The sequence below is a fragment of the Cibotium barometz genome, chromosome 40 (genome assembly GCF_041138505.1).
Source record: "Cibotium barometz isolate CiBa-2024 chromosome 40, ASM4113850v1, whole genome shotgun sequence".
Taxonomy (NCBI): domain Eukaryota; kingdom Viridiplantae; phylum Streptophyta; class Polypodiopsida; order Cyatheales; family Cibotiaceae; genus Cibotium; species Cibotium barometz.
The window spans coordinates 10,545-82,633 of record NC_141085.1 but is presented as its reverse complement, the minus strand read 5'-3'; the positions used below and the strand labels follow the sequence as shown (position 1 = coordinate 82,633).

At 42.1% G+C, this 72,089-nt stretch overlaps 1 pseudogene across 1 annotated transcript; it reads left to right on the top strand.

Moving 5' to 3' along the window:
* Positions 1-35,075: 35,075 nt before the first annotated feature.
* Positions 35,076-56,124, top strand: LOC147615067 (small ribosomal subunit protein eS8-like; annotated as a pseudogene). The gene is made up of 5 exons (XR_015262701.1): positions 35,076-35,196; positions 35,286-35,356; positions 35,943-36,275; positions 55,524-55,697; positions 55,784-56,124. The product of XR_015262701.1 is annotated as a small ribosomal subunit protein eS8-like (transcript).
* Positions 56,125-72,089: the final 15,965 nt, after the last annotated feature.

Genomic DNA, 72,089 nt, shown 5'->3' with positions numbered 1-72,089 from the left:
TAAGGAGAACAACATAAAAACAAAAAAGAAGCTCAAAAGGGGAAACTTCCCATAAGAACACAAATGGTTATTCCAGCAAAACTAAATCCTTGGGTAGAAAATCTAGCACAGAAGATGCAGGAAAAAATGCAGGAAGGACCAAGCCACAACTTCTAGCTACCCGAAGAATTGGAAGCAAGACTTCCAAGTCAACAACTGCATATAAACAAAGGGATGATGTATGTAGCCCTAGAACATCCTCTCATAGGCTCTCTCGTCTATGGAGGAGTATGAGAGGAAGGCCCAGAGCACAATCAATGACGTGTGCTCAGAATCATAAATAGCATGGAATGCTAGTGAACGCCATGACTAAAGCCAAAGACTTAGAGAGCAAAGCACACATGATGGCATAGCAAAACGAGGAGATGCAAAAAAAGATTGCCATGACAGAGAAGGCCCTAGTGCAAAAAAAGGAGCAGAGTAAGGGGAAGATCAGAGCCCTCATCAGCAAAAGGCACCTACTCCAAGCTCAGGTGGAGGGGCTCCATGAAAAAGTAACTAAAGCAAGGAAACCAGCAAGGTCTGGGTCGACACCATCCAAGGACTAAAGGATAAAATGCTGAACAAGACAACGGTGTTGGCAGTTTCCCAAGCCCTGAAAAACCAAGAAGAAGAAGAAGAAGTTATGTGGCTACCACTAAATGCCAAAGCAGCATAGTGATAAAAATAGCAAAGGCCAGACTTAGCAAGGTGTGGGATGAGGCACTACAAGCTTCTGTTCTCTCGCCAATACTTGTTCCAGCAATCCTTATAAACCTCCACATCACTTGCATTCTTCTTCTTTGAAATTGGTGCCCAATATTGTATCTGAACTTGTAGGTAGTTTATCGAGTTGTTGTTTTGATCAACATCACTTGTTGTCACTCTCAACCATATTGGGTAATTTGCATCACAAGGTTGTACAAGCACAAAATCTCCTTTAGACACATCAAGAGTCGGGTTGAACTCTTGAGCAGGTTTGTTGCGCATTGGACCACAATAATGGTCCTCATTTACATCAAACCCTTCATCTACATTATCCTCCACTTGAAGGTTAAGAGGCTCAGCTTTTTCGCATACACTCCTTGGCCAAAAGTCATAAAATCCAATGTCTTCCCTTGCACTAGGGGTTTGCATGTTTAGCATAAGATTCTCCCAATACGCAAGGACCGGATTGATCCACTTAGCATAATCACTTTGGTCTCCTTTCTCTTGCAAGTGCTCTTTCCACCAATCGACATGTTTTTTAAGTCCTCCACAACCTTCTCATTTTCCTTATCATACTCAAAGGGTGGCAATACTTTTGGAAAACCTTCAGGAAGCTTGGGTCCTCCTTGGTCATTTCTCTTCCATAACTCTATACCGCTTTCTGGTAACCAATCAACATTTTTGGGGTGTACTTTGTATTGCATCAAAAGTATTCCATCACTCATATAAAACCTGAATTGCAATGGCTTTGAATGTCCAATCAAGCTATCGGCTCCATCATGTAAGCATCCCTTGACAAAGCCTTTGAAGTCTGCCACCTTTTGTAGGAGAAAGGGTGCTGGATGCATGCTAACACACTCATTAAAGATCTTCATCAAATGTGGAAATGTGAAAATGGTTTGTTTCCTCAACTTCTCAGAGAAGCGACTAAACAATGCATCAATATCTTCATGAGTATGACCAACCATAAGAAAACCAAGCTGCACCATGTCAAACACTCCTCGTGCAACCAATAGGGATAGATAGGCAAATATATAACGATTCTTATTTTCAGAACCACAATTGTCAAGTTGCAACAACAACGTCCTTGGCAATCTCTTAAAAAATGTCCTTGAATTTGATGGCATTAAACTTGAGGCATTTCCATTGCCCCTATCCTGCACATGTGTGTTAGTATGAAAGACTGGCTGCATATGTGAAGAACAATTTCCCTCTGTATCCACATTTGTTTCTATCTCTGCATCTGCATCCTCAATGCTCTGCTTGCAATATGCATTTCTCTCCTTCAGCACTTCCATATGCTGATACAGGACCATAGTAGACAAAACACAATCAAAAAGATCTGTTCGTGGTTCAGCATCTGAGTTTTGTGAGCTCAAGTCACCGTACATGTGTTGCTCTCCTCTTTCTAAGTTTCTTAAACATTTTGAGAGACATGAAATTGTGAAGTTGGGATCACTCGGCCATAACCCCAAGGCAAAGTGACCATAAGCTGTTTGTCCATGTCCATGAGTGAGCATTCTTGTTATTTGATCAACAAGAAGTTCCGCAAAATTATCCTCTTTGGTATTAGTAATGTCTCTGTCCATAACAAGGTTGACCAATGGCCATTTGATGATGCTTCCAACTGCTTGAGACATTGTTCTTGCATCCATTGTGGCAAATGGAATGAGAAATGTGTCATCAAAGCTTTGTTGAACATGTATTGCTGCACATGTCTCACCAATGAATTGAAAACCACATGTTTGAGATGCATCAATGGAATGAATAACCCCGCGTGCCTTCCTTGCAGAACCATCAATGAGAAACACTGAAGCACCTTGTTTTAGACCCTGCAATCCCTGAGAAAATCAAAATCTCAATAAGAAAGACTGAAGCAATGTTTTTGCGGTAGTACACAAAACTATAAATGTAATTCAATCTCAACATGAGTTCAGGCTCCAATCAAAGTTTGAATCTCACCTATCAATGCTAATTTGCTAGGAGGCTAGGCTCCATCTAAAGCTTGAGCCTTTGCCTGCATATGCTAGCTTGTTAGTAGGAGGCTCCATGAGGCTCACCATCATATGTTAGTTTGCTAGGAGGCTCCAGTTAAAGTTATCATCCTCACTTGCATCATATATTAGTTTGCATATGTTAGCTAGAATGGTAGGCTTCTCCAACAAAAGTTAAAGCCTCACCTGCGGATGCTAGTTCGCTTCTAGGAAGCTGAAAGTAAAGTTTGAACCTGACCCACAGATGCTAGTTTGCTTGGAGGCTCCAACCAAAGTTTGAGCCTCACCTTCATATGCTAGTCTGCTATTAAGAGGTCCCAATTGAAGTGATAATCCTCACCTCATGTATATGCTAGTTTCCCAAGAGGTAGGCTTCATCACCCTCTGCATCTGGCCACACCGTTTTATTGGGATATTGAGTCAAGATATGGTGTCAATTAGCCATCAATGTTTCATAGCTACAAAAGGCAAAGGTGAGTGGTTACAACAGCAGCAAGGCAAAGAGAAAGCAATAGAGAGAAACGATATGCTAGTGAAGAGAATATGACATGGAAATGAGCAAATGGACATTGGATTTGAGACTCTTCTCCTTTGTGAGACTCAAACTCAAGTTTGAGCAATTGTGCATTATATAGATTTTAGTTGAATTTTTAATCGCATAGTTTATAAGTATATTTGGGTGTATGGGGAAAGAGGGAAGAAAACAAGAAATCTCAAGCTCAAGGTCAAGCTCAAGGCTCGAACTTGGGTTTGAGCCTTGTCTATTACACAAGTAAGTAGGAATAGAGAGGGAAGCTAGGATAATCCAATAGAACAAGTGGGATGTGGGTAAAGATGGGTATATAACCAAAAGTGAAAGTAACTATAATCAAAAGACCTGGGACCTGGGCCTGGGCCTGGGCTTGGGCTTGGGCTTGGGGAATGAGCCATTGTGCATTATATAGATTTTAGTTGAATTTTTAATCGCATAGTTTATAAGTATATTTGGGTGTATGGGAAAAATAGGGAAGAAAACAAGAAATCTCAAGCTCAAGGTCAAGCTCAAGGCTCGAACTTGAGTTTGAGCCTTGTCTATTACACAAGCTCAAGGCTCGAACTTGAGTTTGAGCCTTGTCTATTACACAAGTAAGCAGGAATAGAGAGGGAAGCTAGGATAATCCCATAGAACAAGTGGGGTGTGGGTGAAGATGGGTATATAACCAAAAGTGAAAGTAACTATTATCAAAAGACCTGGGACCTGGGGCCTGGGCTTGGGCTTGGGCTTGGGGAATGAAATCGAAACCAAAACCCGGCTTTCTGCCGCTCCTCTCCGCCGGTCCACCCCCCTCCTCTCTCGCCCCGCCGACCCGCCCCCCTCCGTCGGTGCACGTCGGCCCACCCTCTCCTCCTCTCTCGCCCCGCCGGCCCACCCCCTCCTCTCTCGCCCCGCCAGCCCACCTCCTCCTCTCCCGGCCCACCCCCTCCTCTCCCGGCGCACGCCAGCCCACCCCCCTCTCTCTCCCGGCGCAGCCAGCCCACCCCCTTCTCTCCCGGCGAATGCTAGCCCCCACCCCTCACGCAGCCCAAAATTTGAAATTCAAACTCCCCCCCCCCCTGAAATTCAAAATTCAAACTTTCCCCCAACGACCCCGAAATTCGAAATTCGAACTTCCCCCCAACGACCAAATTTCGAATTTTCCCCCGCCCGCACCCCGAAATTTCCCCAACCGACCCTAAAAATTTTTTGCCTTCGCCTTCCCTCACCGGCCTCAATCGCACCAAAAAAAAAATTTCGTCGCCTTCGCCTTCCCCCACCAAAAAAAAAGGACGACCGACCTCCGCGTTTCACCCAGACAAAAAGCTGCGCACCCTGGAGCAATTCTCTGTTTGCAATAATCAACTCTGCTTCCTGTGACTCTGTAGCCCTGCATTTCAAACAGTTGTTCTCTGTGCGCGATAATCTTGGAGGCTTCCTGTGTCTCTGCAGCCCTGCGTTTCAAACAGTTTCTTTTCCTCCCGCAATCGACATGTCTGCGTTGGTTCCGACCTCTGTTTCGTGCAGAACCATCACGCCATTGGATACTTCAAGCATCCGTCAAGACTATGCAACATCGGAGACTTTCGTGCGCCCATCTGCGTTTCGTGTGTTCCCTCGTCTAATTGAATACTTTACGCAGCAAGTAAGTCCTTCTTTAATTGATTGTCTACACCGATATAAACGCTTACTTGATTGAACGCTTACTTGATTGAACGCTTACTTGATTGAACGCTAAGTGTGCCATTTGTCAATCGTTGCTCATTGTAGATTGTTTACACCTCTTGCTGCTCTCTTTTGTATCTTCACATATGTCGAGAACCTGTAAAACTGATCTTTGTGCACATTATATAATCTAAATGATAAGGGTTCCCTATATAAACATGGTATATGTGTCACATATCTAAGTGCACAACTTGGATATAGACTCCACCTTAAGTTCGAGCCTCCCCTACATAGAACTTATGTGTTAATGCTCAACCTAGATTGAGTCTTTGTTCTCCATGTTAGTGCACCGGCCTTAAGGCTCGAACTTGAGTTTGAGCCTTTGCTCTCCATGCTAGTGTACCCCGCCAGCCTTAAGGCTCGAACTTGAGTTGGAGCCTTGGCTCTCGATGCTAGTGTACACCGGCCTTAAGGCTCGAACTTGAGTTGGAGCCTTTGTTCTCCATGCTAGTGTACACCGGTCTTAAGGCTCAAACTTGAGTTGGAGCCTTGGCTCTCGATGCTAGTGTACACCGGCCTTAAGGCTCGAACTTGAGTTGGAGCCTTTGTTCTCCATGCTAGTGTACACCGGCCTTAAGGCTCGAACTTGAGTTGGAGCCTTTGCTCTCCATGCTAGTGTACCCCGCCAGCCTTAAGGCTCGAACTTGAGTTGGAGCCTTGGCTCTCGATGCTAGTGTACACCGGCCTTAAGGTTCGAACTTGAGTTGGAGCCTTTGTTCTCCATGCTAGTGTACACCGGTCTTAAGGCTCGAACTTGAGTTGGAGCCTTGGCTCTCGTACACCGGCCTTAAGGCTCAAACTTGAGTTGGAGCCTTTGTTCTCCATGCTAGTGTACACCGACCTTAAGGCTCGAACTAGAGTTGGAGCCTTGGCTCTCGATGCTAGTGTACACTGGCCTTAAGGCTCGAACTTCAGATTGAGCCTTTGTTCTCCATGCTAGTGTACTCTGGCCTTAAGGCTCGAACTTGAGTTTGAGCCTTTGCTCTCCATGCTAGTGCACCCCGGCCCCTTAAGGCTCGAACTCCAGTTTGAGCCTTTGCTCTCCATGCTAGTGCATCCCGGTCCCTTAAGGCTCGAACTTCAGATTGAGCCTTTGCTCTCCATGCTAGTGCACCCCAGCCCCTTAAGGCTCGAACTTGAGTTGGAGCCTTTGTTCTCCATGCTAGTGTACACCGGTCTTAAGGCTCGAACTTGAGTTGGAGCCTTGGCTCTCGATGCTAGTGTACACCGGCCTTAAGGCTCGAACTTGAGTTGGAGCCTTTGTTCTCCATGCTAGTGTACACCGGCCTTGAGGCTTGAACTTGAGTTGGAGCCTTGGCTCTCGATGCTAGTGTACACCGGCCTTAACGCTCGAACTTCAGATTGGCCTTTGCTCTCCATGCTAGTGTACTCTGGCCTCAAGGCTTGAACTTGAGTTTGAGCCTTTGCTCTCCATGCTAGTGCATCCCGGTCCCTTAAGGCTCGAACTTCAGATTGAGCCTTTGCTCTCCATGCTAGTGTATCCCGGCTCCTTAAGGCTCGAACTTGAGTTGGAGCCTTTGTTCTCCATGCTAGTGTACACCGGTCTTAAGGCTCGAACTTGAGTTGGAGCCTTGGCTCTCGATGCTAGTGTACACCGGCCTTAAGGCTCGAACTTGAGTTGGAGCCTTTATTCTCCATGCTAGTGTACACCGGCCTTAAGGCTCGAACTAGAGTTGGAGCCTTGGCTCTCGATGCTAGTGTACACTGGCCTTAAGGCTCGAACTTCAGATTGAGCCTTTGTTCTCCATGCTAGTGTACTCTGGCCTTAAGGCTCGAACTTGAGTTTGAGCCTTTGCTCTCCATGCTAGTGCACCCCGGCCCCTTAAGGCTCGAACTCCAGTTTGAGCCTTTGCTCTCCATGCTAGTGCATCCCAGTCCCTTAAGGCTCGAACTTCAGATTGAGCCTTTGCTCTCCATGCTAGTGCACCCCGACCCCTTAAGGCTCGAACTTGAGTTGGAGCCTTTGTTCTCCATGCTAGTGTACACCGGTCTTAAGGCTCGAACTTGAGTTGGAGCCTTGGCTCTCGATGCTAGTGTACACCGGCCTTAAGGCTCGAACTTGAGTTGGAGCCTTTGTTCTCCATGCTAGTGTACACCGGCCTTAAGGCTCGAACTTGAGTTGGAGCCTTGGCTCTTGGATGCTAGTGTACACTGGCCTTAAGGCTCGAACTTCAGATTGAGCCTTTGTTCTCCATGCTAGTGTACTCTGGCCTTAAGGCTCGAACTTGAGTTTGAGCCCTTGCTCTCCATGCTAGTGCACCCCGACCCCTTAAGGCTCGAACTCCAGTTTGAGCCTTTGCTCTCCATGCTAGTGCATCCCGGTCCCTTAAGGCTCAAACTTCAGATTGAGCCTTTGCTCTCCATGCTAGTGCACCCCGGCCCCTTAAGGCTCGAACTCTAGTTTGAGCCTTTGCTCTCCATGCTAGTGCATCCCGGTCCCTTAAGGCTCGAACTTCAGATTGAGCCTTTGCTCTCCATGCTAGTGCACCCCGGCCCCTTAAGGCTCGAACTTAAGTTTGAGCCTTTGCTCTCCATGCTAGTGCACCTCGGCCTTAAGGCTCGAACTTGAGTTGAAGCCTTTGTTCTCCATGCTAGTGTACACCGGTCTTAAGGCTCGAACTTGAGTTGGAGCCTTGGCTCTCGATGGTAGTGTACACTTGCCTTAAGGCTCGAACTTCAGATTGAGCCTTTGTTCTCCATGCTAGTGTACTCTGGCCTCAAGGCTTGAACTTGAGTTTGAGCCCATGCTCTCTATGCTAGTGCATCCCAGTCCCTTAAGGCTCAAACTTCAGATTGAGCGTTTGCTCTCCATGCTAGTGCACCCCGGCCCCTTAAGACTCCAACTTAAGTTCAAGACTCCCATATATGGAACTTCGCCTTAAGGCTCAAACTTGAGTTTGAGCCTTGTCTCTCTATGCTAGCGTACCCCTAGTATATGAGTGCACAACTTGGATCTAGGCTCCAGCTTAAGTCGAGCTTCTATATAGATTAAGTAAATGCAAGTGAGGCCCCTGCTATTCAAGAAAACTTTTTGTAGCATGCATTAAGTTTCTTAAGTTTGATAGGTTTTGATTTGATATGTAGCATTTAAATCCATTCTTTTCTAAGGTTTTGAAACTTTTTTTGTGCTTCACAGGAATGGAAGCTAGCAGAGCGCCCGCTACCTCGCAACCACATGGTGCACCAATCTTTACTTTGTGGATGCTCTCGAAACAACAACTCAAGCTAAAAGTGTCACTCCTAGAATTAAGGTGGATAAAACCTTCGAATTGAGTAACAAAGAAGGAGTAAAATGGTTTGTGGATAGCTACGATACTAGTGCAAACTTCAAAGGAGTCCTCCATTTGTTTCTGTCTCAAAGTGATACATCATATGGAGATATGGGGATTGTGGTAGGCGCTAAGGATGATGTGGATGCAAGAGCAAACCCATGCTTCACATGCACTATATTGCCAGAAGGAGAAACTACAAAAGCAAATAAGTTTTGGTTATCATTGGAAACTTTTCACCCAGCAGACATGACTGGCAGTAAACTAGGAAAGGACAATTCTATTGTAAAGCTAGGATTGAAGATCATTTACTTTTCCAATCAAGAAGACTCAGGGGTGGATAATGTGGAGGACCTGGTGAAAGCAGTGAGGCATGCAAAGAAGGCTTTGGATTCACGAAAAAAGTCCATACCTGAAAAGGAGACAACAACCACTCAAGTTAGGAAAATTGTGGAGAAAAAAGGTAGGGCCATAGTGAAGAGTGCACTTGAAGCATCTACAAATGCTGGTGCAACTTCTTCAAAACATAAAAAGGAGGGTGACAAAATTAAAGTCCTTGATGTAAGCACAATAGCAGCTAAAGACATGGCAGGCTCTCAAGTGCAAGAAGAGGAGCAAGCACTTGTAAAGAAGAGAAAGGCAAAGCACTCTACAAAGGTTCAAGAAATCTCTTTAAAGAGGCAAAGGACAAAACCAGCAAGTGGTTCAAAGGAGATAGATGCGTCCGATGACGAGATAATGGAGGTTGAGACTCTAAACAAGGACAGTAAAGCAATTATCTCATTAGAAATAAAGAAGGGATATTATCCCTTTGGTCTAAATGAGGTCTTCAGCATTGATGTGATGAAATGTTATCCTGCTCCTTCAAACTATGTGTATAGAAGGTTAAATAAGGATTGGGTTCGTATTTTGATCCAAGACTTTATTGAGGACCCAAAGCAAGAGGAGATACTTGCAATTTTGATGCCCTGTAATCGTGCTACAAAACAACCCCTTGATAAACTCGCAAAAGAAGATATTCATAAAGTTGAATATTGGATTATCTCTGGTCAACACTCCATTAGTGCTGCAAAAAGCTTGCAAGCTCTAAATATGGCTAAAGTGACCCCTCCACCGCGTCAGCAATTTAGGTTTAGGAGATCAAAGATAATTGTAAATTGCCCGCCCAAGATTTCTCGTGACATTTCCAAGGATGCGAATTTATCTGTTGCAAAGTCAATGCAAAAGGAGCCATTCCTCGATCAACTTCTACAAGCTCGAGCACAATGGCATGCACCCAGGATGGACGAGTCTTGGAAGGTACTCTTTTGATTCTTTGCTATATCTTGGTAAATCATAGACCTACATTACTTCTTCTTTACTTCTTCATAAATCTATAGTTTTAAGTATAGCAGTAGCATAAGAAAGATGCATGTGTCTCAAACTACATAACCTTAATAGTTTGGTTTGAAATTGAACTTCAAGTCTCACCTCTCTGTGATGGTGTAGCACTTGCATATCTAATTTTGGCTCGAACTTAAGTTGGAGCCTCACTTGCAAGTGCTAGATTTGCATACGGAGGTGATGCTCAAACCTAAGATCGAGCATCACCATTATATACTAGTTTAGCACTGCAAGTGAGGCTCAAACTCAAGTTTGAGCATAAGCTCCAAATGATTGAAAACCCATAGATGCATAATTCTTCCTAATATTTTGTGATATCTATAGTGAGGGGGCTAACTTCTTACTTTGTAACTTTGCAGGCCTTTGTGGAGACCACGGAGCACACACTACATAAGAATTTTGTCAAAAATGATTTACACTTGCTTCTATGTGATGATGATGTATGGCAAAACTGGGTTAAGATCATGAGGCTTTATGCAAAAGGCTTGTTACCAAATACAAAGGGCGAAACTCAAACTAAAGGTCTTGATCAAAATCCCAAACTTCCAACTTTGAAGAGTGGGCAAATTCAACAGGCACCAGGAACAGTCACACTAGGCCCAACGTTGTTTAGGTGCATTTTAGGCCTTCAAAAGAGTGAAGTTTTGGACATTCAAACGTCACTTCTTGACAAGAGAATATTGCTTAAAAAGGGAAAGTAAATCTATCAAAGAATGGATATGGAGGAGATGGCTTGGAACCTAAAAACAGATCGAGTTCTCAAAGATGTAATAACCGCCTTCTATTTTGATCTGACAAGGGAAAAGATGACTTGGGAACAGGTGTGTGAGACATATAAGCTAGGGGAGTATGAGTATAATCAATTGAGGAGCTACAGCCAGTCCTTTGTTAGGGATGCTCTCAATCGTTCAAAAAAAAATCCTTCACTTCCAAAAAGTGTAGTAACTTTACTGAATCACCTATATAGAGCATCTATGGGTATTGTATCTCAACAAGAGTCTATTCCTTGGACAATTAGGGGGGTGGGTTTTGATATGACAAAGATTATCCTTCTGTAGTGAAGAGCATGTACCATTTCAACTGGCAATCATGGACCTACATGGTACAAAGGAGCAGCTCTCGTCAGAATTTTTCTCCAAGTTGGCACTTGCTTTGCACACACTAAACTCACAATATGAATATATTCTTGTGTGTTTTGTTGATTTCATCACCATTGGAATGCTTATTGAAGGGATTTCTAGCCAGTCAACAAAGGTGCACTATGAATTTGGCGTGATCCACACACAAAAAGATGATGCCTGGACATCTGGAACAGTTGAGATTGCAACTATTATTCTTTTCATCAGCAAGGTTGACAAGTTTGAGGCCATTGATAAGGTTCTCACAAAAAATGTATTCATCTCAGGCTCTAGTGGCCAAAATAGAGAATTCATCGACAAAGGCTTTATTGATGGTCTCATCACAGGGTTTTGTCCTGAACAGAGCTATGTTGTAGAGATATATTGTAGTGGAGTTGTGCTAGAGGAGAGCTTGCTAAAGAAGAGACGATGTATTGCTTTATGCAAAGATGATTTGGAAGTGATGACGTTAGAATCAAAGTGCTCTGCTCTTTTAGATGGTCACCCGTCCTTGCAAGAGTGGTGTGGTGCAAGTGGCGGCACAAAAAAGCAAACACTAGATGATGCAAAAAAAGAGAACCTTCAAAATCTTCACATTGATGACCCACCAAGTACAGAGGACGAAGACGAAGGTGATGATATTGACAACAAAAATGACACAGATGATAATAAAGAAGTTGGGGATGCTATAGACTTTGAAGATGCAGGGCAAAGGAATGAAGAGGACCAAGGGAATGATACTCTATTCAATGAGGATACCGAAGACAATTTTGAAGATATTGGAAGGCATGAAAATGATGATGAAGGTGGGAATGGTGATGATATATTGGATTCTGCAAAAGCCATGGAAGCTACAAATGTTGGGGTTGCTATGGCCGTTGAGAAGATTGGGGATACAGATGTCAAAACAAGGCTTTCCATGCTCATAGCCCATCAAGCTCTCAACCAAAGAAAGGTAGAAAAGTGCATTGATAGTGCTTATTATGAATGTACAATGAATGGTGATCATTGAAAGGAGCTTATCAACAACTAATATTAGCATAGGTTTTGTTCAAAGTGTGGATTTGTTGAAATAATTATTAGTCTTTTGATTAATACATTGGCTTTTTTGGATTCACTTTTAACATTTTTCTATTAAAGTGAATATTTCTATTCTATTTATCCTTTATTTCATGCCAACGTCTAGTACAAATGATGATGCACACTTACTATTAAGAAATTACTCCATATCCTAGTGTAGTAGTGAGGCTCAAAATTAAGTTTGAGCCTAATACAAATGATGATGCACACTTACTATTAAGAAATTACACTTACTCCATATCCTAGTGTAGCGGTGAGGCTCAAACTTAAGTTTCAACCGTACCTCTTGGGGATATCTTCCAACACAAGGCACAATCTTAAGTTGAGCGATCTTTACGTTGCCCTTGTAAGTGAGGCTCAAACTCAAGTTTGACTCTTATGTTATGGTTCCTAATTCATTATGGTACATCAGTCGAAGTTTAGTAATCTAAGTTTGGATACAAAGTATATGTGTAGATATAAAAATGACTAGTATTGTATTAGCCTTGGTGTATTATTTAAATCCTAAAAGTAATAGCATTTTATTTTAATCTTACAGATATATACAAAGAAGGGAAAGACGAAGATAACATTGCTCAACTAGAACATCATCATGAAAGCCCTACTAGAGAGATCAACTCTCATGATTTAAATGCTATAAATAATGAAGACATCATGGTGAAGGTAGATCACATCGATGATTCAGCTTTGCAAACATCTTCAAGGTCTTCAAGTGATAGGACTAAAGAGACTAAGGACATTCCTAATTTGCAAGTTAATGTTGAAGTTAGTGAGAATAAAGATAAAGTTAATGAAGAGCTTCAAGAGACTTTTGCAACCAAGGAGAGACAAGAAGAGATTGTTGAACAAATTGATGAGGTTACATATGCTACAAATAAAGGAAAAATAGTTAAAGTTAAGGACTCTATGGCAGAGGGTGTTGAAGAAATTGATGAGGCTACATATGCTACGAATAAAGAGAGAATAGTTGAAATCAAGGACTATGTGGTGGTGGCAGAGGGTGCCAAGAAAACTAAAGGTATATCTTTTTCAATAGGATGTTATTTAAGATGATTTATTCAGCAATTTTGTGTGTTAAAAAGTATGTTTCTCAGCGAGAGTTGTTTTTGCAGGTATAGCTGCTTTTAACAATCACAAGTTAAGTACGCAAGAAATAGAGCAACGTGTTGAGGAGCTATGCTCCGATACACAAAAGAGTAGGCCTCTAGGAAGTTTATATTCTTTTGAGAGAGATGGAGATAGATTAGTATTTCAATCTTCACCAATCAATAGGGAAATGCAATCAAGTCTAGGAGCCATCGTCATAGATGAGTATGGGAGCATGAAACGAAAGTAAACTTGTGGATGTTTTGTTGTAATTAGCTCTCATTGATAACATAGGATCACTTGTTTTAATATTGTTAAGTATGTAAACACATTAAAGTGTTATCATTCTTCTGTATTGTATGCAGAAATTATTCCTCGTGCAATCACCATAAAGAAACATGCACTTATACTTGATCTTAATGGAGTTTTACTCAACAAGGAAGAGAAGAGGCATCCACAAACAAATTGTATTCGAATTGATATTGGTCGCACCACAGTTGTTATTCGCCCCGGGTGTTTTGAATTTTTGGATGAGATTTGCCAGTACTTTCATGTTGGTATTTGGTCCACCATGCTACACAAGAATGTTTGTGCCTATGTAAACACTCTTGATGAACAGTATGCACATAAGAAATATCATTTCTTTATGGTGTGGGGACAAGAAGAATGTTATATCCATAATCTTCAAAAAGTGTATAGACTAGATAAGCCTACTGTTGAGGCTATGTTTAAACCTTTACTCAAGGTTTGGAATCAGTTCCAAGATATTTGCAATAAGAAGAATACATTGCTTATTGATGATAGCCCTTTCAAGGGATGTGTTAATCCAAAAGACAACTGTCTCTTCCCTGAAAGTTTTCAAGGAGGGCACGACTACGTACTATGCAATGACCTTCTACCCTACCTTTTAAATCTAAATAATACAAATGACATTAGGTCTATTATTTTGCTTAATCAGCTAGGTCAATCTCCTATCACACATGGCCATAATTTATTTATCGATTTTCAAGATGTACGGGAAGAATGGCTCCAATTCACCTCCCTATTTTTGCGAGAAGAAGTGGAAAACTCATCTTCTGCATCTTCACACTTACCATTGTATGGTGATAAGCTAAAGTATGTCCAATCAAGAGGGGGAAAAAGAGAAGTAGAATCTATAATGTTGGCATCCAAAGCTGGAGTACCATTACTATCCAAAGACAAGCTAAGCTTGTTAAAAGTGTGTTACAAAAGAAGGATTTTGAGTGATCAACACGCTATTGCTTATGCTACTCGCTTGGGATATGATCGTGGTCATCTCATAAGTGGAGTTGCAGCAAAAGCATACATATCAAGGCTACAAAAGGCTTACTTGAGATTATGGGTAGGATAATGTCTGGTTTCATTAAACATTGAGTGACAGTATAATCAGATTCCAACCTAACCCATACTAGTTGCTGCAAGTCGAAGGAAACCATTTCTGAGGTCTAAACGTGCAGTTTGAAGTATGGGATCTGCACAAATATCAAGACTTGTTGGGTGCAGAATGTTTGGAGCCATTTTGTACCTAAAACCCCATAAGATAGACTTAGGCTTTGGCCAAAACAATGTGCTTAGATGGGTTTAATTTTTGGATTGTACGAGCCAAATCTTTACACTATTGTATCAAGAAATCAAATGCCTCCAAACTTACTGTCATTTGATTATCTCTTTTGTCAATATTTGCAATTCGATTGCAATAAAGATGTGTTTGTTTTTTATTGAATATATTGCCTTGTCAAGGAGTAAGGCTATGAATATCATAATAATTTAATTTGGATAGACTCAATTATCTCAATAGTGAAAATCTTTTATACATCATATTCAATAAATTTGATGAAATTTAGCATTGACAATATACTCGCTCTTTTATTTTTTTGGTTGAACTAATGAGGTATTGGAGCATTTGTCTATGAAGGTTTAAGGCCATCCATATCATGGATGAATTTATGTTGTTAGCACATAATATATTTATTCAAAATTTTGAATGTCCATTAACCAAACATTTTGTTTTCAACAGGATATGTTGAAGCATATAGCTTTGATTTCAAGTGTACAGAAAACTTACTATTGAGGATATGTTGAAGCATATAGCTTTGATTTCAAGTGTACAGAAAACTTACTATTGAGGTGGCACCAATCATTGGTGACTTATGTACCTAGAGGCAAAAGAGTTCCACCACCCCCAGATACAATAAGGAAACAAAGAAGAGTATTGATACTTGAACTCAATGGTGTTTTACTTAAGACCATTGAGATGCAACATGGTGATGTATGTCCAGACTAAGCCAAACATATGCATCTTGTGGAAGAGAATACAAGTGTTTGGCATTTGATTCGCAAAGATGCTTTCACTTTCCTTGATTTTTGTATGCAATGGTTTGAGGTATGGATCTGGAGTACTAATAGACTACAAAGGACTCGACGCATTCTTGAGTTGTGCTTTCCTCGGCACCATCAAAAGTTTAAGGTCGTAGCAGGGCATGCAGCATGTCAAAAGACGGATCTTCTTATTGGATATCGATTTGTATACCACAAAAACTTGGATGTAGCATGGAGAATTTTTCATGACCTGGATGGAAATAACACGCTAATTTTTGATGATACCCTCTACAATGTAATGTGGAATATGCCCGGAACCTACTTGATTTTTCTAAAGATGTGGAATCAAAATATAGAGGAGCTTCAAAGTTTTTTGGAGACAACAATCAGCGCATGGTTACTTGGTTGGATTTATGCAAAGAACAAACGGGAGTATACTTGCAACACTTTAGTAAATGAAGCAGCTTATGATAGAGAAACTTTGTATGTATTGGAGCAATACATGAGAAAACGCTATGTTTGAGATACAATTTGTACTCAAATATTATCTTGACGAAGGGTTTTTGTCTTCGGATGAATTGTAAACTTGAATGTAACAATCTCATTGAATGTAACAAGTGTTCTTTGGCATTATCATCCCATGTTTTTACTTCAATGTCCCTCAAATTTGAGCATATATATCATGATTTATAATCTTGATATAGTGTCTAAGATGGGTTTTTATCTGTGGATCAATCGTAAACTTAGCATATTATTACTGTCATTGAGATTTACTTTTTGTTTTGTTGTTTCTAACACCACACCCTTTAGAGATCTCTCATTTCTAAGGTTCCTTTTTATAATGATATTTAGAATTCTTTTGGCAAATTAAATAAACCCCATGTTTTTACTTCAATGTCTCAAAGTGGAGATAGTATTTAACATTATCTTCTTCATATGAAAGGTGTTGTATAATCTCAATTAAGTTTAGTGTCATGTTTCCCTTGTCCTTCCAATATTGTTGCATTGACGTATGTATCTATACAACTACAAACAAATACGCCAAATAGTTGTGTCAAGATATAATCTATTGGCACAAAGAGTGCACCAACAAATAGATGTTAGCTCAAACTACACAAAAATACCGAGTTTCCAACCAATCCTATAAGAAATGGGACTCGAATAATTCCCAAAATTCCTAAATTTGTCTTGGAGGCTCTCTACAATGCCACCATTGGCAATATCAACCTCCAACATGCCCTAGAGGAGAGAGAGCGGACATTGGCCAACAACCTCTCCTCCCTTTCAAAGCTTCAAAGCTAACTAATAGGCAACAAAGGAAGCAGAGCTGCGGGCCCTGCATGACCTCTCCCTTGCCCAGGCCGTAGCACAAGACCTCCAACAAAGAGCTTCCCCACAACTAAAGAAGCCCTCACCAAAATAAACCTCAACTTCCAGCAATACCACAAGGTCGCAGAGGAGGCCCTTCATCAAAAAACCACCCAACTGGAAGCCGCTAAAGCACAGGCAGCCCAGCACCCACCCACCCCCTTTGGCCCTGTCCCCAGCGTGGTCAAAAGAAAGGTCGATGTGCTAATGGACACCACCACAAAACTCCCATTCCTAGCCATCCCTCCCTAGAACCCATCACAAACCCTTGAGCTCAATTTCTTAACCATACACCTTAACCTGCTACAACATGATATATTTATCTCGATGAACCCTTATCCCAAGCCCAAACTCCCATCCCATAGCATCTCCCTCCTAGCCACACCCTCTTCTTTCAGGGGATAGCTCTCTTTCGCCCACCCAACCATCTTTTTTGACCTCCTTGTTCATCCTCTCCAAGCTAACCTCCACTACTCTACTACAGTCCCGCTCGTGGTCTCTCTAGCCACCACTCTTGCATATCATCCCTTAAAAACTTTCCCCCCATGTAAACCTTTTACATATAAATAATCTTTTCTAGTCTTACCTTATAGTGTTTCCTATCAATCTCATAACAATAATCCTACCACTTGTTCTTTGAGTTTTTGTACTTGCCTTGCAGCTCACCCTTTATTAGTAATAATTCTTGTTGGGGCTCTCCTTGAGCTCCATGTCCCTCTAATCTGTGGCTCATCGTGAGGTTTTAGATTTCACTTAAGCCCTTTGGAATGTACTTCTGTAGGTAACCCAATGCCTCTTATGCTCATATGGCCTATAATGTGCTTGTAAATAATGAAGTTCTAGTGGGTGTCAACACTACCTCAAAAGTTGTATATGGCAGGAGAGAGATGGGTACCTTGAAATGGGACTTCTTGACCCATCCAACTCAAGGCAAGGTGATCTTGTACAGTTTCTAATGCTGCGAGTACCCAGCTTTATCTTGTTGTTTCTCTTCCTTAGGTTAGTTATCTCCCCCTTACGGTTGTTGTTGTAGAGACCTTCTGCCCATGCTACCTTGGCCCTTGATTTTGTTGCTTGGATGATCCCATAATTCCTAATTCCTCCGAGACATATAATAGGTCTTGTGCACTAGGTTGATCATCTCCACCATGAAGTACATGCACTTCTACCTGTCTTCGTCTATATTTCATGTGATCTTGAATTGCCTTATTGTTAAAACCCTAAGATCTCTCTAGATAATTGTTATGCATAAATCAGGCATAAACTCATCCACCCGACCACCCCCGAGCCCAAGGGATGCACACATGAATTATAATGAAGTACATTATACCTTTACCTTGATGTCCCATACCATCGAGAGGTATAACTCCAATCCAGCAGCATGTAGCTATAGTGTGAAATGGTAGGTGAGTAGATATAATCCTCTATACAAGAGAACATCATATCATAACCTAGCCTCAAGATAACATAGCCTTAGCCTCCCTTGAGTGTGCCCCATGCCCCTATTATATAGGAGGGCCCTCAAGTGACTCTTGACTCTCCATTTCCCATGTGTGACCCTTGGATGCCTGACCCTAACCTTAACCCTTAAGGTTAGTCCTAACCCATGCACCACTAGAGCTTGTTCCCATGCTCCCATGCTCACAAGCCTAATGCGGGTTAGCCTCCTAGTATATGCACACATAATGTGCATATAACACTTAATAAGTCCCTTTTCTGTGCCGGGGTCATCATGCCTTGTACAGGCAACTTGAATACTTTTGCCACATAGCTGGTTGTAAACGGGATTGTTTTACTAGACATCAACTTGATGGTTTTCCTTTTCTATAGCCTCTCTAGCTATTGATTTGCATGGAGATTGATTTGTAGCTCTCCCCATGGTAGCTTTGTGAACTCCTTTAAGCCGACTTTCTCCAGCCACTCCCGTGCCTTTCTATTTCATGTGCTAGGGTTGAGCATAAGTGCTTGAATTCCATTATTCTTACTGCACACGGGACACTGAATGGTGAAAGCAAGGTGTGTAGTAGGTGAGGTTCCAGTGAGCAAGATGTGTAGTAGGCAAGGTTAGCAAGCACAAACTAAAAATTAAGGGGATGGGGTTATCTCACAAAGACTAAGAGAGGTTTCTCATTGCAACTATAATTCTTGGTCCTTGGACCGTTCACTAGCACTCAACATCATGATTTTTATGTTTGCTTTCCTCATGATAGCAATATAAATAGCACGAAAAGTTATGAAAATAATGAGTGTATAGTGATGGGAATTTAATACTGGTATTTCCTTCCCAGCCATTCGAGAACTTTTGCATCTAGCCCTTTCTCTCCCTATTAATTACATTGTAAGTCTGACATCTAGCTCTTCCTTCCCAGCCATTCGAGAAATTTTGCATCTGGCCCTTTCTCTCCTTATTAATTATATTGCAAGTCTAACATCTGGCTCTTCCTTTTCCCATTGTACCCCTCAATCATCAACACACGCATCTCGTTTTAGGTTGTTTCTTCTTCTCAAAATTTAACAATTTTGGGAACGTTTGGATTGGGGTTTCTAGTGCTCCTGTCTGGCATAAGACCATGATATGGCTTGAGCCAATATCCATTAACTAGTTTGTTTAGGACCACCCCACCCAACGTTTCTAGCTCAAAGTTTCCAGTCCCTAACTTCCTCTAGATTTTGTATGGTCCAATCTACCTCATTTTTAGCTTGCCAAGATGTGGCTCCATTCTTGAATTGAAAAATAGGACTTTATGTCCTTCTTCAAAGATTTTGAACTTATTGTTCCTATCCACCTATAACTTCCTTCTCTTTTCAATGTGAAGGAGGATTGTGGGTGGTGTTCTCTACTAACAAGGCCTAGGTAAATGGTGATTTACAAAGTGCAATAGATTATCTCTATATTTATAGTAATGGGAGAGGTGTACTCTACTTTTGTAACAAACAAAATAAAAACACATTTCTTATTTTTTAATGTCAATAATAAAGGCATCTTTTCTCAAATTTCTACACCACAACAATAAAGGCATCTTTTTGTACTTTTTTAGGGAAGAGTGAGTATGTATTTTTTTTGTGCATGAAATTTTAGATAAGGGTTCATCTTTTTGTACTTTTTTAGGGAAGAGTGAGTATGTATTTTTTTTGTACATGCAATTTTAAATAAGGGTTCGTGTGCTTTGTGGCCCACCTTGCCTCTCTCTTCTCTCTCTAACTCCTCGTTCCCCTCTCATTTCCCTAAGATTTCTAATCGTTTAATGCTCATAACATGAATACCATTCATCAATAAATGACCATGTTCTACAATACCATACCTACTTAAAAATGCACAACATATAGTAAGAGGAGGGAGATGAGGGAGGGAGGGGAGGGAGAGAAAGATATTGCATAGTCAAACCCTCTACAATACAATGAGGTTGCTTCCACTAAGGTTACAAAAGTCCCAAAATACTATAGGACATGTGAAATTCCATGCATTCAATGGTCTAAATTAGGGTAGGTTCTCCTACAAGACAAGGCATTGTAGAGCTTCAAGTCCAATAGGATAGGTTGGTGGATAAACATATTATTGTGTTGGCTTAAGCCAAGTACATGCAAATAAATAAAGTACAATTGCTTGTATGCAAGATACAGCTTCTTCTTGGATTCTCTATCTGCAAATCTAGACACAGTTTATCTTTCACATGCACATTATATTTGCCAACATGTGCATCATCCCCATGCAATTCGATCTTGAAAACTTCATGCTTGTGTTCTAGTCTCTACACTTTTTCTACCATCATAGCTTTCATTTTCAAAGCGGCCTTTTTTTTGCCGCTTCCTTTGATATCGATGTGTAGTGCTTGACTCTTATGCCATTTTGCATGCCTAAGCCACCTACCCCTATATTAGTAGTGGACCCATATGGTGGTTCTTTGGAACTTGTGATTGTAAAGAACCTCGTAGCTCCGTTGCTACTATGTGGGGTGGGCATAACACCTTCTACATTCTTGCTCTCCACTTGGTATTCACCTTCCCATAATGAATATACCTCCTCATCTATGAGGTTAGTTCCCATAGTAACTGGCCATATCTTGGGTCGTGGATTGGGCTTCGGGTCTATGTTGGTGTCTACAATATAGCAATGAAGCACGTGATCGTAGGAAAATCACATCCATTGTCTAATGAGACCATTAGGGTGCTTGTGATAGCCTTCAAAAGATGATGCAAGCACAGCCTTCGTATCCGGCTATGTGTTGCCCCCACACCTCTTACCCCCACCACGAGGCGTTCCACTGCATGTGATCTTATTGCCAATGCATGTCCTTCGGATTGCCCACATTCCTTCATTCGCCTTGCACACAATCACACTGAACTCTGTGACTTTTGTTGTTCATTCAAGAGTACTGGTTGTATCATGATCCTTAAAAATGATCTTTCGTGACCTCCCCACATACTTGTAGTCTCGTATATATGCATTATACTCTGATCGATGTGTGGCCTCATCATCAATATCAATGACCACAACGGGGCTGGTCTCTTGTGATGTGTGCTTTCTTTGTCACCAGTGAGGGGGGTAGGCGCCTTATACATGGGTGTTCCTTCAGTTGCCTGATTAACTGTTCGAACCACTTGGGCTAGGCTTGTAGACAACCATTCTTTTAGTTTCTCCAAGCTTGGTCCTCTCCCTATGTGCTTTCCTTGAGAGTAAGAGATTGCCTTAGTGCTTTGCAAAATTGCATTTTCCATATTGATAGTACATACATCATACTACAGAGAAATCTTGCGTCTATATCCTTCCCCTGCAAGCCAACTAGCATGCTTGCTTTTTGCTAGGTTTGTTCTTAAAGCATTTGGACATCATTACTTCTGTCTATTGTTGTCATGTGACTGAACCCCAATGTGTTGTACACACCTTCCACTAGCTCAAACAAGAGTCCATTTTGCTGAAATATTCCTATCCATCACATGACCATTGCGCCACCATTGACGTATCAATCAAGCCTCTACTGATGCAACTTCATTGGTAGGAGCCATGCACCACTTCTCGCACATATTGCTTTGTGCTCTCCTTGAGATGTAGTGCACGTATACTTTGTTATGTGGGTAACCATGCTCTTCTCCCAATGAAATATTTTATTTGATCGTTTTAATGTAATTATTATTTAAAAAAAAACAAATTTAGTGGATATATATATATATATATATTGTGCACTTTGACAAATTTGAAGAACCAAACCATAATCATAAAGAGAAGCCTAGTACAAATCTCAAGATGATAAACATGAATGATTTTCAAATAAAAGATTTTAACTGGTAATAGATTATCCTTTTTCAACAACGGTCCTATCTGTTTTGAAAGAGAATAAGCGAATATAAATGTATATACATTTACATGTATATGTGTGTGTGTGTGTGTGTGTGTGTGTGTGTGTGTATGTGTATGTGTATGTGTATGTGTATGTGTATATGTATACACACACACACACACACATATATATTATTTTAGCCCCATATCTTGGCCATTGGGCTCTATCACATGGTTCTCATCATTATACAAGAGGTAGGAATGCGGTGTAAAAATGAATGGTGGTCATTGGTAGGAATTTGGAAAAAAAATTGGTTCTCTCTCTTTGCCTTGAATTGGGCCCTCTTAAGCACCAAAAATTGGATCCTCTTTCTTTCTCTTTGCACATAAAATAGATCCTCTTTATTGGTTGGTGTCTATGTAAATATGTACATATATATGTTTATACATATATATATATTATTTGTACATGTGGCATGCCTATGTGGACTATGTAGTCCACGTAAGCATGCCACGTGTAATGTCTAAGCATATATTATATATTTATATATATATTATATATGTACATGTGGTATACCTACGTGGACTATGTAGTCCACGTAGGCATGCCACGTGTAATGCCCGAGCTTGGGCATTACACGTGGCATAAGCTGACTTGTGCCACGTGTAATGCCCAAGCTCGGGCATTACACATGGCATGCCTACATTGACTACAAGTGGCACTAATCAACTTATGCCACGTGTAATGCCCAAGCTCAGGCATTACACGTTGTAGTGCCTACGTGTACTATGTAATCTACGTGGCATGCCATGTGTAATGTTAGGACTCGGGTATTACATGTGGCAACATCGTGTGAGCTTTGGGAATTTCACATGGTAGCGCCTACGTGTATTATATAGTCCACGTGGCATGCTACACGTAATGTCGGGGCTTGGGTATTACATGTGGCAATGTTGCGTGTGTTGGGTATGCCAACACGTGGTGCGGTGGCATGTGCTGTCTAATGGCTTCTTAAGCTGTTAGACCCTAACATGCCCTCTCTCTCCTTCACATGTCCCTCACACACCCTCTCTCTCTCCTTTAAATCACTCTCACATGCCTCTCACAAATCCCTCACATGCCCTCTCTCTCCCTCACATGCCCCTCACATGCACTCTCTCTCCCCCTCACACGCCCTCTCTCCCTCAAATCACTCTCAGACGCCCCTCACAAATCCCTCACATGGCCTCTCTCTTCCTCACATGCTCCTCACATGCCCTCTCTCTCCCTCAAATCGCCCCTCACATGCCCCTCTCCCTCCTTCGGATTGCACCTCACACGCCCTCTCTCTCCCTCATTTGAATTAATCACAAAACACCCCTAATGCGATCTCTTCCTCAAATTGCCCTCACACCCCCCCCCTCTCTCTCTCTCTCTCTCTCTCTCTCTCTCTCTCTCTCTCTCTAACCCCCATGTCCCCAAAGAAAATGCCTCCCCGGACGAGTTTACAATCCAAGGGCTTCACTGAAATCTAGATGAGATCGTAATATCATAGGATGTGGGCATGTCACAAGTTGCCCCACAGTAAGCAAGGTAACCAAAACATCTGGATTACAGTTGGGTGTGAGTTCTTCTCCTACAATGCACCAACAATCATGTTGCCAGCAGTAATGCCATGATGATTGCCAAAGAAGTGGAGTCCATAAAGGAGAGTTTCAGGCCAAGTGGTTGATCGACACATCACGAATCAGGTGGAGGACCACTTGGTTGATAATCATCACCGCCTTCCTAGAGCAGCGTTTCTCTTTGTCGCCTCCTTGTAAACCCAACAATTCATACGAATGAGGATTACAACAAAGGGCTAATTAAAAGCATGGAAGAGAGCACATACCAGTCAATGGTGGCATTCATTGTCTCCTGAGGGTTTCCCTGGCCAAGAGTCCCTTCCATTCAACCATCGAAGTGTAGTCGATCACGACCTATCATTGTCAGCAGAGTTTAACACGATATTAGAGCATACGAAAGGATGGCAACACATGGTCAGGAAGATGTTTGTTGTCTGGGATGGCAACCATTGACTCAAAGCATTGTAGGAATGGGCAAAACCCACTCGAGTTGAAAGAGAGAAGGTTCCAAAGGTGTTTTGTAGGATGGTTCGATGCTTGCAGGAGGAGGAGGTTGAGTTCATGTTGGTGCTGCACATGATAAACAAGTAAGTGGATTGTATCTTGTTTTTTTGTGATTGAAATGAACAAACATCTTATATGTCATCATATAGCTTATTTATTATGCATGCCAAAATGCCAGGGTCACTACCATTCATGTACCGACGAACACAACCAACCCATGATATATTTATTATGCAATGTGTGGGCCTTGCTGATCCACAATTGTGGTTGTCAAAGTTCAGTGACACAAATCGTGCATGGGCCGAGAAAGCTCTTAGGCATCGGGGGCCTAATAGATCAAAGTGGCTTAAGCTTTCCATGGCACTCCTCTCTTAATTAGTGTTCAAGGTATATGCACACCTTGTACTCAGACTACAATAAAGTCATGTTTTGATTTCGAAAAACATAAATGCATTGTAGTCTGAGTTCGATGCCACATACCAAGATAAGGTCAATGGCTTGCCTGAGCAAGCCATGGCTTGCCTGGGAGTAGAGAATACATTCAGAATGTAGAAATGTTTGATAAGAATTATAAAGATGCCCTAACGGAGACGGAGGTGCTATTTATAAAGAGCGGACATGAGCTAGCACAAATTGCCAACCCCGACTGTGGTAAATAGCTTTTCAAGAAAGTGATCTCCTACCAGGACTGGACTCCCAAACTAGCAGAGATTACTCGGGCACATATTCCAAATGTAGAGTAAGATCACACATTTTCTCTCGATGCATTCAAGTTTTTTTACATGTATCTAGACACATAAAGCTGGTTCACAATGTAAGAAATGTGGGCTCATTGACATATTGGCGGGCGGCGGGTGGTGAGTTTGCAATGAGAGACACCCAGATTCCTCCATCCAACAGAGCATTCTTCATGTACTAGTTCCAATTGACCGAGTACACGCTACAACTATTTTGAAAGTTGGATGCGAGCTCACCTGCCGTAGCCGGCATGCGTGAGATAGCCACACTAGACTCTGGGTAGGTGTCATGGATGCCCTCAAAGCTTTCAGGAAGACTCGCTTTGAAAAGGCATTCGTAAGGTGGAAAGGGCAAATGCATGCCACCCTGGATCTTGACCAAGGGAGCCACCTAACCCTAGGCCACTAGCAAGCCTATTTAAAGGCACATGCCAAAGGCATTTATATGCAGCATGAAGCTTAGTTGTATTTTGAGCAACTTAATAAGCAAGATCTCTTCTTGTATTTTGGGGTCTCTCTCCTCCACATGTTTGAATCTAGCATAAGCACCACGAATTCTAACATTGTATCTAGAGCTTGGGTAGATTAGGTCACATTTTGTGTGGTGTAGACTAGGTCATCCACATCTCACTTCTTGTGGAGATGAACCCCCAAACCAGTGGAGGCCTTCTAGAGCAACCGTATCTCGGCGTATCTTGGTGTGCTCTCAACTAGGAAGTTGGAGAACATCCCCAGGCGCTCAGATTCGTACAACTAATTGTTGGATTACACCTCTCTCAGCCGCGCCATTGCACTCTAAGCAGGCCGACGCACGTTTTCTGAAGCGCTGGATTTCGTACAACAATGCGGAGCTTGTGGGCAAGCTCAAGCCACACAAGCTTAGGGCTTTTGAAGCCCTAAGCCTCAAGGTCCTACAGCTCAAGTCTCAGCCCTAATGATCCACCGACGCGAGTGCTAGAGCCAAAAGACTAGGTCTGGGTCTGTGCATTCCATGGCAGCTTGTATAAAATCTTTATAAAAGTGTTTTAAACACTAATTAGCTTTTATACTTATCATTAAAGGAGTACTAATCTGTTAAGTGCTCTTGTGAGGGTCTTTTTCCATATCCTTGAAGTGGTAAGCATACACCATGGGGTATTCATAAGCCTCATTGTCATCAAGTTTCATCAACATCTTCAAGTGCACAAAGCTTCTCAAAGTGTGCTTATAAGCACTAATAGTGTTGCTTAACACTAATAATGGTCATAACCATCAAAGGAGGAGGTCTTTAACACTAAGGAGGCTCTTCTTCATCATTATTGGAGGCGGGGCACACACCATAAGTGCCACATTATAAGTCTTCATCATCAACCCGCTTCTATGCTTACCTTGGCAAGCTTCAAAGGAGAAATGGTGTAACCATAAACCATTGTCTTCATCCCATAAGCCAAAGAGGTTGAAGTTTTCTGGTTTTTCATCATCAAACTCAGTTCCTTGAGTGGTTTAAAGTTGGGCACATGTACACTAAGTGCTCATCTTTAATGTTTTTGTGTATCACCCTTAAGGCTCTTGTTTGTAAGAAGCATAGGCATATCATAAGCCATATACTCTCATTTCCAAAGCCTAAGGCATGTTATTTCGCTGCATACTCAGCATTTTCATCTCCTAAGATGAGTTTTAAGGTTGAGCATAGCATATCTAAGTGCTCTACCTTGTTGTTTGTCATGTTTTTGATAAGCATCTCTTGGCATTGTCTTTGTAAGAGGCATAGGCAACATTATGAGCCATGCCCTCACCTTATTGAGCCAAGAATGATATACCTTGTTGGTTTGAGCATTTACCTCAGCCACTTACTCACTTTCATTACGCTTGTACTTTCAAACCCTATTGGGTATCATGTAACCAACATGCACAAAAACTCTTGTTATAATTATGGAGTAGACACTGCCCTTGACCAATCTATAAGGCAAGTGGTAAGACCCTCCCTCTCCCTTTCCCATATAAATCTACCTCATAACCATTACTCTAAGGAATTCCCTCATTGCCCATGGAGGAGGTATGGTATGCAGCAGGCATGTTGAAGGAACATCTATGTGCAAACCACTTAAGCAAGAGTGGCAGCCTTGTATTGATCATTGTGTGAGAATGGTCATGGAAAGCATGTGGAAGCAATGGCATGTATGTCTAAAGCATGTCAACTACAAGAGGTCAAGCAAGCACACAAAGAGTGGGGTGCACCATCATTAAGGTGTACATTTTCATCGACATAAAATAAAGACTTAGATGGCATCATTGTATTAGCCTTTAAGGCTCTAGGAACATAGTGGTAAGTCCTAGATAACCACACCACCCTGAACATTCTTGTAAGCCTAATGTTATAAAGGCAAGTTTTTTTTTCCTTTCATATGTGCAATACCACCCATTCCAAGCTCATTTTTTCATGGCTGGTATTGAGGGGGGGTATTAAGATATAGGCCTTGGAGCCTTAGTGAACAAGGGTGTAGAAGGTGTGGGTGTGAATGGTCCTAAGGGAGCCACCTAACCCTAGGCCACTTGCAAGCCTATTTAAAGGCACATGCCAAAGGCATTTGTATGCAGCATGAAGCTTAGTTGTATTTTGAGCAACTTAATAAGCAAGATCTCTTCTTGTATTTTGGGGTCTCTCTCCTCCACATGTTTGAATCTAGCATAAGCACCACGAATTCTAACATTGTACAGTTATGTAGTAGCACGCCACAATACTATGTGTCTCATAATATTGTTATTTTAACATTTTGTTAGAGAATTAAAATGTTTCTGTATTAGGTGGTGAAGAAGTTGTGTGTGTAATCAGATATATATTCTCGAGAACCCTTCAAAGGCATGGGTGCGGTCTAAGACAAAGGAGATGGGATTGTACCCCGAGGAGTGGATTGGCAAGCTACGGGGCAAGGACACTTGGATATTGTGCCCATGGTGGATAGACTACCTCGAGGGGGATTTTTCGCTTAGCGAGGCTGAGCAATTTCAAAAGTACATTTCATTGTGTAGGGTAGCACGTTTGTATGAACTATGAAGTTTGTTTTTTGGGAGTTTAAAGTTGCTATGTTGGTTGAATGCAGGAGTGAAGAAGGGCAAGAAGCCTCTCACTGAGCAGCATTCGCCCCCCCAATCTTTTAGGGTATTATTTAACCCCTTCATTTACAATGACTCTTCTGGCTCCCTCTCCTAGATCCACAAGCTTATGCTTTGCTTCTTTTTTCTAGAAAGACACCCTCTTGGGTTGATTGTCGTGCCACCAATACCACAATCCATAAACTCTCTCAATTTGAGCTGTCTTTTCACATAAGAAGCAACTTCTTGGTTTAGGAATGGGATACATCCCCCCCCTTCAAAGTTCCTAGATTAGCCTTAACTTGCTCAATATTTTGATATCTTTGTAAGACAACTTTACCTCTGATGGTTCTTCATAAAAAATGCTCCTCACAGACCTATTCCTCCTTTTTGGGGCCCCAATACCAATTGGAATCCCCCCTAGTGTTTGCTGTTAGCCTCTTGAAGATATCATAACCACTCGAAAATCAATCCTTCAACATCATGTCACCAAGTGCTCCAACCTCAAGTAGAATAACATCTTGAAGAGATCATAACCACTTGAAAATTAATCCTTCAAGATTATGTTGCCAAGTGCTCCAACCTTAAGTAAAACAGGCTCCCTTTGTATCTAAGGAAAACCCCCTGAGGAGGTCAAGAAAAAACCAAGGTATTATCATCAAGTGTGTTGACAAGAACCTTGGCCTCGTCGTCCTTGTACCTTAGTGTGAAGAAGATAGGCAACTTTCTGATAGGAAAGTGTATGAGTTAATTGCCCTTGTTCCCATGGAAGAACTTTACAGTAGACCTTGTTTAATATTCTAGAGATCTAGCATCCTCTCTACTAGAGATAAGTCTAAGTTCATTTTGCAAAAACCTCTTTAAGGCTTTAGAGTGTGTACAAACTATTTTTTACCCAAGATCCACAAACCAATTGTAGTAGGGAGGTCTATCGACTCTTATAATGGCTTTGTCTTTAAGCATGCTTCCATCTAGTTACATCATAAGGTTCTTCCCACTCTCTTGGTGGCAAAAGCAACACCTAAAGGACTCTTATCACCATCTTAAAGGAACTGTTAGAGCTACAATTCCCTATTGATGTGATCCTCTTCACCGTTGATGTTGAATCCTTATACCCAAGCATTCCTACCACTGAAAGCCTTGAAACTTTGAAGAAAACAATCAAAGAGGATTTGAACGTAATGGAGCTTAACCTCATCATGTCACTTGCCACTCCCATTCTTTAACATAATGATTACTTGGAGTTAAATGGAAAATTTTGGCATCAAATTAGAGGTACGTCAATGGGTAGCAATTTTACAGTTGTGTATGCTTGCCTTTTCCTTTGTTTTCTAGAGAATAAATAGGAACAGATGTAGCCTTCACTAGAGCTACTATTTTACAAGCATTACATTGATTATGTAATCGACTTTTGGAAAGGGAGTTATCTTAACAATTATGCTCAGGGACTTCAAGAGCACATCAAAATCACTCCATGCATTTCCCCCTTAGTAGCGGATTTTTTGGATATCCATCTCTATAAAGGAGACGATTTTTTGGATATCCATCTCTATAAAGGAAGCTCTCTACAAGTTGCTTTCAAAAGGAGATGAATAGGTATCAATATCTTCTACATTCATCCTGACATTGTAAGCACCAAAAAGAGGCTTTCATCTCATTGGGAAATTGTGCCATTAGGAGAGCACTTTTCAAGGCTATGTGAAGCTAAGGCTTCTCTTTTTCTAGCACCTATCCAGACAAACTCCTTCAATACTACTTTCATAAGGTCAAGTATAACATGTGTACAACTCTACTTCAGAAGCTCTCTACTTGAGAGTCTTCGGGGGTAAGCAAGCTCCCCTCATTCTTAAGATAGACCACTCCAAGTACACCAAAGCTTTAAGCTTGGAGGCTACCCTAAACCCTAAACTTTATCTACTCTGTTAACAACACCCCGAGCTGCAACATCTACCTCGACCTATTATTTACTAGAGAAATCCAAGGAATCCGAGCTCTTATTTGATCAAATCGTGGCTTCAAATTGCTATTTTGTAAATTTTATATTTTTAAAAATTTTCTAGCAATGGGGCCCACCATGTAAGGCTACCCCTAGGAGCATCGGTTTAACAACATAAGAGACCTCCTAGGTTGGTTTTATCATTCGAACCTCTCTTGGCACCCCCCTGCTCCAAATAGAGTAGCCTTATATAGCTTCTTTTTCACTTTGTGGACAACACAGAACTCATAGCTATATGGTTGGAGCTTGGGACTTTCAAAGAGAGATCTTGGGTTTAAATTGGACTCACCTTGTGACTCTTAGCTTGTGCGAGGAATTTTGGGAGTTCTACTTGACCAAATCGAGTGCCGTTTGTTGTTGTGTTGGGATCGTCGTGCTATTAGCTTACTTTTTCTACACAAGCGGGCTTATTTATCCCACATGCAAGCGGCTGATTTATTCCACATGCAAGTGGTTGAGATAGAGCTCATTCTTATATTCACAAAAGTTGGGTGTTCTACTAAAGAGCGAAACTAGCATGGAACTAACACCCCCTCTTAATACAAGAAGCATTTTTCATTTTTGTCTCTGTGTCTTTGTGTTTGTGCCTTGTTTCATTTGTGTCTCTTTGTCTTTGTGTCTTTGTGTTTGTCTCCTCAGTTCTGAGATGTGCTTTGTATTCCTTTCAAGTGACATTGTGTGCTATAGTTTTGGATAGCATTGATTGGCCTTGTACCCTCCCTTGGCTTCCTTTAGCTTTCCTCTAGTTTTGGATTATGTCAATTAGCTTTATGCTCTCCCTTCCTCTAGGAAGCCTTAGATAGCTATTCCTTGATTTAGCTATGTGTAAACATTACTATCCTAGAATCCTAAGCTTTAGCACCCCCATCTAGTGGGTACACACACTCTATCTTTGTATTTCCATTGCCGTCATGAATCCGGCCCAAGCTTCTACAAAAAAACTTTTACCTCAAGCTGTTGTCCAAGGTGCATGACCGCCTTAGAAGATGGGAGACATCTTTTTTGGGGGTGCCCAGCCATTAGGGGTTTTTGGGTTAAGATAGAGAAATGAGTGGCTAGATCTTTAGGGGTTCAGGGATTGTGGGGGGATTGGGTCTTGGGAAAGGGGATAAAACCTGATGAGGTTACTAACTGGTTATTTAACATTATCAGATATGGTTGCCTTTGGTAGATCTGAATTTCTAGAAATAACTTAGTGTTTTATAAGGGTGGGGAAACTGGGTTGAATAGCATTGAAACTATGTATAAGTGTGTTTACCTCTGTAAATCTGTATACTTTGCTAACAAGCTGAATGATGCTAACACACTCCAGGCAATTCAATCTCTATGCAATGGAATTAGATGACTTGCTTTATAGCAGACCTTGGTACATACTAGGAAGCCCTAACCAAAAACTTGTATGCAGGAATTCATTATCAAGGAGGTGAAGACTAGGCTACCCAAGTTTGGACCCAGGACCAAGAGGTGGTACCTTAAGGAGAAGCACCCTATATATACTTTTGTGGCATTTATAGAAAATCCATTAGGTACTAGACCTATGGTGAAGGTGTGGGCTAGTAAATGTGTTTTGGAAAAGCTTCCACCCAAAATATTTACTATTGAACCTATGATGGTAGCTTGTATGCAACTTGGTTACTATGTATCTTGGAGTCAGCCCTCCTTTGAATATGAAAGATGGAACCTCCTTTGTATGGGAATATGAAAGATGGAACCTCCTTTGCAAACTACTAAACTCCAGTGAGAGAGATGTGGAACAAGTAGGGGCCTCAGGTAGGTGGTAAAAGGCTGGCGGATATCTTTGGAATAAGAATGGGCTGCCTGAAGTTGTAAAAAGAAAGCTGGATGTAATTATTGGTAGCGACAAATATATATTAAATATTCTCCCAAAAAAAAAGTGACTCTCTCGATCATTCTCCATGGCCACTCACAATTGTCCAAGTACCTTAAAGACCTTGAGAAATTAAAGATGGCATGTGGTAAATTTTAAGTCACGACGATGAATAAACATACAAGGAAGATGAAAATCGTCACATCACATCAAGAAATACACAAAAAGACATGTTCTTTATTTCATCATTGCACACTAAAGATTAATTAGCCTTTCTATAACTTCCAGTAGAGTAGATTCTCTTCATTCTTATCTCCTCAAATTTTTTAACCTTTCAATTGCACCCTACTCATTGCTGCATAACTCCTGTTTCACCTTATAATGAACTATTTTAATTTCTCCTGAAGTAACTTCAATGTTGTGACTTTTCAACCATCATGATAGACACACTTAACCTTACAATTCGGTGTTTCCCTCTATAACTTCACTCTCTCTCCACGTTTATCTTTTTAGGCCCTTATGGGGATTGTCACTGAGGGAGCTTTTCTTGGCGACCTTTCTCTCTCTACTTAAAATACTCTCTAACTCTACCGCCTCCACCATGCATGGAAGCACTAGTGTAGAGGCCTACAAAGTCAAGGGTTTCCAGTAAATGGGTCATACCATGGAGGAAGCTTACTCCCACCATGGTCCCCCCATCCAGAGATGCACCTAGGGGGTTGGCATCGATGAGGTGAGTTGTTGTAAGTGCATGTGTTTTTTTGTGGAGATACAAGATGGGAAAAAAAGATTGTGATACCTGTAGTGAAATATGCAGGTGATGTGCAAAGGCAATGGGCGTAAGGTGTGCCCGTGTGTGTGTACTCCTCTAACTCAAAGATTCTTCCAACTTTATAGATTTCTTTGACTCTCTTTGCTGCTTTCTTTGACATTTACTCAACATCCCTTTTGTTGGGGAGTCAAGATCATTAGATTGATGATGTAGGGCATCTAGCTTTGCCCGTAGCTATAATGGAGTTAGCTGGCCCCTATGGCTTGGGGAAGCATTAGCGATAGAGGCAAGGTGGTTCAAGAGATGGTGTGGTCAAAGGAGGCCACGAAAGATTCCTCTTGATTTGAGGTGGATCCGTGATGGGTCATGCCATGGGCCACGCTTGCACCTACCATGGTCCCCCAATCCAAAAATATACGTGGACGTATGTCTGTGATGAGGCTTAATGCATGTGCTTGAAGGAGTGGTGCGGCCTATGTGAAATTAAATGCCCAACCCATGTATGTACTATCATGTATGGGCACGGGGCTAAAGGTGTGCCTGTGAAGAAGCTCCTTCTGATGAAAACTCTAACACATTGCTTTCTTCAACTCATTTGTTACTGGTTTCTTCCACTTTTGTTTTTATGTAGCTTGTGTACGGCACCCTAGGACAAGGATTTTGTATCGACTTTGAGCTTATAAAGAATTTAAAAAGTAGTAGACGGGACCCAGCATGGGGTGAGACTTACCAACTTACATTGATTCCAAAGATACTTCCAATCTTAGACTTGATGAAGGCGGATCGGCCATGATCTCTAAGGCTTTCCAACAACCTGGTGTCTGGCATGTCTTTGAAAGTGATCAATCTATGGCTATGTTCTTCTTTTGTTGGTTTTCAACTTCTTTCGGGGTTCAATGAGAACCTCCAAATAACTACTCATGTATCTTTGATGTAAGTCTATAAGAGTTTGTTGAAGAAAGGCCTGACCATGTTCATCTTAAACCGATAGGTGGGGTGGCTTCAATCTAAGACTATTTGGGACAGTTCCTTCTGCTTAATGCTCTACAATATTCTTGAGATAGGTGTTTCTTTTCTCAAGAGTTAAAAACATCTTTTTGTACTCCTCAATGAATTTCTTTAAGAAATCCCTATAATATGAGGGTAGAGAGATGTCTAGGGTGGGGAGGGCAAAAAGACTATCATATTCTTCTTTGAGATTTTTTGCAGTGGCAGTGTCTTTAGATAAATCTAAATGATGTTTACGCCCTACAGCATTATTTACATCTCCACTAGCAAACTAGAATACCTTGAGTGACCTTTCTACTAAAGGGCCTCCCTCCAAAATAGTTTCTAGATTCACCATGATTAACAAGAGTATAAGTTTTAAGGGTTTTTAAAGGTGTACAACAGTGGAGGATAAGTGGGGTGAGAATGTGGTTGCAAAAGCAAAAAGATAGTTGTGGTTGATTTTTTTGGAACCAACTAGTAAAGCCACTAGACATACTCTCCACAAAAAGGCCCGAAACTTCAAGGGCAGGTTGGACTCCTAGATGAGCTTCCATCTCTTTCTCCAGGATCCAACTTTCCATTTTACCTTCCAAGCTTTGTTGTAGTATACCACATTCAAATCTGATTTTCTCGGTTCTGTGTATAAGACTTTGGTTAAACCTTTATGCAACTTAACCCCATTGAACCAACCCCAGTCTTTGAGCTAGCTACAGTCATCCAAAACGGTGGCTACCCAACATTTCTGAAGCTCCCGCAAGATCTGATTGACCATAGTTCTTTCTCTACGTTTTAATCCAAATTCAATGACTAACTAATCAAGCTCTTTCCAACCAGCTAGGGTCCAATCCCAGCAGTCTGCCAAGATTCTTAGCCCTTTGTTGTTCAAATTCTTTGCCACATTGATGTCTATCAAGGCTAAAGGTGGGTTAAAGTAATAGGACCACCAAATTCCAAGATTGAAGAAGGAATTGCTTGTTACTCTTACACAACCATCCCATTATAGAAGATATAACATCTCCTTCCATTTTCCACACAGGAACCTACAAAGTGAGGAGTTTGTAATCTTGAGAGGAGCAGAGGAAAACAACTTGTTACTCTAGTTAAGTCCCATCATACCCCTCTTTGATATACAGAGGAGTCTTCATCAACAATTTTTCTAAACATTCTGGGAGTGTGAGGTGATTAGGAGGGGCCAGGTTGTCAGACATCTAGGGGTACCTTTTTGTGTGGATGTCACTAATAAACAACTCTCTGAGCGGGCCATTGAAAGATTTATGGTGAAACTTAAAAAGTGGGAAGGTGTGAGAGTTTTGAATGCTTATATCATGTTCTTGGGTCCAGTGGTCAACTTTGGAAAAGCTCGGCGGAAGAGGATTATGAGCCTCATAAGGGACTTCCTTTGGAGAAATAAAGGCAATACAAAGAGGGTACCTACTTGGTTAGCATGGGATAAAACAAGCCTACCTAAGGCTGATGAGGGTTTGGGTATTCTGCATCTCCCTACTCACACTTCAGGATTGCTTTACTCTTACCCAAATGCTTATCCCAAAAAGAGAGAGTCACGTTCTAAAATCTAGATCTTATCAAAACATGAACATTGTGATTAGTTGGCTTAAATCCATCCCTCTTATAATTCATAAAATACATAATTGCTTAATCCACTTGGATGTAGAATACATAATTGCTTAATCCACTTGGATGTAAAACGATCCGCATGGCTCACCAAAAGGTTTTGGTGGTTGCATTGCAACCACGCCTAGCAGGAAGTTGCTGCGCAGTTCCATCCATCATGGGTATGTGCAATTCGCATCCCATCCTGCTATTGTTTCTCAGAAGCGTATACTGCGTGGCCGCCCTGACCTTGTGCTGCGTTTTTATTCAGGTATCTCTCGGGACTCCACGCACAAGAGGCGTGCCACAGGAGGGAAGAAGAAGACATGGCGCAAGAAGAGAAAGTAAGTGAATTGATAGGGTGCCCTATGAGGCTTTCTGGTTACGCCTGAAACTCTAGCTAGGGTTAGTGGAAAATGACCACTAGCGAACGTCATTCTGTGTTGCTGATCTTGTCTATGCCTTTGCAACCCTAGCGGTTAACTATGTAAAGTCTGTAAGTGCTTGAAACCCTATAAAGTAGCGCCTGTGTCTACGATGATGTCCAAAACACTAGCGTTCATCCGAAAATGACCTTGGCTAACCTTAGCAAAACGCCGGTAGTTTAATTTTGTTACCTTCTGTGTACGTATAACTGAGTCTGGATGCTCTGAGAACGCTAGGGGATCACGACTGTGTGTGATTGTTAAAACTTTAGCAGATTCTTGTCGTCCTAAATGATTTCTGTTATTAAAGATTTGAGTCTATGAATGCCGCATTTGTGTGATTGCTTACAATTGTCAATGATATTGCAGCAAACCCTATGTCGTCAATTCCTAGAGTATAACACAGTGCTTGTGTTGCCATTATCATAACCCAAACCCTGGTTTATCTGTTGTTAACAGTGTTCATGCCAATTAACACCTGTGTACATGATGATGACCCTATCAAATATGAGCTCGGGCGGCAGTCTGCCATGACCAAGCTGTCAAGCAACAAGACAGTGCGCAAGATCCGTGTGCGTGGTGGTAACTTAAAGTTCAGGGCTCTGTGCCTGGATACTGGCAACTACTCCTGGGGGTCAGAGGCTGTCACCCGGAAGGCTCGCATTCTGGATGTGGTTTACAATGCCTCCAACAATGAGCTTGTTCGCACCCAGACCCTTGTGAAGTCTGCCATTGTCCAGGTTGATGCCGCTTCTTTCCGCCAGTGGTATAGCCAGCACTATGGTGTGGACATTGGAAGGAAGAAGAAGGCTGCTCCTGGCAAGAAGGAGTCTGAGGTACCTCCTCAGATCCATTGTATTTGGTTTGTTTTTTGCAATGTATGTAGCTTCTCTGCTCATTTTTGCGGAATTATTCTTCATATGGCAATTTTCTGCCTCAAGGCTTGCACCTACATATGTGTTCCCTGTAAAGGTTACTGCATTGTTCTATAACCAGTGTTATTCTGATGTGTCACAGTGTCCCCAAAATGCGAGTTAAAAAAATGTTATTAATAGCTTGCCTACCTAGATTTGCAGTCATTCCATTTGCATGAGCCATTTTTTTGAGCAGTCTGAGGTACCCGTGGTTTGAGGGACCTCCATCACAAGACATTGATGAAAACCACAGCCACAGTGTCAAGCACATATGCATGCCACATCTGATTTTCCTGGTTTTGTCTTTCCTGGCCTGCCGTGGTAGGCCTCAGTGTTAGTTTTCCTTTGTATGTGTATAAAGAACATTGTAAATGACTTTTAACTGTTTAAATAAACTAAAATCTGTCTAGTGCTCTGCAGCCATCGATATTATGGTGCAGTCCCATTGATTGTATAGAGTTATACTGTAGCAATTGCCCACATCTATTCTTGTGACTATGGATCTTATTTATCCTGTGCCTTTACTGTTCTTATTTTTTAATAAAATAATTATGGCAGGCCTAGTGAGGATCTTATTTGTCCTGTGCTTTTACTGTTCTTGTTTTTCAATAGAATAATTATGGCAAGTCTAGTGTTTCCTACTGTTGCAGCCAATGATATTATGGCGCAGTCCCATTCCAATAAGCCTGATTGTATAGAGTTTTACTCTAGCAATTGCCCACATCTATTTTTTGTGATGTATCTTATTTATCTGTGCTTTTACTGTCTTTTACTGTTCTTGTTTTTTAATAGAATAATTATGGCAGGCCTAGTGTTTCCTACTGTTGGTTGGCTAGTGTGACTAACTGTGTATTGTGACCTTGTGTACTGAGTCCTGTATGTAGTACTGGTCTGCCATGCAGAATAGCAATATATTACCTTCAATTTTGTCACGGAAGTGTTCTAGACTGCTTCTTCAATGACATTAACATGAGTAGGTTTTAATTTTTAAACCATTCTGGTGGTATATGCTTGGCAAATCAGAGTACTAGAAGGTGATGTATGGTGTTTTAGGAGACGAGAGAGTGTCTTGGAAACAACCTCGTCATGAGACACGTACACCGGCGATGCCTGCTGTGATGTTCAGTGTGGATTGAAATTTGTTTAAGCTAATTTCTGCTGACCTTAATGGCATGGGTTAAGTTATTGTATGAAAGGTCATCCTGTAGACAAGTGGCTTAGAGAAGATGTAAAGGTGTCGGTATGCCTTCAGTCTGATTGTCTTTTTTCATTCATAGAAGCTTGAGGTTGTGTGTAAGACCCTTGTCTGCCAGATACCTGCAGTTAAGCAAGTCAGAGGAAATAAAAAGACACTGGCATCTAATCTAGCTCACTGCCCAACCATAGGGCTGATCAGGCTCACCCTTAACACAGAGGTTAGAAGCATTAGAGACATGGTTCCATGTGTCACCATTTGGTCCATCTCCATTTCTGGAGCCACTTCTATGGGATTGTCAGTCCATAGAGCGGCTAGATTTGTACAATGTTCACATGTGGCTAGGTTAGTGTCCCATGTGAAAGGGTCAGTCATCTTGTGTCACATGGACAGAACCAGTTTTGTGCCACCCGTGTATGACCAGTATTGTGCCATACATGGACGGGAGGCTGTTTTGTTGCCACCCGTGTATGACCAGGATTGCGTCTTACCCATGGGACTGTCATTCCATGGTAGGACTGATATTTGTGTCGAGCTTTGTCCATGGGATTGTTACTCCATAGGAAGGCCAGTGCCAAGATTTGTGTTTAGTCTATGGGACTGTCACTCCATAGGAAGATCAAGACTTCACATTTTGTTGCACCAATTTTGTGCCCGACAAGTTTCATTAAAGGGAGATTTCGCCCATTACATGTGCACATGCATTCATGTTTGCATGCATAAACTTGTTTTTGCATGACTTGTTTTTGTGTGTTTGCTTGCTATGACGTGCCAGTACACTGGACGAGGACGTCCCCAGTGTACTGTGGGTGTGCTGTTTGTTGACGAGTTGGTGTGGCCTGTGAACATGTGGTAAGTATTGTCTTTTTGGCCTTTCTCAAATGTAAAATCTATAAAGTAGTGTAAACCTTACTATTTATAAGGTTGGGTGTTCACACATATTTAAAATAATGACTAGACACCTTTTAATGTGGGTGCTCAAGGGTAAACCCTTAATTAAGTCCTAATAATATCTAGTACTCGTTGACTGTTGCAGTCTGCACCAACCAGGACCACATTAAAGGGAGATAGTCTTCTCTCCTTAGATTTGAATTTGAATCTAAATCAGGTACTTGTTTCTATAATTCAAATTGAGATAAGATTAAATTTAAATGTTATTTTTCTTAAGTCTTGTGTAGGTAATCATCACCACCGGTTTTCTTCACCATGGAAGGCCATTGGGATGGTGATCTTCCCCGTGAGTACCGTGACTGTGTCCTCACATTCAAAGGAGCCAGTGAAGGTCATTGGGATTTGAGAGAAGGTGGGAGCAAAGCTTACTTGGGAGCACCAAGTATCTCTCCCTCCGTGGTGCCTCACTCTGCCAGGTGTTAGTACGGGCGTGCCTGCTAGTGAGGGGCGGGTGTTCACCTAGTGAAGGTGGGAGATTACCTGTGATTTGGTCTACTTCGACAACTGATTCTTCGTCAACAAAAATCTTATTGTTTTCAATTGTATTCACTCCATGTTATGGAGAAATTTGAGGGGGAGGCCAGTCCTTTCCGGCCCAGTGATGGTGTCAAGTGTTCTTTGTCATTTCCAGATTTAATGTTGCAAGTATTGTTCCATTGTTTGTTTTAGTTAAGTGATCTAAAAATGTGTGTTTTATCTGCTGATTTGTAGGCCTCCTGTAGGGAGCGGTTACATTGGTATCAGAGTCCGGTCGTCTCTCTTTCTCAAGAGGAGACACGGTGTTTTGAGATCCGAAGTAAACAGAGACACTTGACTCAATGGACAGCCAAGGCAACCCTTTGGAAGTGCCAAATTCGAGAGGTCAATTGTAACTCGCGGCGGGACCCGGGGACTAGGGCCTTTGACACACTTATTGATACCATCAATGCGTATCAAAACACTTAAACATGGCCACAACCTTAACACATATCCATCATCACTTTGCATAAAACATAAAAGCTGGACAAAACATCCACAAATGCTGAAAATGGATCTTGCACATGTGACACCACATAGAGGCCGGAATGGGCCGACTCCCCCCCCTTGGAGTATTTTATTACCCAAGGAGAATAATATCATGTACAAGCTTTGAGGGTCTTACTCTCCCCATGGGAGATGCCGGATTATCCATATACAAATGCCATAACACAGCCCAACACGAGGCTACCAAGCCGGAACATAGGCTGTAGAAATGCCGAGCCAACAACATAATCTATATACCTCCGTGTGGGTACTGATTCTTTCCCAAAAACCACGGGTCCTCATGCAATAGAGCTGGTACAGCAAGTACAACTCTCCATTCAGCCAGTACAGCAGGTACAATGGTTGGTACAGTCGGTACAGTGGTTGGTATAGCCGGTACGGTGGTTGGTACAGCAAGTACAAATGCTGGTACAGCATGTACAGTGACTAGTACAGTTGGTATAGTGGCTGGTACAACAAGTACAGAAGCGGGTACAGCTAGTACAATGGGTGGTAAAGCAAGTACAACAAGTACAAGGATTGGTACAGCCAGTACAATGGATGGTACAACAGGTACAAAGGTTGGCACAACAAGTACAATGGCTAGAAATCATAATAAATGATTAAATACCCTTACCTTCAGTATTTCTTCGTAATGGAAGCCTCCAAAATAGTCCCCAACAGTCGGTATTCTTCATGGGCAGCCTTCAAGTGAGAGAGAAAGAGAGTAGCCATCATTAGGGCAGCCTGTAACGGTGGTAGAGGCTAGTGTGCAGCAAGAGAGCCTCTATTAATGAAGAGAGAGGGCTCCAATTTATAGATTTGGGCCTCCCATGAGCTAAAATGGCAAGAGAAGGTTACGATAACAAGTGGAGAGCCACACAATAGCTGAAGTGACAAGTGTGGGGCCACTTGTCTCACTTTGATCCCTTTTTCTAACAAGTGTCAGGCCACTTGTCTCACTTTGGTTCATTTTCTTGCCACATGTCCCAATCTAAGAGATGGGTTCTTCCATAATCTTTACCTCTAAAAATATCCCAACTGGTAGACATTTTGTCATAGGCACTTTGCCAACTCTTGGTATCTGCTCAATTCTAGATGTAATGACGCGAACAGAATTTCCATCGGAGTCGGACCAAAAATAGCAACTCTCTTAAATTTTAGGAGTGTGGTCCTTTGTATTCAAGGATAATCTCCCATTTTCAAAGCTTGTACTTTCCAAATATTAAAACATCCTGGAGTCCACCAGACCCCTTTCAGACTGGGAAATGTCCAGGCTGGTGACATCCTCCACAGCTTCTTAAAAGTTGTCCGCAACTTTAAGCTTCAAGCCATATATTCAAGATATAATCATGTCCCATCGATTGGGCGAGACGAGACAGTCTCAAAAATCCAATATAACTGAAGAATCCATGTCCCAAAGAAATGGGTGAGACTAAATAAGTCTCCATAATACCAATATCAAAATCATGTTCCAAGATAAATGGGCGAGACAAAAACAGTTCCATAAGTCCAGATATGATAATCATGTCCCAAGATAAATGGGCGAGACCATAAGTTCAGATATCATAATCCATGTCCCAAGTAAATGGGCGAGACAAAATAGTCCCATAAGTCCAGATATCATAATCCATGTCCCAAGTAAATGGACGAGACAAAATAAGTCTCCTGCCAACAAGACATCGGTCCACATGACCCTTGGCATAGACATAAGTCCCGTCATGTCCACTTTACCACTTGCACTCCGTGTTGGTACTCTGACCACACACCTTGGATGAGAGGTGGGCTCAAGTAACAAGATAAAACAATCACTCGCAGGCATAGATAACCTGGTGTTCCATAAGCATTTTTGCTACACATAGTTTATAGGCATTTTGGCCACCAATAGTTTGTAGGCATTTCGGCCACCAACTCACACTACCCTCTCAAGTGCCCATGTTCCCTTCCATCTGCTCTCTATTGTTCCACCCACACATGGTAGAAACAATCTTTAAGAGAGCACGTAGGACAAGAGAACACTACACAGGGTATGTTGTGCTTGTCACTACCCTTTGAAGTGTCCATGTTCCCTTCCATTTGCCCTCTATTGTTCCACCCTCACATGGTAGAAACAATCTTCAAGAGAGCACGTAGAACAAGAGAACACTACATAGGGTATGTGAATCATGAGTTTCATAAGTCCAATGCATCCCAAATAAAGGGAGCCAATAGGAATAATCCATCCCTGTAAAAGGGAGTCATAAACATAATCCATAAACTTGAGGATGGATCCAAATCCCTAGAAAAGAAGTCCAAGAATCCATAGACCTGTATACCATAATCCTTGTGTACCATAACTCTTACCACATACTCTGTGCTAACCACACACCTTGGAGTAGAGGTGGACTTTATCCATAAAAGCATCATATCCATGAGATATTCAAAGATTTCTTCTCTATAAACTCCGACAGATTCGTCCATAGAAATTGCTTGTGAAGCCCAATATCTATATAAATCTCGTCCAAGAAAGAAATCTCCATAGATATAATCCATCCCAATAAAGGGAGCCATAAACAATGTTTCCCTGAAACCATCTCAAGGCAAACAACACCACCTTTCTTCTTGCATGGCTATGCAAGGGTTAGTGAACATAAAAAATACTTCATAGTAAATAGCAAAAGCACCAACTTTGCAAACTTAAAGTATACTTAGCTTTTCTCTGCCAGGTTGGTCATGAAGCCAAAAGAAATATCTTGTCACCATATCCTTCAGATATCCTCAGATATCCTCAGATATATCTCCATATAGGTTGCCTGTAAGCTTGATAATATAATCCACAATATCCATATGGAAAGAGTGCCAAACGTGTGTACATAAAGTCAACTCCACATGTAACTCGCGGCGACGGTGCCCGGGGGACTAGGGCCTTTGACACACTTGTTGATACCATCAATGCATATTAAAACATTTAAACATGGCCACAGCCTTAACACATATCCATCATCACTTTGCAGAAAACATAAAGCTGGACAAAACATCCACAAATGCTGAAAATGGAGCTTGCACGTGTGACACCGCATAGAGGCCAGAATGGGCCGACCCCCCCCCCCCCTTGGAGTATTTTATTACCCAAGGAGATTAATATCATATACAACTAGTATAGCAGGTACAGGGGTTGGTACAGCCGGTACGGTGGTTGGTACAACAGGTACAGTGGTTGGTACAGCCAGTATGATGGTTGGTACATTAGGTACAGTAAGTACAAATGCCGGTACAACAAGTACAATGGTTAGAAATCATAATAAATGATTAAATACCCTTGCCTTCAGTATTTCTTCGCGATGGAAGTCTCCAAAACAGTCCCCAACAATATCAGTCCTACCATGAAGTGACAGTCCCATGGGTAAGACGCAATCGTGGTCATACACGGGTGACAGCAAATAGGCTCCCGTCCATGTATGGCACAATACTGGTCACACGGGTGGCACAAAAGTGGTTCCCGCCCATGTGACACAAGATGACTGACCCTTTCACTTGGGACACTCGCCTGGCCACATGTGAATATGGTACAAATCTAGCCGCTCTATGGAGTGACAGTTCCATAGAAGTGGCTCCAGAAATGGAGATGGACCAAATGGTGACATCCCCTCAGCTTCTAAACAGTTGACCTCAACTGAAAAGCTGCGAGTAATCAGTAAAATAACCCTCATCTACCCACTTTGCATCAATGGGCAAGTAATTCTTAAATTTCACAAGGTATCTCTTGGAAAGCTTCCCATGAGGGTAGCTCTCTCTCCTTGTTAAATACAATCTACTCTGGCTGGAGGATCTCCTCAAGCTCATCAATCTCGAGCGGATCTTCTGTGACAAGCTCGTCCGGATCTAGCTCCACATACTTCTGCAAAAGACTCACGTGAAAAGCATTGTGAATCTTCCAATGACGGGGTAAAGCAAGCATGTAGGACACTTCTTTGATCTTTTCAGTCACTTTGAAGGGTCCATAATATCGAGTAGAAAGCTTGGGATATGATCCCTCTTGTCCTAGCCTCTTTCGAAGCCTAGCTTTCTCAAATTTCAGCACTACCCAATCACCTTCCTTGACTTGTATGTCCCTTCTATGCTTGTCGGCAATCCTCTTATGCTTGTCTTAAGACCGTGCAATGGCTGTCCACACCTGAGCAAAGGCTACATCCAAGTCACGCACATACTCATCGGCTGCAGAAATATCATCCTTTGTACGAAGGATGGGTGACAAGATCACTCTGCCATAAATAATCTCAAACGGGGCCTTTCCCGTGGAGGCATGTACCGTGTTATTGTAGGCAAACTCTACAAGTGGAAGATAGTTCTCTCAAGCACTCTTTTGATTTGCCACATAACACTTCAACAAATCCAACACAACAGAATTTGCAACCTCACTTTGATCATATGTTTGGGGGTGATACGTAGATCAGAACTCAAGCTCAGTTCCCAGGTTGTCAAATAGAGCCCTCCAAAAGAGGCTCATAGTCCTAGGATCTCTATCCCCAACAATGGACTTAGGCATACCATGATGCTTGAATATGTGAGCAAGGAAAAGCTTCACCATATGATCGACTTTAATGGTTTTCTTGATGGACACGAAGTGAGCTTGCTTGCTAAACCTGTCAACTATGGTCCAAATAGCATCATTTCCATGCGGGGATCGAGGCAAGTCCATAATGAAGTCCATAGTAATGCTTTCCCATGGCTGCGAGGGAACAGGCAAAGGCTGAAGCAAACCTGGAGGCTTTTGCCTATCAAATTTCACTTTTTGGCAAGTAATACATGCGCGTACATAAACCTCAATGTCTTTACGCATGCTTTGCCAAAAGAAATATCTTTCTATCATGTGTGTCGTAAGTAAAATACCTCTAAGACCAACATAAGGTGGGACGTGACATTCCTCCATAACCTTTGGACGCATATCCTTCACCACAGAGAAGCAGTTATCCTTCATAAGATAACCCTCTTTGATCACATAAGAGGCATGCGAGTGACCAGCCATCAAATCAGTCCATATATGGAAAAAATCAGCATTCAAATGATATAAATTACGCATGGCAGTCAAGTCCCCATGTGAGGCCACTGAAACGGCAGCCACATATGGCCTCCTGGACAAGGCATCTGCCACTACATGCTTCTTTCCCGGAGTATGTATGATCTAAAAAAGGAACATAGAGAGAAAGTTTGTCATTCTCATTTGCTTCTCCGAAAGCTTTGTTTGAGATAGAAAGTATCTCAAGCTTTGATGATCTGTCTTGACTACAAATTCAGCCCCAAGAAGATAATGCTTCCATATTTTTAAGACATGAATTACAGCCAAGAGCTCTTTTTCATAAATGTCCATATGGATCTCGGCATCTCGCAATCGACGGCTCTCATAAGCAACTACATGACCCTCTTGATTTAGGACAACCCCTATACAATTCCCACATGCATCACGTTCCACCGTAAATGGCTTTTGCAAGTCGAGAACAATCAACACGGGCCCACAAATGATAGCATTTTTGAGTTGCAAGAAGGCATCTCGCTCATTCGAAGTCCATTTGAAGACGGCTTTCTTCTTTGTAAGATCATGTAATAGCAAGGCAATCTTAGCGAAATGCCTTATGAATCGCCTATAGTATGAACATAACCCAAGAAAGCTATGCACTTCATGTACATTTTGTAACTCTAGCCAATTCCGAATGGTTTCAATCTTGGCAGAGTCCATTCTTACACCATCTTTGGATACAATGTGTCCCAAATAGTGTATCTCTGAGAGAAAGAACTCACTTTTCTTAGCATTTATGAAGAGTTTATGCTTTCGCAACTCTTCAAACAGTGTAGCCAAATGAGTCTTATGCTCCTCCTCATTCCTGGAGAAAACCAAGATATCATCAAAGAATACACCTATGAATTTACGATGGGGTCGAAATATCATGTCCATCATACGGTTGAATGTTGTCAGGGCATTGGTAAGGCCAAAAGGCATTACCAAAAACTCATCCAATCCAAAAGCTGTCTTGAATGCGGTTTTATGGACATCTTGGATACCACACGAATCTGGTGATAGCCACTCTTTAAGTCTATACGGCTGAAACAAGCCAAGCTATCAAGCTTATCCAAGATATCATCTATGCGTGGGATTAGAAACCGGATCTTGATGGTGAGCTTGTTTAGAGCTCGATAATCCACACACATGCAGAATGATCCATCTTTCTTTTGAACAAGAAGCACAAGAGAACAAAAGGGTGAGGAGCTTGGCTGAACCAAACCCTTCTCCAAAAGCTCATTAACCTGCTTCATGATCTCCTCTTGTTGAGGAGTACTCACATGATATGCGGGTTTGTTAGGTGGAGAACTACCTAGCACCAGATCTATGCGATAATCCTCGGGCCTCTCAGGAGATAGTTCTCCTAGCAATGCATCGGCAAAACAATCTTTATATGCATTAAGAAAATTCAGCCTATCTTGAGTTAATATATCCACATTAACATGACTTTGTTCAATCTTGTCACGAACAAAAACCAAATACGCAGAAAGACTCTTTTTCATTGCCTTATTAATTTAGATGTGAGATACAACTGGGATGGAATCCCCTTCTTTCCCAACATCAATGACATGCATGCGACCTTTGTGCATAAAAGTGATCCTATTGGTTTTATATTCTTTACGGGGCTCAAGCCTATGATACCAAGGCTTACCAAACAATACACCACATCCATTCAGAGGAGCAATCAAGAAATGCTCATGATCCAAATAGCCCTGTATATGTATATGCAACTTCCCAATAAGAGGAGTCACTTGCACCTCTTTGCCAACAAAAGCGGCCTCTGCCTCAATCTGGGGTCCCATGTCCCCAATCTCTATGCCCAAGGCGGCTGCCAGCAGTGTAGAGATGAAGTTATCTGTCGCACAATCATCAAACATAAACAAGGCAGGCTGATCCTTGATTTGCCCCCAAGCTTTGCATACCACCCTCTCTTTGCCATCATGCTCAGTGCTACCTTGTACATCGGAAATGGCATGCACATTAGCCTTGGCAGGCTTCTCCTCTTGCTTTTGCTTGCGGGTAGGCATTGTCTAAACGTGTGCTCTTTACTACCACAAGAAAAGCATTTTCCCTCTTTTGCATATTGCTCCCTTTGCTCGAGAGTCGAGCCAAACTTAAGAGCAGATGCTATGAGCTGTTGAAGGGTGTGTTTTGGATGCAATTCGATGCCTGAACGGTATGCTGGTTACAACCTGGAGCGAAACTTCCTTTTCTTTTCATCTTTAGAGAATTGCATGAAGGGAGTAACCTCAAGCAAGACTTTCCAAAATTTGTTTATATATTGTTGCACACTCTCATTGTCTTTTTGCTCAAGTCTAACCCACTTTTTTGTGAGAGTTTGCTCCGCATTTGAAGGCAAAAATTGGGCATAAAATCTATCCTTAAACTCTTTCCAAGTACAAATGGGATCTTTGGTGGTCTTTTCAGTGATCCACCAATGGGCAATTGTCCCCTTCAAGAACATGCTTGAACTTTAGACTTCTCACTGAAGTCCTCATCACTAAAAGCAATGTCAAACTGAGCCACGAAAGCAAGCACCTTGGAGGCATCATACTCTCCATGAAAGACATCAAACTTCATGGACTTGTCTCCTGCCTTAAACTCCTTGAGCTTTTTGACATGTGATTCATGTTCTTGCCTCTTTCTCTTCCCTTTATCCAACGGAATAGTCCTCTCTAGTGGGGCTTCAAGAGCAACCAAAGATGTTTCACGATGCACAATGGCATGTGCATTATGAATCTGTGGCCGAGATGCATGTGACCTCCCTGAATGATGCAATGTCTCACCACGAGACAACTCAATGGGCAAAGTCTTTCGGCTTTTCTGTTTCCTCCTGTCCCATGAGGAATAGATACATGGCGAGAAGTGACTGATATCTCTTCCTTGTGCACAAAAGACCTCAACCGTTGAGATGTTGGGTCTCCATGCTTCAAACGAGATGGATTCTTGAACATTAACGCCCCATCCTCTCCTTCTTTGAGATCACCCTTTTGGATGAGATAGCAGAGTGCCAACTCCCTTGGCTTCTTGCCCACTTCACGAGCCATAGACTTAAAAGTCATATCCACCATAGCATCAGCTTTCCTTGCTTTAATGACACTTTGTATATGGGGATCTTCATGCAAAAATTTCAGCTCTTGCTCCTTTACCTGCAAAAGCTTCTTCATGTACTCCAATTCAGCCCTCAATGCATTGGGCTCATCCTCATGCATAGGCACTTTTCCACAGGATGACTGTCCCATCAAAGCACTGTCATAAACTCTCTCAAGAGGCTTGTGCCTTCCATGCAAAGCATTGAAATCGCGAGAGGCACTTGATTGATGTCACCAGCCTGGACATTTCCCAGTCTGAAAGGGGTCTGGTGGACTCCAGGATGTTTTAATATTTGGAAAGTACGAGCTTTGGGAATGGGGGATTATCCTAGAATACAAAGGACCATACTCCTAAAATTTAGGAGAGTTGCTATTTTGGGCCCGACTCCGATGGAAATTCTGTTTGCGTCATTACATCTGGAATTGAGCAGATACCAAGAGTTGGCAAAGTGTCTATGACAGAATGTCTACCAGTTGGGGTATTTTTAGAGGTAAAGATTATGGAAGGACCCATCTCTTAGATTGGGACATGTGGCAAGAAAGTGGACCAAAGTGAGACAAGTGGCCTGACACTTGTTAGAAAAAGGGATCAAAGTGAGACAAGTGACCCCACACTTGTCACTTCAGCTATTGTGTGGCTCTCCACTTGTCATCGTAACCTTCTCTTGCCATTTTAGCTCATGGGAGGCCCAAATCTATAAATTGGAGCCCTCTCTCTTCATTAATAGAGGCTCTCTTGCTGCACAACACTAGCCTCTACCACCGTTACAGGCTGCCCTAATGATGGCTACTTTCTTTCTCTCTCACTTGAAGGCTGCCCATGAAGAATACCGGCTGTTGGGGACTGTTTTGGAGGCTTCCATCGCGAAGAAATACTGAAGGCAAGGGTATTTAATCATTTATTATGATTTCTAGCCATTGTACTTGTTGTACCAGCCTTTGTACCTGTTGTACCAGCATTGATGGTATCAACAAGTGTGTCAAAGGCCCTAGTCCCCTGGTCCCCGCCGCGAGTTTCATTGGTATCAGAGCATAGGCTTTCTTGGAAGCGGAGGCTTCCTTCTATCAATAAGGAAGAGAAGATCTCAAGTGGGGACCACACTTACCATCATTGCTATTAAGCATGGCCAGCCACTTCATAGCCTATGAAGCAAGAGCATGAGCATGAGCAGTAGACAGCTTGTTGATCTAAGGATTTATGAATTCACAAAATTTTATCTTGGAAGTGTGGTGTCACCAGCCTAGACATTTCCCAGTCTGAAAGGAGTCTGGTGGACTCCAGGGTGTTTAAATATTTGGAAAGTACAAGCTTTGGGAATGGGAGATTATCCTAGAATACAAAGGACCACACTCCTAAAATTTAGGAGAGTTGCTATTTTTGGCCCCACTTCGATGGAAATTCTGTTCACGTCATTACATCTGGAATTGAGCAGATACCAAGAGTAGGCAAAGTGCCTATGACAGAATGTCTACCAGTTGGGATATTTTTAGAGGTAAAGATTATGGAAGGACCCATCTCTTAGATTGGGACATGTGGCAAGAAAGTGGACCAAAGTGAGATAAGTGGCCTGACACTTGTTATAAAGTGGATCAAAGTGAGACAAGTGGCCTCACACTTGTCACTTCAGCTATTGTGTGGCTCTCCACTTGTCATCGTAGCCTTCTCTTGCCATTTTAGTTCATGGGAGGCCCAAATCTATAAATTGGAGCCCTCTCTCTTCATTAACGGAGGCTTTCTTGCTGCACACTAGCCTCTACCACCGTTGAAGGCTTCCCTGATGATGGCTACTCTCTTTCTCTCTCTCTCTCTTGAAGGCTGCCCATGAAGAATACCGGCTGTTGGGGACTGTTTTGGAGACTTCCATTGCGAAGAAATACTGAAGGCCAGGGTATTTAATCATTTATTATGATTTCTAGCCATTGTACTTGTTGTACCAGCATTTGTACTTGTTGTACCTGCTGTACCAGCCATCATACTGGCTGTACCAGCCACTGTACCTACTGTACCAGCCACTGTACCGGCTGTACCAGCCCCTGTACCTGCTATACTAGTCATTGTACCTGCTGTACCAGCATTTGTACTTGCTGTACCTACTGTACCAGCCATCGTACCGGCTGTACCAGCCATTGTACTTGCTGTACCAGCCATTGTACCTGCTGTACCGGCTGAATGGAGAGTTGTAGTTGCTATACCAGCTCTATTGCATGAAGACCCGTGGTTTTTGGGGAAGAATCAGTACCCACACGGAGGTATATGGATTATATTGTTGGCTCGGCATTTCTACAGCCTATGTTCCGGCTTGGTAGCCTTGTGTTGGGCTGTGTTATGGCATTTGTATAGGGATAATCCGACATCTCCCGTGGGGAGAGTAAGGCCCTCAAAGCTTGTATATGATATTAATCTCCTTGGGTAATAAAATACTCCAAGGGGGGGGTCGGCCCATTCCGGCCTCTATGCGGTGTCACACGTGCAAGCTCCATTTTCAGCATTTGTGGATGTTTTGTCTAGCTTTATGTTTTATGCAAAGTGATGATGGATATGTGTTAAGGCTGTGGCCATGTTTAAATGTTTTAATATGCATTGATGGTATCAACAAGTGTGTCAAAGGTCCTAGTTCCCCGGGCACCGCCGCTGCGAGTTACATTGGTATTAGAGCATAGGCTTTCTTGGAAGCGGAGGCTTCCTTCTATCAATAAGGAAGAGAAAAGATCTCAAGTGGGGACCACACTTACCATCATTGCTATTAAGCATGGCTAGCCACTTTAGAGCCTATGAAGCAAGAGCATGAGCAATAGACAGCTTGGTCTAAGGATTTATGAATTCACAAAATTTATCTTGGAAGTATGGAGCTGGCTTTATGTGCACACGTTTAGCACTCTTTCCATATGGATATTGTGGATTATATTATCAAGCTTACAGGCAAGCTATATGGAGATATATCTCAGGATATCTTAAGGATATGGTGATGAGATATTTCTTTTGGCTTCATGGCCAACCTGGCAAAGAAAAGCTAAGTATACTTTGAGTTTGCAAAGTTAGTGCTTTTGCTATGAAGTGTTTTTGATGTTCACTAACCCTTGTATAGCTATGCAAGGAGAAAGGTGTTATTGTTTGCCTTGAGATGGTTTCAGGGAAACATTGTTTATGGCTCCCTTTATTGGGATGGATTATATCTATGGAGATTTCTTTCTTGGACGAGATTTATATAGATATTGGGCTTCACAAGCAATTTCTATGGACGAATCTGTCCGAGTTTATAGAGAAGAAATCTTTGGATATCTCATGGATATGATGCTTTTATGGATAAAGTCCACCTCTACTTCAAGGTGTGTGGTTAGCACGGAGTATGTGGTATACAGGTCTATGGATTCCTGGACTTCTTTTCTAGGAATTTGGATCCATCCTCAGGTTTATGGATTATGTTTATGGCTCCCTTTTACTGGGATGGATTATTCTTTTTGGCTCCCTTTATTTGGGATGCATTGGACTTATGGAACTCATGATTCACATACCCTGTGTAGTGTTCTCTTGTCCTACTTGCTCTCTTGAAGATTGTTTCTACCATGTGAGGGTGGAACAATAGAGAGCAGATGGAAGGGAACATGGGCACTTCAAAGGGTAGTGACAAGCACAACATACCCTGTGTAGTGTTCTCTTGTCCTACGTACTCTCTTTAAGATTGTTTCTACCATGTGGGTGGAACAATAGAGAGCAGATGGAAGGGAACATGGGCACTTGAGAGGGTAGTGTGAGTTGGTGGCCGAAATGCCTATAAACTATGTGTAGCAAAAATGCGTATGGAACACCAGGTTATCTATGCCTGCGAGTGATTGTTTTCAGGACTCCTTGTTTAGCCGCCCTGTGTAGTATTTCTCTTGTCCTAAGTGCTCTTCAAGATGTTGCTACCTTGCTTGGTAGAACATATAGCCAATGGTAGAGAATATGGGCACTGAAGTCGGGCCGGGCGTCAAGGCAGCTCCTTGGTGATCTACATCGACATACCATTGTTTTCTAAATGCTGAATTTCATATGCATTGGCATGGAGGATTTGGCAATGGATGCCCGTGAAGCTATGTATTGAATTTCTCCAATAGTAATACAATTTACTCAAGGGAGGGGTCGGCCGTTCCGGCTCATTGTGTGTCTCTTGTAAGCCCACCTCTCATCCAAGGTGTGTGGTCAGAGTACCAACACGGACTGCAAGTGGTAAAGTGGACATGACGGGACTTATGTCTATGCCAAGGGTCATGTGGACCGATGTCTTGTTGGCAGGAGACTTATTTTGTCTCGCCCATTTACTTGGGACATGGATTATGATATCTGAACTTATGGGACTGTTTTGTCTCGCCCATTTATCTTGGGACATGATTATGATATCTGGACTTATGGGACTGTTTCTGTCTCGCCCATTTATCTTGGGACATGATTTTGATATTGGTATTATGGAGACTTATTTAGTCTCGCCCATTTCTTTGGGACATGGATTCTTCAGTTATATTGGATTTTTGAGACTGTCTCGTCTCGCCCAATCGATGGGACAAGCTTAAAGTTGCGGACAACTTTTAAGAAGCTGGGGAGGATGTCACCAGCTTGGACATTTCCCAGTCTGAAAGGGGTCTGGTGGACTCCAGGGTGTTTAAATATTTGGAAAGTACAAGCTTTGGGAATGGGGGATTATCCTAGAATACAAAGGACCATACTCCTAAAATTTAGGAGAGTTGCTATTTTTGGCCCCACTCCAATGGAAATTCTGTTCGCGTCATTACATCTGGAATTGAGCAGATACCAAGAGTTGGCAAAGTGCCTATGACAGAATGTCTACCAGTTGGGATATTTTTAGAGGTAAAGATTATGGAAGGACTCATCTCTTAGATTGGGACATGTGGCAAGAAAGTGGACCAAAGTGAGACAAGTGGTTTGACACTTGTTATAAAGTGGATCAAAGTGAGACAAGTGGCCTCACACTTGTCACTTCAGCTATTGTGTGGCTCTCCACTTGTCATCGTAGTCTTCTCTTGCCATTTTAGTTCATGGGAGGTCCAAATCTATAAATTGGAGCCCTCTCTCTTCATTAATGGAGGCTTTCTTGCTGCACACTAGCCTCTACCACCGTTGAAGGCTTCCCTAATGATGACTACTCTCTTTCTCTCTCTCTCTCTTGAAGGCTGCCCATGAAGATTGTGCCGAGCTTTCTCCATGGAATTGTCACTCCATAAGAAGGCCCGTGCCAGGATTTGTGTTTTGCCTATGGGACTGTCACTCCATAGGAAGACCAGGACTTCACATTTTTGTCGCACCAATTTTGTGCCTGACAAGAAATTCTTGTACAAGTTTTATGAAAGGGAGATTTCGTCCATTACATGTGCACATGCATTCATGTTTGCATGTATAAACTTGTTTTCGTGTGTTTGCTTGCTATGACGTGCCAGTATACTGGACAGGGACACTCCCAGTGTACTATGGGTGTGCTGTTTGCTGACGAGTTGGTGTGGCATGTGAACAGGTGGTAAGTATTTGTCTTTTTGGCCTTTCTAAAATGTAAAATCTATAAAGTAGTGTAAATCTTACTATTTATAAGGTTGGGTATTCACACATATTTAAAATGACTGGACACCTTTTAATGTGGGTGTCCAAGGATAAACCCTTAATTAAGGCCTAATAATATCTAAGATTAAGGATTGCATGGGAAGAATACCCTCCAGCACTTGGATGGCGGGAAGGGGGTGGTTGATGGAAAGAAGGCGTCTACTTTACCCACCTACAGCACCTACCGGTTGCTGTGCTGTACCAGCCTCTGTACTCGCTTGGCTGCATCAGCACTTACCTCCAGTCTCTGAACCCACGTGGCTGTTGCATCTACACCTGTCTCCAGCCCATGTACCCGCCTGGCTGCTGCCTTTGTACCCGCTTGGCTGTTGCATCAGTACACGCTTGTGGTTGCTCCTGTACGCGCTTGTGGTTACTTCTACACCTGCTATCAGTACCAGCTGCTATTGTCCCTGTACTTATCATTAGTACCCGTTGACTGTTGCAGTCTGCACCAACCAGGACCACATTAAAGGGGAACAATCTTAGATCTGAATTCGAATCTAAACCAGGTACTTGTTTCTGTAATTCAAATTCAGATAAGATTAAATTTAAATGTTGTTTCTCTAAGTCTTGTGTAGGCAATCATCACCACCGGTTTCCTTCACTATGGAAGACCATCGGGATGGTGATCTTCCCCATGAGTATCCTGACCGTGCCCTCACATTTAGAGGAGCCAGTGAAGGTCATTGGGATTTGAGGGAAGCTGGGAGCAAAGCTTACTTGGGAGCACCTGGTATCTCTCTCTCCGTGGTGCTTCACCTTGCTAGGTGTTAGTACGGGCGTGCCTGGTGGTGCACGGTCTCGGAAGACCAGTGAGGGGCGGGTGTTCACCCAGTGAAGGTGGGAGACTGCTTGTGATTTGGTCTACTTCGACAACCGATTCTTCGTCGACAGAAATCTTATTGTTTTCAGTTGTATTCACTCCATGTTATGGAGAAAATTTGGCCTTGGGACCCTTGACACTTACATATAAATACTTCAAGAAATACAAACTGTATTGAGGGGGGGAGGGGGAAACAACGACACAGGTGCTCTATAGTGCTAAGTGGGCTTACCACAATTGTCAGCGAGAAAGGGACCATGACGCCAAATCCTTCTCGTGGCGCTTTTGCATGCGGTTAGAGCCACCCTAGAGCTTCCCCTACTCCATGGAGGGTATGAATGATATAAAGCTAGATGCTCCAGAATGGACTCCGTTGGCTAGGTGAGGGTACCCTCGATGGCCTCATTGCATCGAGCTCTCCAAATGTGCCATGCATCAATATTGCTGCAAATCTCGGATCTCACATCTTTGTCTAGAACATGGAGTCCAATGATTAGTGGATGGAGTTGGAACTGGCACTGCAGAAAGTCCCTACCCTCCTCATCATATGCCATGATGGCCTCTGTCTCAGTGGCCCAAGCAACTGTGCCCCATGTAAGGGGCCCGGTCCATAGTGAAAATGCAGAGAATCCATTGCTAAATCTGGTGAGCCTCCGTGCAATCCCAAAGACAGTGATGTTGGGATGCTTGGAGATGGCCACACCTCGAACAGGCTGCTGGCCTACCTCCTACGGCCAACCGCTAGGCTCCGGTGTGCTAGTGTCCACAGAAAGAGAATGATCTTTCGTTTCCGAAAACTGTCCCACAGTCTCTTCCAGGAATTCGAGAGAAACTGAGGAGGGAGGCCCTGAGATTGTGAGTGTCCAGCTGCTGTTGGAGTGCTCTGGACCTTTGGCATCTGAATCCTGGGGCCCAGCCATGCGGTGTAAGCAAAGAAGGGGGTGCCAGGAGCCTCCTCATTTTCATCTGGATCATGCCATGTCCATTCCCCTGCGTAAGAGGATGACCCTCCCAAATCCACAAATGCTAGAATCTCTTTCTGGCCACCTTGGCTGGTGGAGGGTCTATGTGCCACTCATGTGCATGGAAAGCAATCACCCTCACCCTCACCCTCACCCTCTGCAAGGTGCATCCACTGAAATCCTCCAAAGGGGGCTTTGCTCTCTCAAGTCTGCCATGAGGTCCGATAGAGAAGGTGAGTCCGTTCCTGGTTAACCTAACCTGAAATCACCTGCTAGGGCCTTGGGATGTAAGATCATGTTTCCTTAGTCTTTTTAACTCTGTCAACCTTGGCAGCCTGCTTGAAAACTTTTTAGAAAAACACTCTTTTCTATACAGTCTCCCCTTGAAACCTATGTATATTAAGGACCTCTTTGTGATTGTGTTCAGCATTGGAAGTTTCTGTTCTTGCTATATGATAAAGGTATTTTTTGTAAGTTTGTTGAACTGTTTGTTCATGACTACTAATTTCTCTCTTCTTAGGAGGGAGAAACCCCCGCTGGAGAGGAGGAGAAGAAACAAAGTAACCATGTAGTGCGAAAGATTGCCAAGCGTCAAGAGAGTCACAAGCTAGATTCGCATCTTGAGGATCAATTTGCTAGCGGACGTTTGCTTGCTTCTATAGCTTCTCGCCCTGGACAGTGGCAGGGCTGACGGGTGAGTCATAGCACTCCACAGCTTTCTGACATGCAGTTTGTTTCATGAAATAGGTTGTCCTCTCATTCAACTCTTGCTGTTTGCAGCTATATTCTTGAAGGGAAGGAGTTGGAGTTCTACCAGAAGAAGATCCAAAGAAAAAAAGGGAAAGGTGCTGGTGCAGCTGCCTAAGGAGAGTCCTTACTTGGGTTTATGTGAAGGCTGAGAGTGTTTTGTCACTGTCTGCTCCCAGTTAGTGGAGCCTGCAATTGCCTTTTATTGCAGTATGAACTTGGGAAACGCCACTTAGAAACTGTGGTCTCATGGCTATTTTTGTGGGGTGACATGAAAGCTGCTATGGCTGGACCATTAGCAGAGCATTTTTGGCATTATTTTTCTGTGATAAAACAGCTCTGTGAGTGGTTGCCTATTTATGTGGTGATTCCAAATGAAAAATGCCTTGCACTACAGCTCTCTGTGAGTGTATTTGCTGCCATATCTTACCTTGGTCCTCTTCTGTGTTCCTACAAGTATCCCTGTGGATGCTCGAGAGTGCAGCATGTTTGGTACTTAGTCGACCATGTGTACATGATGACTTCATGATTGAGACTGCGGAAACTAACATGCCCAGGCATGGTGAAAGAATCCTGCATTCAATGGTGTATACTCCACTGGATAACCGCTATTAAGGTAGAGATAGGTCCCTTTCCTGCCATCTGGCCCACTGCACTGTCTGATATGCTGCTCTAGTGAATTGTGGGTGCTAAGGCTCTATACAGCCTGTGGTACTGTGCTTATGCAGGCCATACAAGGACCTTACCTCTGAAGTCGTGTAATATCTACATGTTGGAGGGAAAGGGTGGATGAATCCAGCTACTGTCCCGTCTTCTAAGAAGGGTAGTATTGAAAAAGCAGTTCGGGTGGTGGGTGTCTTACATGAACAATGGTCAGCCATGCCCAATAGTGTTTTTGGTTACTGCATATGCTTTGCTATATGGGAGTTCTGTCCAGTGTCAAGCAACTGTATGTGAGCTCAGATATGTTTTTGAATTTAACACACTGATATGTTGGTGCAGAGTTTCATGTTCCTATTTTTGCTTTGGTGTAGCGGAAAGCCATTTTTTGATGGTGGTTGTAAATTTGTTCTTGGAAGTGGGAAGTGCCATGTTTAAATTCCTGTATTCTGAATTTAGAACCACTACTTTAATCGGAAGTCATCTGGAATGAGAACTTGATTCGTTCCGTACTTTAATTTCTTTTTTCACATGCAACATAAACCAATGAGGGTCCTGAAGCTCATCTCTACTGTGAGTACAGTGTAGTAGTTTCACTAAAAAAGTGAGTCCAGTGTAGTGTAAAGGCCTTGCAACCCTTTTCTCATAATCTCTGCAAGTGCTTGGAATTTGAAAAAAAATTCTATTTCGTCAAGGTCACAAAATTCAAGATCGTGATGACTCGATGAACGATGCTCGGTTTCAATGAAATAGTAAAATTAATTTGAAGTTAAGAAGAGATTAGTGACTCAAAATTAGCGCTCAGTCGCTGTAATTGGCACTTCCTAAGGTCAAAATCAGTCAAAAATCAGGCCAATTGAATTAAAGACGGGCCCAATTCAATGAGATAAGGTTAATTGCTGAGGAGATTATACCTTACTGATCACTAACTAAGAGGACAAATAAATTATGGCTGTGAACTTACTATGACAGATGCAAGATGGAAATTATTAATGGGTTTAGGAAAATCTAGGATTATGTGCATCCATTCCCAAGATGGGAGAATTGCAAATGGACTTTGTCTTGAAAATATATAGAGAGGAAGATAATAGCAATACGGGAGAATTTCCCTAGTTTAATAAAAAGGAATTGGGGATTGTTGAGAAACTATTTGGTGCAAGGATAACCAAGAACTTTAGAGAGAATTATTGGTGCAAGAATAACCAAGAATTTTGGAGAGAGAATTTTAGAAAGAGAAATTTTGAGAGAGAAAGGGAAGTTATTCAATATGCATAGGTAAGATTAAGGTTAAGATTTGTGCTAGATCGTAGATTTAATTTTTAGAATGCTAAATTGTATAAATATAGATAAATTGGATCAAGTTCTTTAAAGGTAACTTATCTTTAGATCCTTGAATATTGAAAGCACCTTATCACCCATAGTTTAGAAGAAAAGTCTTGAGTGCATTAAAGACACCAAAGTAAATGATCCCTAGCGCGATGAATAAGAACTAGAATCAAAGTCAAGGATAGGAAAAGCAAGGACTGGGTGTGCTCAATTCAAAGAGGCTAAGTCCTTAAGTTGATATCAAGGGAAATGAATCCAAGAAATCAATGTTGGTTATTTTAGAAAACATTCAAGGAAGGGGAAGTCCTTAAGAATGACTAAAGACTCTTAGAGATTTTCAACATAAAGATAAGACTACGCAACTAAGAGAGAAATAGATAGATGACCTTAGAAGGACCTTCTTTGTATGCAAAGAACCATTAAAGTTGACCAGAAGGACTTGTGGAATGAAGACTTGGAAGTGATCCCAATCTTGAGAACACCTCACCATGATATGTTGTGATTGGAGAAATTTGACTTGCTCTCTGAGTTTTGATGAGCTATGATGTAGTGTTGAGCTTGCAATGGTTACACTGGTTTGGATATAAATAATGGTGTATGTTGTTTGGAATTCTACTTTATTGTTTAGATACTATAGGCATATATGTTTTCTTGTGAAGGTACTACATAGGTTTATGGATTGCCGTGTGAGTGTCATGTGGGATGCATCATAGTGGGTATGCTCTTAGCACGTGGGTGATGCTCCTAGCACGATTGTTGTGATGGACAAAAAGCAGCTCTAGAGTGAAACGGAGTTCATCCTGAAACCAATGAAGAATTGCTGAAATTTATGCTTCATTTGGAAGAAATTGGCGCAACTCATAGAGGATCGAACTGAGCATCCATTATCAATCCTTTAGATACTATAATTAAGTGATAAAGAAGTGGGAAAAACTCAAGATTGAGTCAAAACGATTCCTAAAAAGATAAATAATACGTAAGAAGTTTGGCATTTGATCAAGCCTCATGATTTGATTGTAGCCATCCGCATACATACCTGCCACATGCGGAATCCCTATGTTTCCCACTTGTAATTAATCACTTGCATTCAATCTCCATTGATCTTTTATAAAATTTTTCCTCACCACATCTATTTAATCTTAGTCCTCCACTTGTCATAATTTCAAGCCTACAATTGTAATCACTCATACATCCGCGTGGCAAATATATTATGGCCTTCCACTTAAGTCATTTTTTCACGCCTCAAAGCAGCCCTTGGTTTTGAAGGGCAGCCTTGAGGGGTAAAAATCGGATTAGCATTTTTTTTCCTTATAATTTCCTTCAGTAATTTTTCAAATCTAAGCATTTCTTTTGAAGGATAAGATTTTTGATGTCCTTATCTGAAGGGTAAAAAGCCCTTTGAAGGGTAAATTTTTTGATGCTCTTATCTGAAGGGTAAAAAGCCCTAAGAAGGGTTCCACAGTCTTCAAAATTGAGGGTTGCCTCAAAAATACATGCTAAAATAGGCAACGCATACTCAAATAGATCAATAATCCATCATATATGTGTAGATATTGGTCACATAAGAGAATAGGATAAAAAGATGTATGGGGCATAAAACAAACATCCAAATAATATAAATAAGACAGGAAAATCAAATGACTTAAATGGGGCTGATGAAGAAACTGTCATCCATCCCTCCTCCGCTCTCCCTCGCTCCCCCCAAAAAAGAGTAATCACATGAAAACCATCATCTAATATCCTAATACATGCTAAAATGGGTAGTCCATACACCAATAATTCATGATGAATACACACACATGGGTCACATGAGGGAAAAAGAATAATGAGTTGTATGGGTATAAAAAAAATGCTTAAATAGTATGAATAAGCTAGTGTTGAATATGGGGTTAAACCGTAAACCGTAAACCGTAAACCGTAAACCCTGTAGACCGGTTTAGGGTTTAGGGTTTAGGGGTTTAGGGTTTTTAGGGTTAGGGTTTAGGGTCTAGGGGTTAGGGTTTAGGGATTAGGATTTTAGGGTTTAGGATTTTAGGGTTAGGGTTTAGGATTAAGGGGTTTTAGGGTTTAGGGTTTAGGTTTGGGGTTTGGGGTTTGGGTTTAGGTTTTAGGATTTTAGGGTTTTAGTTTAGGATTTAGGGTTTAGGGTTTTAGGATTTTAGGTTTTTTAAGGGTTTTTTAGGGTTAGGGTTAGGGTTAGGGTCTAGGGTCTAGCGTTTAGGGTTTAGGGTTTAGGGATTTTTTTTCAGGTGTGCGGTTGTGGAGTGATAAAGATACATAACCGGTAGCTGCGACAGCAAAAATAATTTTTTCGGGGGCCGGTTACGTGATAGTGAAGTGATGTCAAGTGGAGTGTATGTAAGATATGGTGTTGAGGTGTGAATAGTATGAACTTAAGATGGCCACGCACTATGACCAAAAAGTCCAAATTCCCACCTTACGAGAGGACAACAGCTAGCCGAAAAATATGACCAGTTGCCCACGCAAACAAAAGGCTAAGATGTGGAGACAACAAATTGCCATAAAAGAAACGACTAGTAACCCACCAAACCAAAGGCTAAGACGTGGGGACAACAAATTGTCGCAAAAGAACGACTAGTTGCTCTCCAAAATAAAGGTAAGGGGAAGGGAAGGTGCATCAATCGAAATGACACTTAGAATGCCACGCAATATGACATTATGCCAGATCGAAGGAGCATACTCAGCAGAAAGACACTATCTAAGCCAAATTAATGACCAAGTGCCTTTTGCTAAGCACCAAAACAGTGGCCTTACTTACACACACAAGAAAGACACTTTACTAGCCCAAAAAAGGACTAAGTGCCTAACATACACAAAAACACAAGACAAAATTTGATTTAAGAGACAAAAAGGACTTAAAAAAGTCGATTTCTTGTATTAACTTGAGGGTGTAGTTCCAAACTAGTTTCGCTCTAGAGTGAGCTCTTCAGTGGAACACCCAAGTTTGAGAGTACAAGAATGAGAGCTCTCCCTTATGTAGAGAGGGGAGAGCTAGCTTTTGCCTCTTTGCATGTGGGATAATTCAGCCTTTTGCTGTTGTGAAAAAGCAAGCTTGGGACATGAAGAACCCAACGCAGCAAAACGGCGCTCGAATCGGATAAGTAGAGCTCTCTAAACAAGTAAAAGAAGCTCAATAGCATCTCATGCAAACTAAGGGTTTTGAACTCATGATCCCTTTCATTAGAGTCACAAGCCTAAACCATTAGGCTAGAGTGGACATGTTGACTCTACATGCAAAAATAAGTTACATAAGGTAACTTTTAAGACTAGAGAGATGCATAAAATAGGTGGAGGGTTTTCCCGATAGCGGAACCAAACATGGGAGGTCTTATATGCTCTTAAGCCGATGCTCCCAAAGGTTGCTTTACATGGTGGGTCCATGCTAAAAATAGTACTTACTAAAAATAGTATTTACTAAAAATAGAAAGTTACAAATTAGAGGTTCGAAACCTTGATCTAACAAGATAGGAGCGCAGATTCCTTGGATTTCTCCAGCAAATCATAGGTCTAGGTATATGCTTCAGCTCGGGATTTTGTTGGCAAAGCCAAAAAAGTTTAGGGTTTAGGGAGGCCCCCAAGTTTAAAGCTTTGGTGTACTTGGAGTAGTCAAGCTTAAGAACTAGGGGGATCCGCTTACTCGAAGAGGTTTCTCGATTGGAAGCCTTTAGAAGTAGAGCTGTTCGCATATTGTACTTGATCTTGCTGAAAGTTTTCTGAAGGAGAGAATCCGGATATCCTCTACCTCGAAGTCGTTGGAAAAACAAAAGCTTTAGCTTGATGTAGCTTTGAAGTGTGCTTTCCCTGATGACGTAACACTTAAGTTCTCCAATGATGAAGGCTTCCTTTTGATGGACTAGGGTGCCAGGAAGAGAAAGGGAGGTATTGATACCTGTTCAGCTCTTTCTGAAAACAACTAGTAGAAAGCTTTCCTGTGGTTTGAAAATTAGTACCTTTGAAGAGGTGAATGTCCAAAAAATCCACAGATGAATTGGAGATGACATGTGTTATCTTGATATGCTGCTGAAGATCTATTGCAGTTGCTAAGATGTTGAAGCAAAGTGGTGTGAGACCCATGCCAAAAACCTAAAGCGTCATCAATGTATCTTTTGTAGTAGAGTAGTTCTGTTGTGGGATGTACCTGTTCTTGAAGGTTTTCTAAATAACATAGAAAAAGGCAGGCATAGACAACAGCAAAATTACTGCCCATAGCAATGCCTCTGATTTGATGCCAAAAAGTGCCATTAAACTCAAGATAGTGGTTCTTGAGAACAAGAGAGGCAATTGTCATGATGAGGTTGAGCTCTACATGGTTGAAGTCACCCTGTATCATCATCTTGAGGGCATGCAGTCCTTCATTGGTGGGAATACTGGGGTACAGAGATTTCACATCAAATGTGAAGAGGATAATTTCTTGTGGTAGATGAAGCTCAGATAACTCTTTAATCAGAGTGAGGGAGTCTTTTAGATGTTGCTTTTGTTGGAAGAGAATGGGGAAAAGCTTATGATGAAGCCATATAGACGCATTCTCAAAAACAAAGCCATTGTAAGAGCAGATTGGCCTTCCGACCACTGTAGGTTTGTGGATTTTGGGCAAGAAAAAAAGAGAGCAAACTCTGAACCCTTGCTCTGGCTTCTGCAAAATAAACTTTGCTTCATCCCTTGAGAGCACAGTAGACTTTTGACAAATGCAAGCAAGCCTATCAAACAGTTCATTCAATGGAGCTTGGGTGACTGAGAGATAGACCTGTTGATCTAGAAGTTGCCGATCACCTTCATTAAGATACCATGATTTATCAAGAATTACCAAACATGGGTTTTTATCTGCTGGCTTGATAATGATGTTATGGTTCTTTATCAATCTGTTAAGGGCTCTTCTCAAATGAAGCGGAAGCTTTTTCTAAGGAAGTCGCTCACATGAAGAGATTGAATTTTGAAGTATGACTCTTCCAGTGTTGATGATGTCTTCCAGAGGCTGATGAACTTTAGAAGGATTCCAATTCGGGTTTGCAACTCGAAAAGGAGGAAGAGGTCTATCTGGTGCATTTCTGAAAAATCATCGAAGACGAAGTTGTCTTGCAAAATTATCGTAGTCTTTGGTTAGATGTGTTGAATCCGGAAACTTTGATGGACGAATATATCCAAAACCAAGTCCTAGAAGCTAAACCCTAAACCCTAAACCCTAGACCCTAACCCCTAACCCTAAACCCTAAACCCTAAACCCTAAAACCCTAAAATCCTAAAAACCCTAAAATCCTAAAATCCTAAACTCTAAACCCTAAAACCCTAAAAACCCTAAAATCCTAAAAACCCTAAAACCCTAAAACCCTAAAACCTAAACTTTGAACCCTGAACCCTGAACACAAACCCTAAACCCTAAACCCTTGCTGCAGCAACCGGTTTAGGGTTTAGGGTTAGGGTTTAGGATTTAGGGTTTACGGTTTAGGGTTCAGGGTTCAGGGTTTTTTAGAGTTTTTTTAGGGTTTTTTTTAGGTTTTAGGGTTTAGGGTTTAGGGTTTAGCGTTTAGGGCTTTAGGGCTTTAGGGTTTAGGGTTTCGAGTTTCGGGTTTAGGGTTTAGGGTTGAGGGTTTAGGGTTTTTGGGTTTAGGGTTTGGGGTTTGGGGTTTGGGATTTAGGGTTTTTAGGGTTTAGGGTTTAGGGTTCAGGGTTTACGGTTTAGGGTTCAGGGTTCAGGGTTCAGGGTTCAAGTTAGGGTTTAGGGTTTAGGTTTTAGGATTTTAGGGTTTTAGGATTTAGGGTTTAGGGTCTGCAGCAAGCAACCGGTTTAGGGTTTAGGGTTTAGGGTGTAGGGTTTAGATGTAGGGTGTAGGGTTTAGGGTTTAGGGTTTAGGGATATTAGGGTTTTAGGGTTTTAAGGGTTTAGGATTTAGGGTTTTAGGGTTTAGGGTTTAGGGTTTGGGTTTAGGGTTTAGCGTTTAGGGTTTAGGGTTTTAGGGTTTAGGGGTTAGGGTTTAGGGTTTAGGGGTTAGGGTTTTAGGGGTTTAGGGTTTTAGGGTTTTAGGGTTTAGGGTTTAGGGTTTAGGGTTTTAGGGTTTAGGGTTTAGGGTTTAGGGTTTTAGGGTTTTAGGGGTTTAGGGTTTAGGATTTTAGGGTTTAGGGTTTAGGGTTTAAGGTTTAGGCTTGCAGCAATCGGTTTAGGGTTTAGGGTTTAGGGTTTAGGGTTTGGGGGTTCGGGTTTTAGGGTTCCGGGTTCCGGGTCCAGGGTCCAGGGTTTTAGGGTTCCGGGTTCCGGGTCCAGGGTCCAGGGTCCAGGGGTTTAGGGTTTAGGGGTTTAGGGTTTTAGGGTTTTAGGTTCCGGGTCCAGGGTCCAGGGTCCAGGGGTCCAGGGGTTTTAGGGGTTTAGGGGTTAGGGTTTAGGGTTTAGGGGTTTAGGGGTTAGGGTTTAGGGGTTTTTTCAGGTGTGCGGTTGTGGAGTGATAAAGATAAATAACCGGTAGCTGCGGCAGCAAAAAGTAGCTGCGGTAGCAAAAAATAAATTTTTCGGGGGGCCGGTTACGTGATAGTCAAGTGAAGTGTATGTAAGATATGGTGTTGAGGTGTGAATAGTATGAACTTAAGATGGCCACGCACTATGACCAAGAAGTCCAAAATCCCACCTCACGAGGACAACATCTAGCCGAAAAATACGACCAAGTTGCCCACGCAAAATAAAGGCTAAGATGTGGGGACAACAACTTGCCGCAAAAGAACGACTAGTTGTCCACCAAACCAAAGGCTAAGACGTGGGGACAACAACTTGCCGCAAAAGAACGACTAGTTGCCCTCAAAAATAAAGGTAGGGGAAGGGAAGGTGCATCAATCGAAATGACACTTAGCATGCCACGCAATATGACATTATGCCAGATCGAAGGAGCATACTCAGCAGAAAGACACTAAACCAGCCAAATTAATGACCAAGTGCCTCTTACTAAGCACCAAACCAATGGCCTTACTCACACACACAAGAAAGACACTTTACTTGCCCAAAAAAGGACTAAGTGCCTAACATACACAAAACACAAGACAAAATTTGATTTGATTTAAGAGACAAAAAAGACTTAAAAAAGTCGATTTCTTGTATTAACTTGAGGGTGTAGTTCCAAACTAGTTTCGCTCTAGAATGAGCTCTTCAGTGGAACACCCAAGTTTGAGATTACAAGAATGAGAGCTCTCCCTTATGTAGAGAAGGGAGGGCTAGCTTTTGCCTCTTTGCATGTGGGATAATTCAGCCTTTTGTTGTGAAAAAGCAAGCTTAGGACATGAAGAACCCAATGCAACAAACGGCGCTCGAATCGGATAAGTAGAGCTCACTAAACAAGTAAAAGAAGCTCAATAGCATCTCATGCAAGCTATGGGTTTTGAACTCATGACCTCTTTCATTAGAGTCACAAGCCTTAACCATTAGGCTAGAGTGGACATGTTGACTCTACATGCAAAAATAAGTTACATAAGGTAACTAGAAGACTAGAGAGATGCATAAAATAGGTGGAGGGTTTTCCCGATAGCAGAACCAAACATGGGAGGTCTCATATGCTGTTAAGCCGATGCTCCCAAGGGTTGCTTTACAAAGGTGGGTCCACGCTAAAAATAGTACTTACTAAAAATAGAAAGTTACAAATTAAAGGTTCGAAACCTTGATCTAACAAGATAGGAGCGCAGATTCCTTGGATTTCTCCAGCAAATCATAGGTCTAGGTATATGCTTCAGCTCGGGATTTTGTTGGCAAAGCCGAAAAAGTTTAGGGTTTAGGGAGGCCCCCAAGTTTAAAGCTTTGGTGTACTTGGAGTAGTCAAGCTTAAGAACCAGGGGGATCCGCTTACTCGAAGAGGTTTCTCGATTGGAAGCCTTTAGAAGTAGAGCTGTTCGCATATTGTACTTGACCTTGCTGAAAGTTTTCCGAAGGAGAGAATCCGGATATCCTCTACCTCGAAGTCGTTGGAAAAACAAAAGCTTTAGCTTGATGTAGCTTTGAAGCGTGCTTTCCCTGATGACATAACGCTTAAGTTCTCCAATGATGAAGGATTCCTTTTGATGACTAGGGTGCCAGGAAGAGAAAGGGAGGTATTGATACCTGTTCAGCTCTTTCTGAAAACAACTAGTAGAAAGCTTTCCTGTGGTTTGAAAATTAGTACCTTTGAAGAGGTGAATATCCAAAAAATCCACAGATGAATTGGAGATGACATGTGTTATCTTGATATGCTCCTGAAGATCCATTGCATAGTTACTAAGATGTTGAAGTAAAGTGGTGTGAGACCCATGCCAAAAACCTAAAGCATCATCAATGTATCTTTTGTAGTAGAGTAGCTCTGTTGTGGGATGTACCTGTTCTTGAAGGTTTTCTAAATAACATAGAAAAAGGCAGGCATAGACAACAGCAAAATTACTCCCCATAGCAGTGCCTCTGATTTGATGCCAAAAAGTGCCATTAAACTCAAGATAGTGGTTCTTGAGAACAAGAGAGGCAATTGTCATGATGAGGTTGAGCTCTACATGGTTGAAGTCACCCTGTATCATCATCTTGAGGGCATGCAGTCCTTCATTGGTGGGAATACTGGGGTACAGAGATTCCACATCAAATGTGAAGAGGATAATTTCTTGTGGTAGATGAAGCTCAGATAACTCTTTAATCAGAGTGAGGGAGTCTTTTAGATGTTGCTTTTGTTGGAGGAGAATGGGGAAAAGCTTATGATGAAGCCATATAGACGCATTCTCAAAAACAAAGCCATTGTAAGAGCAGATTGGCCTTCCGACCACTGTAGGTTTGTGGATTTTGGGCAAGAAGTAAAGAGAGCAAACTCTGAACCCTTGCTCTGGCTTCTGCAAAATAAACTTTGCTTCATCCCTTGAGAGCACACTAGACTTTTGACAGATGCAGGCAAGCCTATCAAACAGTTCATTCAATGGAGCTTGGGTGACTGGGAGATAGACCTGTTGATCTAGAAGTTGCCGATCACCTTCATTAAGATACCATGATTTATCAAGAATTACCAAACCAAGGTTTTTATCTGCTGGCTTGATAATGATGTTATGGTTCTTTATCAATCTGTTAAGGGCTCTTCTCAAATGAAGCGAAAGCTTGTTCTGAGGAAGTCGCTCACATGAAGAGATTGAATTTTGAAGTATGACTCTTCCAGTGTTGATGATGTCTTCCAGAGGCTGATAAACTTTAGAAGGATTCCAATTCGGGTTTGCAACTCGAAAAGGAGGAAGAGGTCTATCTGGTGCATTTCTGAAAAACCATCGAAGACGAAGTTGCCTTGCAAAATTATCATAGTCTTTGGTGAGATGTGTTGAATCCGGAAACTTTGACGGAGGAATATATCCCAAACCAAGTCCTAGAAGCTTTTTCTCGCTAAATGAAAGCTTGTACTGAGAGAGATTGTGGATGGCAGTGTTTGAAACACGTTGATCCACCTCAGTTGGGGTCTTTCTAGAGAAAAGCAATAGAGCATAGCGCTCGGGATCTTGGAGAGGGAGCCAGAAGAGGTGCCTTAACGCCGGGGATTTCGAGACCGAGATCGGCTCGGTGGAGCGGATCTGCTTCGTGAATTTTGCCGATTTTGTTTCTGTCCCGAACCAGATTTCTGGGTATTGCGGCCTTGTCGAGAAGAGGAAGGCTGTGCAGAGGAGGGGGTGGAAGTCTTCTTCCTTTGAGGTTGATTTCCACCCCCTTGCCGGTTTCCCCGCTGGTTTTTTGGCTGGGTAGACTTGCCTTTATTTGGCTTGTTTCCCTGCTGCTGCTGCTTACCTTGGTGGTTGTTTTGCCGGTCTTTCTGTTGATTGCCTTTCTTAGAAGCTTGGTTGCTTCTAGTTTTCTTCTTGTTGTTGTTCTGGCTATTGTTCTGGCTTTTCTTTTGTTGATTATCTTTCCGTTTTTTGTTTGTCCCACCTGTGTCATTTGCTAGACTTTTCTTTAGCTTGTTGATCTGTGCTTGAACTTGCTTCTGAACTTGCTCTTTGACTAGCTTGGCTATAGAGGGTTCAGTAGGAAGAGATTCTGCATCTCCCATGGCTTGATCCTGTGCAGCTTTCCTCTTGGTGAAAGCAGCTTGCTTGATCTTAGAGTTAAGGAGATGAGAGACCCTGAAATTATTTATGGCAGTTTTGAAATCTTTGAGCAGCTTGTTCTTCCAAGTCTTCATGGTGTTTTCCCATAAAGCGTGTGGGCTGTCCATGAGTTCCAAAGCAGCCATGAGGTTCAGGATTTCCTGGAGACTGGCTTCAAAAGTGGAGGCATAAGCATCCAGCTTCTTTTCTTGATTCTCTACCAGCTTTGCTTGGGCTTCAATGAGGACTTCCAAGCAGCTGCTCCTGTAATTTTTACAAAGATCTTGTAGAGTTTGATTGAGAAAGGCCTGTCCTTGTTCATCTTGCACAGTAAGGCGGGGTGGTTTGAGTCGAAGACTGTTAGGTACGGTGCCTTCTTCTCTTTGCTCTCTAAGCTTTTTGAGGTAAGCTTGACTTTTCTCAAAAGCTAAAAACATCTTCTTGTACTCCTCGATAGACTTCTTCAAGAAATCTTTAAGGTGAGAAGGTTGAGCGATGGGAAGAGTAGGCAGAGCAAAAAGGTCATCATAGGATGATGATGAAGCACCAAGTGTAAACCTGTATTGGTTTTGTGCATTAGCAGTATCTGTAGAATCATCCATTCTCCGCTTAGCACGTTCTCTTTCTCCACTAGCAAATTGAAACGCTCCCTGGCTGGTAGAAGGGTTGTCTTGACCTTCGTTTGCTGCCTCTGGGATAGTGTTCAAAAGCACCATGATAGCAAAGGTTTAGGGTTTAGGGGTTTTTTCAGGTGTGCGGTTGTGGAGTGATAAAGATAAATGACCGGTAGCTGCGGCAGCAAAAAGTGGCTGCGGCAACAAAAAATAAATTTTTCGGGGGGCCGGTTACGTGATAGTCAAGTGAAGTGTATGTAAGATATGGTGTTGAGGTGTGAATAGTATGAACTTAAGATGGCCACGCACTATGACCAAGAAGTCCAAAATCCCACCTCACGAGGACAACATCTAGCCGAAAAATACGACCAAGTTGCCCACGCAAAATAAAGGCTAAGATGTGGGGACAACAACTTGCCGCAAAAGAACGACTAGTTGTCCACCAAACCAAAGGCTAAGACGTGGGGACAACAACTTGCCGCAAAAGAACGACTAGTTGCCCTCAAAAATAAAGGTAGGGGAAGGGAAGGTGCATCAATCGAAATGACACTTAGCATGCCACGCAATATGACATTATGCCAGATCGAAGGAGCATACTCAGCAGAAAGACACTAAACCAGCCAAATTAATGACCAAGTGCCTCTTACTAAGCACCAAACCAATGGCCTTACTCACACACACAAGAAAGACACTTTACTTGCCCAAAAAAGGACTGAGTGCCTAACATACACAAAACACAAGACAAAATTTGATTTGATTTAAGAGACAAAAAAGACTTAAAAAAGTCGATTTCTTGTATTAACTTGAGGGTGTAGTTCCAAACTAGTTTCGCTCTAGAATGAGCTCTTCAGTGGAACACCCAAGTTTGAGATTACAAGAATGAGAGCTCTCCCTTATGTAGAGAAGGGAGGGCTAGCTTTTGCCTCTTTGCATGTGGGATAATTCAGCCTTTTGTTGTGAAAAAGCAAGCTTAGGACATGAAGAACCCAATGCAACAAACGGCGCTCGAATCGGATAAGTAGAGCTCACTAAACAAGTAAAAGAAGCTCAATAGCATCTCATGCAAGCTATGGGTTTTGAACTCATGACCTCTTTCATTAGAGTCACAAGCCTTAACCATTAGGCTAGAGTGGACATGTTGACTCTACATGCAAAAATAAGTTACATAAGGTAACTAGAAGACTAGAGAGATGCATAAAATAGGTGGAGGGTTTTCCCGATAGCAGAACCAAACATGGGAGGTCTCATATGCTGTTAAGCCGATGCTCCCAAGGGTTGCTTTACAAAGGTGGGTCCACGCTAAAAATAGTACTTACTAAAAATAGAAAGTTACAAATTAAAGGTTCGAAACCTTGATCTAACAAGATAGGAGCGCAGATTCCTTGGATTTCTCCAGCAAATCATAGGTCTAGGTATATGCTTCAGCTCGGGATTTTGTTGGCAAAGCCGAAAAAGTTTAGGGTTTAGGGAGGCCCCCAAGTTTAAAGCTTTGGTGTACTTGGAGTAGTCAAGCTTAAGAACCAGGGGGATCCGCTTACTCGAAGAGGTTTCTCGATTGGAAGCCTTTAGAAGTAGAGCTGTTCGCATATTGTACTTGACCTTGCTGAAAGTTTTCCGAAGGAGAGAATCCGGATATCCTCTACCTCGAAGTCGTTGGAAAAACAAAAGCTTTAGCTTGATGTAGCTTTGAAGCGTGCTTTCCCTGATGACATAACGCTTAAGTTCTCCAATGATGAAGGATTCCTTTTGATGACTAGGGTGCCAGGAAGAGAAAGGGAGGTATTGATACCTGTTCAGCTCTTTCTGAAAACAACTAGTAGAAAGCTTTCCTGTGGTTTGAAAATTAGTACCTTTGAAGAGGTGAATATCCAAAAAATCCACAGATGAATTGGAGATGACATGTGTTATCTTGATATGCTCCTGAAGATCCATTGCATAGTTGCTAAGATGTTGAAGTAAAGTGGTGTGAGACCCATGCCAAAAACCTAAAGCATCATCAATGTATCTTTTGTAGTAGAGTAGCTCTGTTGTGGGATGTACCTGTTCTTGAAGGTTTTCTAAATAACATAGAAAAAGGCAGGCATAGACAACAGCAAAATTACTCCCCATAGCAGTGCCTCTGATTTGATGCCAAAAAGTGCCATTAAACTCAAGATAGTGGTTCTTGAGAACAAGAGAGGCAATTGTCATGATGAGGTTGAGCTCTACATGGTTGAAGTCACCCTGTATCATCATCTTGAGGGCATGCAGTCCTTCATTGGTGGGAATACTGGGGTACAGAGATTCCACATCAAATGTGAAGAGGATAATTTCTTGTGGTAGATGAAGCTCAGATAACTCTTTAATCAGAGTGAGGGAGTCTTTTAGATGTTGCTTTTGTTGGAGGAGAATGGGGAAAAGCTTATGATGAAGCCATATAGACGCATTCTCAAAAACAAAGCCATTGTAAGAGCAGATTGGCCTTCCGACCACTGTAGGTTTGTGGATTTTGGGCAAGAAGTAAAGAGAGCAAACTCTGAACCCTTGCTCTGGCTTCTGCAAAATAAACTTTGCTTCATCCCTTGAGAGCACACTAGACTTTTGACAGATGCAGGCAAGCCTATCAAACAGTTCATTCAATGGAGCTTGGGTGACTGGGAGATAGACCTGTTGATCTAGAAGTTGCCGATCACCTTCATTAAGATACCATGATTTATCAAGAATTACCAAACCAAGGTTTTTATCTGCTGGCTTGATAATGATGTTATGGTTCTTTATCAATCTGTTAAGGGCTCTTCTCAAATGAAGCGAAAGCTTGTTCTGAGGAAGTCGCTCACATGAAGAGATTGAATTTTGAAGTATGACTCTTCCAGTGTTGATGATGTCTTCCAGAGGCTGATAAACTTTAGAAGGATTCCAATTCGGGTTTGCAACTCGAAAAGGAGGAAGAGGTCTATCTGGTGCATTTCTGAAAAACCATCGAAGACGAAGTTGCCTTGCAAAATTATCATAGTCTTTGGTGAGATGTGTTGAATCCGGAAACTTTGACGGAGGAATATATCCCAAACCAAGTCCTAGAAGCTTTTTCTCGCTAAATGAAAGCTTGTACTGAGAGAGATTGTGGATGGCAGTGTTTGAAACACGTTGATCCACCTCAGTTGGGGTCTTTCTAGAGAAAAGCAATAGAGCATAGCGCTCGGGATCTTGGAGAGGGAGCCAGAAGAGGTGCCTTAACGCCGGGGATTTCGAGACCGAGATCGGCTCGGTGGAGCGGATCTGCTTCGTGAATTTTGCCGATTTTGTTTCTGTCCCGAACCAGATTTCTGGGTATTGCGGCCTTGTCGAGAAGAGGAAGGCTGTGCAGAGGAGGGGGTGGAAGTCTTCTTCCTTTGAGGTTGATTTCCACCCCCTTGCCGGTTTCCCCGCTGGTTTTTTGGCTGGGTAGACTTGCCTTTATTTGGCTTGTTTCCCTGCTGCTGCTGCTTACCTTGGTGGTTGTTTTGCCGGTCTTTCTGTTGATTGCCTTTCTTAGAAGCTTGGTTGCTTCTAGTTTTCTTCTTGTTGTTGTTCTGGCTATTGTTCTGGCTTTTCTTTTGTTGATTATCTTTCCGTTTTTTGTTTGTCCCACCTGTGTCATTTGCTAGACTTTTCTTTAGCTTGTTGATCTGTGCTTGAACTTGCTTCTGAACTTGCTC